The 71,195-nt window shown below is 41.5% G+C and overlaps 1 protein-coding gene across 2 annotated transcripts; it reads left to right on the top strand.

The window, feature by feature from the left end:
- Positions 1-39,741: 39,741 nt before the first annotated feature.
- On the top strand, positions 39,742-70,897 carry NAMPT (nicotinamide phosphoribosyltransferase). 2 transcript variants are annotated; one of them, XM_039723688.1, is made up of 12 exons: positions 39,742-39,898; positions 51,429-51,585; positions 52,856-52,959; positions 55,712-55,840; positions 56,282-56,440; positions 56,788-56,924; positions 58,724-58,949; positions 60,150-60,269; positions 62,802-62,819; positions 65,938-66,078; positions 66,225-66,359; positions 67,989-70,897. In XM_039723688.1, the coding sequence occupies exons 1-12, from the start codon at positions 39,839-39,841 to the stop codon at positions 68,100-68,102; spliced, it is 1,500 nt and encodes a 499-aa protein (XP_039579622.1). In that variant the 5' UTR covers positions 39,742-39,838; the 3' UTR covers positions 68,103-70,897. The 2 variants fall into 2 exon arrangements, with proteins under 2 accessions (XP_039579622.1, XP_039579623.1); XM_039723689.1 differs by lacking the exon at positions 62,802-62,819.
- Positions 70,898-71,195: the final 298 nt, after the last annotated feature.

The following is a 71,195-nucleotide window of genomic DNA, read 5'->3' as shown; positions in this document are numbered from 1 at the left end:
GTTGATCTGTGTGGCACTGAGCAGGCAGTGGTGAAAGGGTCCATGGTGGGCTGGCAGCCTTGTCTCTTCCACTGCAACCTGTTGGAAAAATTGGCCAGAAGGGGCTTTCCTGGGGCTACACAGCCCCATCAAATGCCCAGGCAACATCAGAGCTTATCTGAGAAAAATGCCTACAGTATTAGAGAAAGGCACAGACAAGGCAAGTATCTAGAAACTGGAAACCAAAAAGATCACAACATTTCATTATGTAAAGTGAACATAAAGCCGAATTTGGATGCACATGTAACCTTCACTGTTCTCCCCATAGGCCAAGGAGTGCCCTTCATTAGTAATGACCCTGTAGTTCAGCCCCAACATCACAAACCTTTCACAAGAGCTTCCCTGCTCCAGAGATTCCCATGCCAAGACCATGCCTGGCACTATGGACAGACTCTACATGACATCCCTTACCTTGACTTCTGGCATGAGCCTGCTGAGGCTCTGGTCTGTCATCACCAGTGGCCTGATTAGACTTTTCAGGCAAGGACCATGGCACCTGTCCCAGCATGTCCATGATCATCTGTGCTGTGCTGTGCAGGCAAAGGGTTTAGCTGGCAACCTCATCTCCTTGCCAGGCCCCAGGGAAGGAAGTTTCTTCAGGAAATGAGCTCTATTTCAAAGAGACATTACCCACCAGAAAAGTCACAGGTGAGTTATTTTTCCTGAGACTTTTGCAGCACTACTTCCTTCTTGGGCTCTCACACCAGCCTACTCATTGGAACAACCCAGGCTGATGATTTTTTGGACAGCTTATACAGAATTTGACTGCTTTTGCTCTGGACTGTATTTCTATTTCTGGCCTGGAGGAGTTGCAGAGTCAGAGCAGACCCAAGGACACCCAGTCCTAAGGGATGCCTTCAAAGAGCACCCACCTGCTCTACCTGGAAGCTGCTCTGGTCACCCCTCCAGTTAAATGCATGAAGCCTCCAAAGAAGAGAACTTCAAGGTGCCTTCACACACTAGATCACAGGAGTATTATTTGATCACCAAGAATTTCTTAAAAGCAGAGTAAAGGCAGTGAGGTAGAAAACATTCTCCTTGGCAAGGAGAATGTTTCATTCTCCTTCATAGCAATATGAAAAGGGGAGTTTTTTATTACTCTCCTCTCTGACTCCACCTTCTCACAACACTTCTTCATCTAGTTCTTTGGCAAATAAGTGCAGCCTTACTGTGCTGGGTTTGGCTGGGGTATGGAGTTAATTTTCTTCAGAGTAGCTGGTATGAGATTATATTTTGGATTTGTCCTGAAAGCAGTGTTGATAATTTGAGGATGTTTTTATTATTGCTGGCAGTGCTTACACAAAGTCAAGGCCTGTTCTGCCCCCCACTCCAGCGAGGAGGATGCTGGGGTGCACAAGAGGTTGTGATGGGATGCAGCCGGGACAGCTGACCCCAACAAATCCAAGGGATATTCCAGACTACATGGCATCATGCTCAGCACATAGAGCTGGGGGAAGAAGCAGGAAGGGGCATGTTAAGACTGATGCTGTTTGCCTTCCCCAGTTACTATAATGCATGATGGGGATGGATGAACAATTACCTGCCCATGGGAAGTGGTGAATTAATTCCTTGCTTTGTTTTGTTTGAGTGCACAGGAACCTTGCTTTATCTATTAACTATCTGTATCTCAACCCATGAGTTTCCTTAGTTTGACTCTTCCAATTCTCTCCCCCATCCCACCTGAGGGAGTGAGTGACTGGCTGTGTGGGATCAGTTGCTAGTTGGGGTTAAACAATGACAATTATCTTTAAGCAAACACCACTCAATTTACCAAAGAATAGCTGAAAGGTAAATTGCTTTCAGACTATGGCTTTATGCTATCCCCTTTCTGCATGATTTAATTGTGGGGGCTCCAGAAAACTGCAAACAGAATTTCCATTATATTCTGGGATGTGTGTGTGTGTTTGTGAAGTATGCAGATGTTTTTGGTTTTATGTATGAATATGGTGGTATTCCATATGTGTGTGTATATATATATATATATGTGTGTGTGTGTGTGTGTGTGTGTGTGTATATATGTTTTGCTTTTCCATATGTGTGTGTATATATATATATGTGTGTGTGTGCGTGTGTCTGTGTGTGTATATATATGTTTTGCTCATTGTCTTTTAGGTATGTATGTCTACACAGAGAGAGAAAGGCAGCAAAATGGGTGGGGATTGCCTTTCATCAGCTGTTTGGGTTAGTTTAAATAATGAAGGAAACTTCAATTTGAGGCCGTGGGAAAAACCCTCTTGAAGTTAGAGTGAGCAGAAGTTCCCACCCATGATCCTCCAATTTAGCTATTCAAATTACTACTAGAAAGTTCTAAGTTCTCTGTGTTGTCATTGGATATTTTTTGCTGCATTGATTGTAATATTCCAAATCACTCTTTCCTGTTGGATCCTTTGCTCAGACCCCACCTTAACCCCCTCCCCTTTCAGAAATGTTCAAGTATCCCTGCAAACCCTGGACCCCAGCTTTATCTAGTTCATTCCTCATACTGTGTGCGCTGTTTAGTTTGTTGTTTTGCTGTTACATTAAAGTTGCTTTTTTGAACAACTGGATCAAGCAGTCTCTCTCATCAAAGTCGCCAGGGCCGGTTCTCAGGGAAGCCACTGGCCAACCATCCGGGCTAAGACCAGGGGCCTTCAATCAGCAGAGTCCCACAGTGAGCCATGGCCTTGCCCCCTCCTGCTGTCTCCATACCCGTGTGCAGTGCCACCACAGGCTGCTTGCTGGCTCACAGGATGCAGGTGTTGGAACAGCCTCAGCTCATGGCACCACTCCTCCATGCACCCCTGGATATGTTGGACTGCCCAGTGCAGCCTGGGTGGCAGATGGAGCCTGCCCATGGACCTCATTGCCAGGGAAACCCATAGTGGGCAGACATGGGGTAGACAAGGGGCCTTACTCCGCCCTGCTCTCTCTCTGCCCTGGGAGCAGGCAGGAGCATTAGCCCACAGCCTGTGCCTCTCATCACCTCTCACACAAAATGGGGAGATCAGCATCATCCCATCGTTGCTACTCTATTTCCACACCCATTCTGGGTATGAACAAGCAATGCCAGACAAAATTAGCATCTCAGTTGTTCTGGGGTTCTTGACATTACCTGTAGTCATTGACATGTGCCCACAGTGAGGACATCACCATGACCTCCCCCTGCAGCCCAGTCTGGTCAGTAGGAGCTTTGAACATGCAAGACCAATGCCAGGGGTCTGGTCTCACAAACTGGGGAGGCCTCCAGGATGTGGCTGGAACATGGGGCCTCTTTGCTGGGCCATGTGGAAGGCCAGGAGCCTGTTTTCTGCCTACAGCTTTAGTGGAGGCTACTGTGCTGTGGCATGTAAGAGAAAACAAGGAATGGCTGTGGTGGTTGTGGCTGGCCATACCACCAGGCTGATGGTCACTGGATGTAACTAGTGATTTTGAAAACCTCAGGCCATGGGATCCTTGGTTTGGAGGTCTGCAAGGCAGGGAGGATAAAACTGCATTTCATGGTGATGGGGGCTGGAATAGAATTCTGGGTTGTGGGCAGTGTGTGTTGGCAAGAATGAGCCCATGGTGCCTTCCTGCTGTCCACTGCAGAGGGAATTTGTGGTTCTGCCCTGCTGCATCAGACAAGCTCTACCAGACCTTAAAAAGTTCACACTTATTTTCTTGGTTGGAATATTGACACATGTGGTGTGAGTTGTGCCACTTCTCAAATCTCAGCAGTGCCTTGTCTAAGCTTTGGGTGAGAGCTCAGTTCATAGGATGCTTGGTGCATCAGGTCCCCTAATTCCCAACCAGCCAGTCCCCAACAATACTGGAAGAACCGAGGGAGTGAGCCACCAATAAATAATTACAAAAAGGTAATAGAATTTGTGTTGTGCAACTTAGGTTTATTAAGTATATTACATTTTAATTTTACAAGTAATTTTAGATTAGTTTGAGAAGTTTTGTTGATAAACATGATGTTAGAGAAATGCACTTAGATTTGTGTAAGGAAGCTTGCTTAATCTTAACTGGTATTCAGACTGAGATAAAAGATAAGACAAAATTGATGCTTGATCTTTGTCTTTTCAGGAGAGATCCAGAAGAAAACAATTGTTCTTGACAATGTTGGGGGAATTGGTTAAAAATACTGGCACAAGCAAATAATAGGTATTCCAGTTTGGTAAAATACAATACAACATATCTAGGGATGAAAAACCACAAGTCATGTTTGCCTAATGAGGTGCTCTGTCTAGCAGAGCAGTAATTCTGGAAGAGATTAGGACTTACTGCTAGATAATCAGTTGTAATGAAATTGTAATATGACATGGAGGTCAATGCTGTTCTTGAATGCAGTCCCCTGCTTGTCACTGAGCAGGACCTCTGTAAGGTTTGCTGCCTCTGCATGTGGTGTGGGTGCAACTGGAATGTGCTGTCCAGTCCTGGACTTCACATTCCAAGAGAGATAAAAAAAAAAAAAAAATCTGAGAAATTTCTGCATAGACCAATACTGTCTGAAGGCCTGAAGGACCTCTTACAGGGGATCCAAAGTCTACCTATCTTCTTCTCTAAACCCTCTATAAGGGTTTTGATGTTACAGGTAAAGATACAACAACTTTCTGCATTTAGAGTTGATAGATAGGTTTAAGAAAGAAATACTATTTTCACCAATGAAGCTGATGTTTGTCATACATGTACCATCCCTGGAGAAGTTTGCAGTCAATGTTTCTCTGAAGGATGTCCTCAAATTCAACTGTAGATACTGGAAGTGAATTAAGGACTAATTTGAGGGAATTAGGTAATAACTCAAGCAAATTACCTTCACTGTTCTTCCTGGCCTGATGGTTAGAGGCAATCATACAGCTCAGACCTAGGCAAATCTGAAATGCAATGTTTGAATTCTGTATGTTTTCATACTGTACCATGTTCAATGTTGTTGAATGTTGTGCAGGAGCACGGTTTGTGCTGGTGACTGTAGGGCAGACAATGGACTCCTCGTCCTCTGGGGACATCCAGTGCTTGTGGTACCTGCTGTGTCACAGCTGCTGGCTCTGTGGCTCTCAGTACGTGAGCAACAGAATAGATTTTTATGGTGTATTTAAAACATATCAGCTATAAACTGGAGAATCCTATTCCTTATTTGTCTTTGTGAACACTATTGTAACCTCCAAGCCTGTGTGGTGGAATTGCAGAGGGAATAGTGACTGGTAAATATGCAGGAAGCCACCTGTGCTGTGGAGCTGGGATGAAGGGTTGCCTGGAACCTCACTGCTGAGGGCCATAAACTGGACTGTGTGTGCTGAGCTCCTGCTCCAGCACATGGCACCAGCCATCAGTGCAGTCCCCACTGCCAGTAGCCAAGGAACACCCACTCCTTTGCTTCATCCCTTGTCAGAGTGGGTTGCATCATGCTCCCATCTCATTTCGTTGGAAACAATGTGATGCTCTAATCTTTGGAGCATCTCACACGTCAGGAGTTGCTTTAAGACAAAGCTGTTCATTATCACCTGCTCCAACCCAAGGTTGCCAAATCAGTGTCTGTTGGTACTTGCAGCCTTGTACATAATAATTTACTTGACAAATTGTAAACAAGCATTTCTTGAGAAGATTGTGTGCAGTCCTTCACAGCCCAAACAAGGTCTGGCTGCATTACTGTGTCCTTCCCATGGACCATGGAAACTCCAGTATGACTGGAAAATGAAATAATGCTGTGCTTGTGTGTGTGTGTGTACAGAAACTCGTGCTCACAGGGAGAGCTGTATATAAAAGGCACACTGCAGACTACATATACTATATATTACATGTAAACAATGTAATTATGAAGAAATTGAGTGTATTTATACAAACATACATATGCATGCACACATATATATGTGAGTATGAGGAGAGAGTCCACAAGTATGAGGGTACAGCCACTGCACACATGCCCATCACATTTCACCTTCAGCCTGGTGTTAATCCAGAGCTCTAAAGGACACCCAGCTGATAGCTCAGGCATGAAAGCTTCTCATTCTGCCCAGTTCAAAGCTGTCAGCAGTCCTGTGAGCTGCTTGATCCTGTCCTTCCTATGCACAGCAGCTTGGCCTGCATGGACCCATTTCTGGTGTGACAAGATCCCAAGGTTTCCTGGGACTAAAAAGTAACCTTGGGACTAGATTTGCACAAGCAGTCCAGACACAGGACCTTTCTCCTCTGCAAGGACTATCTCTGCTAGCACTTGAAGACCACATTTTCTTTTTAATTATTCCTTTGAGAAGAATAAGGCTTTGAAGAATTTTAGACTGAAGAGCAAAAACCTAAAAATCTGCCAGTCTGTGACTGTGTTTAACTCTATTTTGACTTGGAATGCTAATTTAAAAGCAAGCAGCCAAGAGCACAAGGAATTTGTGATTATTCTGTGCTGTTACAGGCAAGAAGGTTCAGAAATGAGAACAAAACAGATGCCATCAGTATTGCTTGAAACTCTTCTTTAAAAGGGCACAGACATTAAGAGTCTGGTTCAGTGAGAAATGCAAGCTGCTTCTACAGACTTTTTGCTTCTTTATTCTTTCATTATGGCTCTATGTTCAAATACAGCAGTATTTCCTTTCCCAGCTCAGACTATTAAATCTTCATAAATATATATGTTCATCCCATTCCTTGTTTTGGATTTCTTTAGCAGAGTGCTAAATAGTTACTTCTGCAATGCAATTCTATGAAATCCAGGAGTTAATCTTCAAAGGCTTTTTTACTGTGTTTGAAAAAATCCCAACATCTATTACATGTGAACTGCCTCAGAACCCTGTCTTGATTTATTGACTACATGATGACAATCAAGTTGGTAAAGTTTTACCTCACAAAATAAAAAATCTCTATTCTTTCATCAGAACCCACCTTAGAAGCACAGGTAAAAATCATGGTTTTGGGGGCCATCTGATGCTTTGTTTTGTATCTTATAGCCACACTACAAATCATGTCCTCCAATTGCTTCTTGATTTGTTTAGTGAAATAAAAACAAGGCATACACAGCTACATATTTAAAAAAGGCACCTGAGATGGCTTTGTAAGTCCTCCTTGACTTGTTTTAAGAGGTTTGTGTAGTACAAGCTATTTTTAACTGTCTCTTGTTGTGTGAGGATGAGCACTGCAAGCACAGAGTCTTCTCTGCAAGACCTGTGCCTGCTGCGTAGGTGCACCTGCTGGAGATGTCCTTTTGTCAGGCAGGCATGAGGGAGGCAGAGGTATTTTTAGTATTTCTACATATGTATTTTTCTCTTCTAATCCATGAAGGACAGCATTTTAGGACAAGGACTGTGTCATCTAAGGAGTCACAACAGTTGCCTGTAGGACAGTTTGTTGTTTCCAGCCAGCACATGGCTTGACATCAGTTCTCAGCAGCTCTGACTTCAGCTCTTAGTGAGCCCCTTGCCCCAGTATTTCACCAGAAATGATGCTTGCATACACATCCTCCCACTGTCATTTCACAAGACTCTGTTCAGTTCTAGTGCCAGGTACTCGCCTTCCTGTTAAGGGTATCACCAAAGTGATATTTCTGTTCTGCTCCTCCTGTATTTCTTCCAGCTTGGGGCAGGAGTCACCCCACAGCTGCAGCAGGTGTTCATCACAATCCCCATTTTTGAGCCCTTTTGCCCCCAGGATGCAGACCAGGTTTGCTTATTTGTACTTTGGTGCTGTTCTCTAGGCTCTCTTCCCAGGCCAGCTCAGGCTGTGGAGAAGGAGCACATCCCTCACAGCTATCCCATCATCCTTCCCTCTGCAGCCAGATTGTTGCTGGGCTGACAGTGCACAAAAGGTCCACAGGAGGGTTTCCTCCTGGCCCAAAGCCCAGTAACTGCCTTAAACCAGCCATTCCTTCATCCACAGGTCTCCTGCAGCTGTTATCTCTCCAGCCCCTGTCTTCTCCAGATATTTTGACTCAGCCCACAAGATCCCTCCAGGGGATGCTGAATCTCCTTGGGGTTTTTGGGTTTATTTTTCTTTGTTGTTTTGGGTTTTTGTTTGTTGAGGGTTTGTGTGTGTGTTTTGTTTGTTTTGGTTTGGTTTTGGTTTTGTTTCTCTACTTCTCAGCTTATATGATTATGGGTTGAAAATTATGTTTGATCTTTTACCTCACCTTCTGCCCTACCTGGTTGGATTTCTTTCCATTTGCTCTTTTGGTGGCCAGATTCTAATCCAGGGCTTATCAATTCCCTCTCTCCTCTCCTCTCCTCTCCTCTCCTCTCCTCTCCTCACACCTGTCTTCAAAAATATTTCATCTGATTTAAGCCACCCTTGAAGACAATGATTTTGTCTGCAAAGAAGATTCTGACTGAGACTTCTGCACAGCTTATATCAGAATGTGATTTTAAAAATTACTGCCTTTCCTTGGCACCAGGTGATGCTTCGTGGGACTGAGCTTTCGAATGCAGAGCTTGGAAGGATGAAATATAGCACTAACCTTTAAGGCTTCTCCAGAAGCTCCAAACATGGCACTGATCAAATGTCAAGAGCACTGCTCTGAGGTATTTTATCTCAGTTACATTAATTGAAAACCCAAGCACTTTGCTACATGTGCTACAATCGATGATGTATCACTGGATTAAATCATTATGTAATGATTATTGCTTATGCATTATTCTCCAGTTTTTCCATATGCATACTTTTGAATGACATTTATTTGAAAATATAATGAGGGATATGTGCATGCCGGTAGTATATGGCTTTGGACTCAGCCTTTTCAGTGTGCATGAACACAAAAATAGCAAAATTTGATTTAAAAGCACTCTGAAACATTTATCTTCTGAGATTTAGAAATCAGGGGCCACACTCAGGCCCCTACTTCAAGAAGCCCTCAAGACCAGGGTCAGAAGCCAAACTTCTTTGGTACTGAGCTATACTGGGCTTTGTAAGGTCAGGGAAGAGATTGTATGACACACTTCTACTCCAGGAAAATGACCTTGATCAGAAGGTGTCTGATTTCCTGAATGTTTACAGCAAGTATGAATACATCATCAAGTTACCAGCCCCTGTATGGCCCTAGACTAGCAGATCATGTGTGCATATGGAGATCTTAAGTCTGTGCAATTCTTTTGGCTTTAAGAGGCTACCTAGGTGTATGAAGTAAAACAGTCCTGTGTTTGTAGTCTTCATGGGAGTTTTGCAAAACTTTGTTCCAAAACTGGCTTAATGCAAGCGAGCCCTTGAGCCCTCATGGAAATTGGATCTTGAACTGCTTCTGTGTGTACACACTTTCATACAACTTTTGCTGCTGCTGTAGGTAAAAGCTCTGCTCATGCTAGGGGACAGATTTCACCTGGGACCATGGCAGGGATTGAAGAAAGTGTTCATAATCATCTTCAAAGTAACATCAGTTGAAAATGAAGCATTTTCTAAATGGGTTTGCTGTTGAAAACTGTGCAAAACTGTATTTTGCACAACTACAGCACCCAGTGGTCAACCAGGCTGCCATAAGCTGTCATGATGTAATTGCCACCCCACTCTTTTGGTCTCATAATTGGATTTTGCAGGCTCAAACAGCTACATCCAGTGGCTCAAACTACAAGACTGTATCCTTTCTGCAGCATTGAAGGTCTGGGTGATCTCCTTAGGACCAAAAGGCTTTGTCAGAAGTGAGCTGGGTTTACACTCATCATAAAAGATTTCCCAAGAGAGCTACAAAATCAACTGATTTTCACTGCATGTGCTTTTATGGACATCCTGATAGTCCTTTAAAGCTCATCTGTTCAATATTAACAATTGTGTGTAAATAACTTGACGGTAAAATTGCTACAGCACGGTTTTCAAGGAAGGTGTCCAGCTGACAGGTCAGCAGAGGAAAGGAAATTTGGACAAAGTTCCCTATTGCCTTGACATCAACAAAAAATTCATGTATTCAACCTGTAACAACACTAGCTCCTCTCAGATGGGTTGCTTCTCTCAGGAGCACAGAGACAAAGAAAGTAAATATTCTTATTAGACAGAAGAAACACAGCAGGCAGCAGTGTGTGTGTCTCTAAATACACGTCTGTGCATGTGAATACATTGCATGGGTACAAAAGGGTATAATCCATATGTAAATGTAACAGACTTGGAAACACTGGAGTCCAGCAAACACTCTAGTAGAGCCTTACCACGTGTCATTCCTGCATGTGGTAATCTTTATGTATCACCTAGGTTGTTTACCCAACTGCTGCTAGAAGAAGTTATCCAGCCTGTTTGCTCACTTCCTCAGACTAGGAATGAAATCCTGCTCTACTCCTTTAGAGCAAGAGGTGCCTATGACTCTGCAGTTCCTGAAGCACAACTGGATTTGACAGTAGCAAAAAGCAGTGCCCCTAAAATATTCATGTAAACATTTTGCTTAAAACATTTGAGGTCGGTCAGAATTCTAAAAATAAAAGCAAGACAAAATCCCAGAAGAAAGTGTGGTTTTCTGTTGCCCTTTATGACTGTGTTTTTCCCCTTTCTAACTTGGGAAGAAATACTAGGAAATATCTGTAAATCACAGGATTAAAACTCTCCTGTAATCCCCAAGATTCTCCTTCCATTTGTATAAATTGATCTGGTCACAGTGTGTTGTTTGAAAAACCATTCTTGAGATTCATCTTGATCAGTTATGGCTGCTTTTGTATTTTATGTTGGTCAAATCCTGCTCAGGATGCAATTTACACACCCCTTTCGAATTAATTTTGCAGTAGTTTTGGGAGAAGTTTACCTGAGACAATCTTCCCCACAGCTTTCTCTTCTGCCCATGAATGGGGCACTTTCCTCATGCAGGTGAAACCAGCTGGTGGAGGTGAGCTTATAACACACAAACTGCTGTCCTGCTCCAGGACAGGAGTTCCACAGTGCCAGAACAGTAACTCTCTGAATCACTCCAGAACAGGCACTCAGGAGGACCTCAGAGCACTCTCTGATTTCAGACTGAAGCAAGGAGAATAGCTTAATACATTGATAGAATAAAATAAAAAAATATTCTTTTAGCCAAGCTTTCTTTCAGCTATTGAGATAAGATGGACTAAATCCAGAGGAGCTGTGAGGTTTTTTTTATTAGTGATAAAATCTAAGCTGTTGTTAGAAACATCAGGGGGGTTTAATAGGCTTAGCAGTGTCTCCTGAATTCCTCAGGAGGCCTGTGAATTTGGAGTTCAGATCTATGAGCTAGGAAGCACTTGGCACCTTATCAGCAGTGAGCTCAGCAGCCTTTGGAGAATGAAAATCACCTTTTTGTTCAACTTCTCCTGGTAGCTTGCCAACCTCCTTGTTACTTGCTAAGTCAACTGTCTCTAGAAAATATTGTCTCTGGTCTAAGCCACAGGATTCAAAGCACAGCTTAATAAGTAAGCAGCAAGGTGAGGGGAATTATCCATATCATAACATCTCCTCAGCAGGCAGAGGCAGTTCAGCTCCTTGGCTGCACAATACCCTAACTACTCACTGGGGCTTGCTCAGTGGTGCCATTCCCTTGCAGGCACAGGCTCTTCCCTCACCATGAAGTTGTCTGACTTCTGGAAAGCACTGGGCAGGCAGGGACAGAGGGATGGACTGTGGAGAGAAAGACAAATAAGTAGGCAGATCAGCTGCTGGGAAACAATTCCAGAGCTGTGAAATTTCCCTGGCAGACCTCTCTGAAAGGTTGAAGTATTCCCCCAAAGAGAGCCTCATCATGACCCTGATGGTTCTGCTCACATGACTGAAGTTTGCTTAAGCTGCCCTTCTGATAAGGTCATTTTAGTAAACACAAATAGTCCATGTGTACTGGTACAATTACTACCATTTAAAGAGACACAGAACCAAATGGTTTTGCGCCAGTTACTAGGAACACTGAATTATAATCGTAGCTATCATTAGTTTCCCTCTTTGCCTTCAAAAAATCCCAAATTTACATGTATTCTTCTGGCATTCAAGCCCATAACCAGAGAAGCTGTACCACAATCAGAGCTGCCAAAGCCGTGGTCAAGGCCCAGACAGAGACTCCCATGATGTACACCACAAGGGATGGGACAAAAAACAAATGCAAGGGTAAAGGAAGGGATGTTCCCAAATACTTTGATTGCAATACAACATTAAATATCTTGCAGTCACCTTGACCAATTGTGGAGTACTCTCCATTAAGCATTCATCATTTGCTATCCCACTGATCACAGCAAGTGAATCAGGAAATAGCTGTGATGAACGTAAGATTTATATCTGAAAGTACTGCTAACTTTTTTTCAAACAAAACTCTGTCTAGCTCTAGAGGAAACACTAAAAAATAGTCCTCACTCACTGAACCAAGCAAAATATGTGCAAGAAACCAGGACTTGGTTGTTTCTCCCATCTTAGCAATTTGGGTGATTTGAGATGCTTCACTCTTAATTTCAAGTAGCAATGTGAGTTGGCTTGTTCTGCAGCAAAGAGTGTATTGGTGGTGTCATTTCCCTCGAATAGCCCTTTTGGATGAAATGCAGTTCATGTTCCCTTCAGCATAACACACTTTCTCTCCTCCTGGAGCCTGGAAAATCTGAGATGAGACTGGCAGTGCAATATAAAGAGCTTCACTCTTAATTTCAAGTAGCAATGTGAGTTGGCTTGTTCTGCAGCAAAGAGTGTATTGGTGGTGTCATTTCCCTCGAATAGCCCTTTTGGATGAAATGCAGTTCATGTTCCCTTCAGCATGACAAATAACACACTTTCTCTCCCCCTGGAGCCTGGAAAATCTGAGCTGAGACTGGCAGTGCAATATAAAGAAAGATACTCTCCAAAGAGAGGCAAAATCATTTGAACCAAGTGGAAACAATCACTGGCACTCCTAGCTACAGACAGTCCTTGGATTTCAAGCTGTACTTCAATGTAAACCAGCTTTCCCTCATCACATCCATACAGCACCTAGCACAATGGAATCCTAAACTCCACTGTGGGTTTCTGGCACTGCAGTAAAACAAACACTGAGCTTATAAAAAAATACACAACCGGTCACACGTGCTCCTGGATGAGCTATCCATGCCCTCAGCATAATTGAAATACAGGTGTGGGTGTGTGTGTGACTTCAGCTTTGGTCATTAAAAAAATAACTGTGCCCAGAAGAAAACTTTTCTCAACTAATCCTCATTTCAGAGCCAGACAAGTTGGGGGTGCTTTTTAAAAGATAAAACACGCAGGTGGTCTGCCATTTGCTGTGGGTACATAAAAGGAGTATTACACAGATAGCAAAGGAGAAGTGGATGGCTCTGGCAGATGGCATCATGCTCAGGGTTAGCCAAATCCCCTCTCAGGCACTGGAGCCCAGATGGCCAAGCAGAAACACTTTCTGCCACAAACCCTTTGCGTGCCTTTGAGACATCTCTGTGCTGGAAGGGGAGGTATGTCAATTCACAGCCTTGCTGTGATAAAACAAAACTTGATGTATTTTGGGAAACACGTTCATTCATAGGCTCCCCTTGGCCCCACGGCTTTCCTTCCCTCACCTGAGCCTCTGCCTGGCTGGAGTGCTAATCACAGCTCCTGCACACTCTAAAAGGTGGTAACCACTGGTTTTGAAAGCTGGGTTTGCAAAATAAGAAAAAAAGACTCTCTTGGCAGGCTTCTGTCCAGGTACCTCTAAAATCAGTAAGGTCTTTCTGAGAAGCTGGGAGAGCAAGGACTGGGTGCATGCAGCTGCTAAAGAAACTCAGCAAGGGTGATGACACTGGTGGAAGTGCTTTGCAAAATGCTCAACACTTCCCATTTGTTTTGACATTGCTCTTTAGCTTATGTCATTTCAAAAAATCTGCTTTGCTCCAACCCAGTGGAAATCTGAAGCACATGGTTATACAATGGATTCCCACCACTTCCCTCACAAATGACACCACAGGACATCCAAAGTGTCAGGGCCTTGCAACTGACTCCTGCCTGCTCCTTTTCACGCTCAGCTCAAGTTGCCAAACAAACACTTGCGTCTGCAAACATGAAGGCACTCTGGGAAATCCCAGCTGGGGCCATTGCACAGGCACAGTGACCTTCCAGCTCTGTGCATCCTCTTCCAGGGCACTGCTGTCATGCCATGGCACACACACTGACCACGACCAGCCCAACAGTGAAATAAGGCTTGGGTGGGCTCCAGTGAAGGCTACAGACCCCACTCTTGCCAATGAATCCCCAGGCTGCCACTGCCTGGCACAGTCAGTAAACACTCAACACATACAGAGGCAGTGCACAGGGTGAGGGGAGGAGGAAGGTGAGGAAGAGTCAAAAGAACCAAAAAAGGGAGACAGCAGTGGGGCAGGGCAGGGAGAGGAGAGGTAGGGCTTGACTCAGAGATAAGGAATGGAAGCATCATACAGCTTTGTTGGGGGATGAAATAGTAATTACCTTTTATCTACCCTTTTCTTTTGCCTTTCCTGAAACCTGACACTGCCTCATACCATCCTGTCCTGCTCCAGACTGCTTTACAGATACCTTCAATACCTTGCACAAGGTAGTGCCTTGCACAGGCTTTCTCTTTGTCCTTCCTCCCAACCACTGGAGTCTGTGGCTGCTCCCTTGGCACCTGCCCTGCCCCAGCTGAAGGAGCATGTCTGTGCAGTCACTTGAGCTGGAATACTGCCACCATCATGCCACATGTTCTCTTATGATTCCCTAAATTCCTGTAAAAATCCAGAAGTCCAGTTCAGGGCAATTCTGCCTTTATTGAGAAAGCTCTCAGCTCCAGCACATCCTTCCTCCTCCTCCCTGGAAAACCATTCCTGACATGAATCATTTTCCCTGTGCACACATTTATGCCAGGAAACCTCTGCCATCCCTGCTATGGTTTAGGGGCAGAGGTGGTGTTCCAAAGCCAGCTTTCCTTGCCTGTCAGGCCAGCTGGGCAGCAGGGGCCGTGCTGCTGCCAGCAGAGCAGAGCACAGAGGGGGCAGCCCAGCCCAGGGCACCCACCACTCACACCACCTCCTTTCAAACCAGAGCAGCCCTCTCCATGCAACACCTGGAGCTCCAGTCTAAAGCCCAGAGCAAAGTGGAGTCAGAACTGAGGGCTGAGCACCAGCTCATGATCAGCAAATAAATCATCAGGAAGATCCCTGCATGGGTGAGGCCTGGGCAGGCTGCAATGTGCCCAGCAAAGCGTGGGCTGGCAGGAGCCTGGGACCTTGCAGGCTGTTTGGATGCAGCCTCTGATTTGGCAAGTGGAGAGTTTGGCTGTATGGACAGGCTGAACAATGCCAGGAGGGCTCCAGGCCAGAGAACAGGGGTTTTTCTAGCATAAATGTAGCCTCAGCATCAGAAAAGTGTTAAGTATTGTCTACAAACTCTCAGAAACAAGAAACACACAAGAGTATCTTCAGTAAAGTGCAGTGGATATGGTATGATTTTGTTCTTTGCAACTTTATTGCAGGATTGAGTCAAGGTAGTCTAAATGCTCTGCCAAAAACTCAACAAGTAATATTCCATACCCAGGTTTTACATTCAGGATTGCTTTGGGATAAGCACTTTCATTCCCATAGAAGAGAATCCTGCATAGCTGCAAGGCAGTGATTTTCCTCACATCATCTGTCAAACCACTGCTGCTTCTCCTTCCTCTGCCATCTCTGCCTCTGCAGGTTTTCCCATCTACCACACAGCTCCAGATCCAACTGGCAGACTCTGGCAGACTGCAACAGATTCTGAGTGTCAGACACGTCAAGATTATATGTAACTTTAGGGTTCAGATCACTGAAACAGCAGAATGCTGAAGGAGAAGTTATTCTTTGAGAAGGTGTGCTTTGCAAGGGCATCTCTTGGGACGTGAAGTAAAACCCAGCTGGATCCCTGCTGATGTGCTGAGCTCAGTATGGGGGGATTTACTGAATCTCAGGAGGCACTCAGAAACTCCCTGCAGCTAAACCCAGTGCCTGTGCTTCAAACTGATCCCTGACAAGGAACTGGGATTATATTATATTTTTTCCCATATCACATGGAGACAAATATTCATTCTCACTCAAAAGTTGTCTGCCTATAGTGCAGGAAAAAAAAAATCTAAAATTGGACTACTGGTGGGAAAATCCCTCTTTGCATTATATTTATTCTGCAATAACAAGCATGTCATATCCTCTTTGAACACAGCTCGCTGTGTCTGAGCAGGGTTGCACATTAAAGAGCACTCTTTTACTTTCCAGATTCCTCCTCCCTTCCAATTTGGAACATGCCTCATCCTCACCATTTCATCTTGGCTTGGTGAAGGATACCAGGAATGACAATGCAGGAAAGGCTGTGCTGGCTGGGACATCTGTGGGCACATGTCCACACAGCCAGGGCAGGCTCTAGCCAGCCAGAAGCACGTGTGGAGATGGCAGCTCACATCCCTCTGTTTCCTAGCTGGTGCCAGCAGCAGTGTCAGCCTGCAGACAGACTCTGGGAGAGTCAGGGAACAAGCCTTGATCTTGCTTTTGTGCAAGGACACGTATTAAGAAGAGACACCCCATTTCATGTTCAAACTACCTAAGTGAGCAGGTGGAGCAAAACCTCAACAGGGTGTTGAGAAACCATGAGCAGTTGTAAAGGAAAATTATGAAGTGTCTCTAGCTTGATGAATTAAAACACTATTTAATTTATTCCTATCTTTGGGACTCAAGGCCCAAACACTTGTATGTAACCCTTATGGACTCTTAACCCTGACTGTGATTTCCCAGGGCTCCAGGTAAGGACACAGCTCATGGTCATTCTAACCAGCAGCCACAAAATACCACTGAGTTCATGTGGTGCGCAGCTGCTTCCATGATCCTGCCTCCTGTCAGGGGAGGTCAGCCCACGCTGAGCTCCATGCTGCCCATTCCCACTGACCACAGCACTGCCACCACAGTTTCTGTGTGGCCGCACCATGGGCTGGCTCTGACCCCTGTTTACTTGCGAGGGAGAGGGTGTTATTATGTTTGAAAAATAAGAAATTAGTTTCTTCTATGCCATTTCATTGTTCCTGCTCCTGATTGAGTTCCACAGGCTTGTCACCTCTCAGCAGGCATGGCTGTGTGACAGAAACAAAGTCTCTTTGCTTGCTGTGGGTCCCTTCTGGGACCCATCTCCCACTGGACTTTCTCTAATGTTTTTCCCTGCTGTAAGCTTTGAGGTGGTTCCATTTCATCCTGCTTCCTCGGGGAGTTATCCTGCATAAAAATGCTGTAGCTCTTTCCCTGACAGGTCCTTAAGACATGTTATAACTATTTTTCATATAGGACATGTTATAACCATTTTTCATATAGATGCAAAGAGACTGGCAGCATTATATTCAGATTGAGCCATTCATCACTGGAGGTTAGCAAGGCTGAACATAATTTAATAGCATGACAAAATTCTTGTTCTGTTTTTGCTGGAACACCAAAGCTGTGGGTGAGAACATTTCAGGCCTGAGATACAGACCTTGTCACTTCTGAGTAATGACGGGCACAGCTCTGGGGGCATTGCTAGAAGGGAAGACTGACATATGGTGATAGCCTGACAACTCTGGGGGTAGCTGTTATTTTCTGAAACTTTAACATTTATTTTATTTTATGCTGATCAGGAAAGCTCCGAGCTGAGAGCAGATGGTACTCATTTGCTCAGGGTTATTGCTGGTCGGAACTAAACAGTGCTGCACTCCATTCTCCCAGCCAGTATTAAACTGGATATCATTTATCCATCAGTATTTCATAGGAGTTCTGCTGGGAGGGAAGCCACACTCAGCTGGGCACCATTCACTCACACACAGAGGGCATTACGGTTCCTTGTTCCTAGAAACCCAAACCAGAAGTGAAAACCCCAGATGCCCTGCCCTCAGGCTGTTACCAAATACTTCTCTTGCTATTTCAAACCCCTTTTCTCAGTAATATGGTTTCATCTTTCTCCCTCCCTAACTTGAGGAGACCAGATGTGGTATTGCAGTGGCTGCTGACCCACTGGCTAGCAGGACACTCCTTCAAGGCACCTCTGAGCTGCTGCAGCTCCACTGTTGGGGTTGCTGGGAGCGGCTGTGCTTCTCTTTTCTGTATTAAAATATGCCCTGTCACATTATCATCCAATTCAGCCCTTCTGCACCAATTTGAGGGCTGTTTATTTGGTGAAACATAGGCTAAACTTGCTATGGACACCATCAAGGTGATGCATCCCTTGGGCAGTCTTTTCCTCCTTATCTCAGGAAAGGGAGATTGCAGAAGGCAGTGTGGTAACAAAAACATTTCCCCTGAAGCAACTACTGACAAATCCACTGTCTTTCTCAAAGCCTGTATTAAAACTACTGATCCTGAACACTATAGTCTAGTTTGGAAGACCTCAGAAGCTCAGTGTCCCATGTGGCAGGTCTGGGGCAGGCCTCCACAATTCTTGGGGATGGGGCAAAACAGCACTTGGGAAAGACAAAGTGTCTCTAGAAACATGGAGAGCAGAAAAACAGAGCCACAAAGCAATACCCATTTACCTTTGCAAAAGAAATAACAGATTGTGATATCCAGAGGCTTTGTAAGGCCACTTTGCTTTCCCTTTCAGTTTTGGCTGATTTTGCTCCAGTGCATAAAAACATACAAACAGTGAAATCTACTAATACCTAGATGAAGAAAAGCCTAAAGTTAAGTTAAGCCTAATGCAATGGTTGCCATAATAATTCACACCTAATTACAACTCATTACAAGGCTGTCTTGCTACAAATGCAAGAGGCTAGTGATTCCCTTAAAATAGTAAAACTGATTCATAGGTTTGGATAAATAAAAGCTTAACAGCAAACACTGATTTACTACTTTGGAAAATATTACAATTTTTCAGGATGATCCAGAATGAATTGAAATGTGTTCAATTTGAATAAATTCTTTCAATTAGTAATTCAAGTACAGAGATTTCCAAATCCTACAACCAGGACAACATCTTGAAGTGGCAGGAGCTGTCAGAGTAAGTTTTAAGTCTGAAACTCAAGTCTGTTCCATAGCTATAAGTGTGGCCATAGGGGGTGTCAGGGCTGTGCTCCTCTGCCCCTGTGTATTGAATTAATGAATTCCCTGGGTGGTCCAGGAACATCCCAGCTTGTCATCTTGTCCCAGCCCAGATGAGATAGCAAAGCTGTGACCACAGATTGCCTTGAAAACAGGTCTGAACTCCTCAACACATCCATAATCAAGTAATTGACACTCAGGACTTCTCCAGATGGGACTTTTTGACAGTTCCCCCAGGTATCTCCTGCTGCAGCTCATCTCCTTTGTGTATCTAAATGTGTATGTGATGATTAACATCATGGGTGCATTGTACCTGGAATTCTCATGAGATTCTGCTGCTTTAGTGGTTGCAGAAGGGATCAAGTTGCACATAGACATGACATTTGCACATAGTCAGTACAAACTGTTTCTGCAGATGCAAAAAAATGTTCATGTAGGACAGTGTTTTGTACACAGTTAAGATATTTAAACCAGCTTTGTATGTAGTTATCACAGACAAAACAGTCCAGAATTGGGATATTTTACTTAATTTATTCCCACAAGCTTCTGATACCTGATTTGGATATTAAAAGAAAAAGCTAGACACTTAATATGAAACTCCACCCTTCCTCCTTCCCAGTTTCAACTTCATTTTTTCTGCAGTCACAATCGTTCCATCAAAACTGCCTGGCTATGGGATGGGTGGTGTGAGAAGGTGGAAGCAGAGCATGTGACATTTCTGCTGCCCACATAGCTGTTCCTACTGTGCTGCCCTTTGTGATTCCTGACACCCTGAGCCATGGCTTCCACCTCCCTCCCTGTGTCCCTGCTCTGGCACAGCTCACTCACGGGTGTGTTTTTTCACCATCTGGTTTCCACTTACTTCAGGGCAGGCTGGAATAATTTTTTGGCAGGCAGCAAGGCATGGGCTCACCCCAGAGAGGCCAGCACTGCAACCAGTGACACATGAAGCCTGGTGAGACCTGCCCAGTGCAGCAATATGTGACAAGGATGGATGGGCACCAGGACAGGCACAGCTTGCAGCCAAGCACCTTTAAAGCCACTTCAGTGGGGGGACTCCTGTTGGCTCAGGACAGCAAAATTTACTTTAAACAAACATTCTCTCAATGAGTATCTCTGCAACATTGACCTGCATGATTAAAGGTTACTAAAATACCTCTATAGCACTCCATCTGAAAGATGCACAGCCCAGCACTGCCCCAAAAGCATGGACAAGAGGGTTACCTGCCTAGCAGCAGCAGGGTCACTTCAATTAGAAACTGTAGTAACCATCTTAGAAGTAGAGCCAAATATTATAAAAGATAATTTTCTTGTTTATGCTGACAAATGAAGGGGATCTGAAAAGAGGCTGTGTGTCTGTCCATCTCTCAGAGAGCATTGCAGGAAGAAACCTGCCAGCCTGATGCCTGTGGAGGAGCATTCTTACTTTAGGATGAGTTTCAGTGCTGGTGTTGTTCTCTGTGCGTGCATGTGTGTGTGTAACAGGGGATCTGCCAAAATTGCACAATGGATATCAAAGCCCTGCCCACAATCAGGATGATGTAGCTGCCACCCTCTTTAAACAGAAATGTGGGACCACTGAAGCTTACATAAAGTGTCTCAAGCAACTTCTCTGGGTAGTTACACTCTGAGCTGGGAAAACATTCTCCTAGTATCATGTAAGAGCTGTTGAGGCCTGTCCAGCTGTGTCCATCTTGGGTAAGGATTAAGAGAGGTTTAAGTGAGTAGGGGCAGCCTGCAAAGCTGTGACTTTTGAGGGGATTCCATCCTTCTTCCTTCTGCTGGCTGACTTGGGAGTTCTCACACCTGATTGTTTTTCACATCAATGCTGTTGTATATGAAAGTACAATGATTGCTATAATTAAATCACTCCATTGATCTAAATAATTTCTGACAGATTTTTTTGTATTTATCTAAATTTATAAAGAATTATGTCAACTCTGGTAGCAGTAATAAAGCCCTCAAATACCCTCAGATACTGCTGTCCAGAATAAGTGCACTGTGAAATCTAAACATTTTTTTTCAGAATGTGCTTTTAAATGAAGAAAACCATGGCAGCTTCTCAGGAAATACTGTTTGCAGTAGACAGGCACTTAGTTTTAATGCTGATCCCTAATTCTACTTTGAGTAAATCAAAAGTAGAAATAAAATTGTACTATTACACAATAGCTAAGGCAGTCAGTTCTGCTGTCAGCAGATGTGATGGCCAAAGATCCCCTTAATCACACAGGATGTCTGAGTGATACATGCCTGGACAAAAGAATAAATATCAATGTGAAAGTGAAACATTGGTAAACCTTTCATGTAAAACTGAAGTTATGTACTGTGCCAGAGGGTCTGAGTCATAGATACATTTTACTGTAATATTAGATGCTGCAGACTGTGAAAATGTCATCATTAGCACAAGTTGTGCCCCCTCATCAGGCACAACTCAGAAATAAAATACAGAGGTCAGTTGACCTGCCACATACTGCACTCTTTTTTACTATTTTGGCAATAGTAGCTCCACTGAATTCCTATGTGTAATTTATTTCAGGTACAGATAGGTGAATCAATATATGTTTACTTTTAAAAGTCTGTATTTCAAATATATTTTATATATATATAGTATATGGGTCACACTACTCCAGATAGTTACAAACTTCTACAATCACACCACAAAGATTTCTCAGAGGGACTCACAGATTACTGATGTTTACCCCAGGGTAACTACTGTGACACCATGTGTACCTTTTGTCTGTCAGATACATTACATTGGGATACAGTCTGCCAAGTGATGAACGTCTGTTTTCTCAAATTCTTTTAAAGATCCTCAGTTTTTAACTGTCCCTCTCAGACACCAGATGAAAGCAGCACTCAGATATTTAACAGCTACGTTTTGCTGCACAACTTGTCCCAAGGCCAGGGTAATGGAGATTCCTTGAGGGCTTATGAAGGTGATCTCTGACAACACATTCTTGGCTGGCAGGAGTTTCGGCACACAATAAATACCTGGAATATATCCAACTATTTTGGGAGTAGTTGTATAAAAACTAATCTGATTCAGCATTCCTGTGCAAATGTGGATAGATAAAATGGCACAAGATAAATTTAAATAGAGACTGTCTTCTTCATTCCCTGTGCACTTCCTTTTTTTCTTATTTTCCTTAAGTCTTCTTTTGGCTTTGAAGTCCCCATTCACATTTTTATTGCACATCATTATTTATGTAAAACCTGGAAATGGAAGGGTTGTTTAATTTCACTGTATGCCTCCAGACTAGGCTAAAGTCCATGTGAGTTACTATATTCCTCAGGAAAGCCTTGGAAGCAGCAAAGGGCAATGTGTTAGTGCAACTTGTGAAGGGCTGCAGCTGTCTGTTTAATTAGTCTGAGACTACATTTTTCCAGAGTGAGTTAAGAAGCTGTGAGCTGTGGACTGCTAGCTGACAAGGCTATCATACCACAGCTTCAAGGGATTTGAACCTCTGCATTCACAGAAGAAATAAAGCTTTTTCATGGCTGCATGCAAGAAATATCCTACTAGAAAAGAGCAATTACCACTAGTGCAGATGTGTTAATTATAACCCTCCATCATCCCCAACAAATCTTTAAGAGACTGAGTGTCCAACCTTATGTAAATACTTCTCTGTTTAGTACCCGAGTAGTATGAGGAGTCCAGATTTATTTTACTCCTGTTACAAGGCAGGTGCTGAAAAAGGTCTGGTGCAGATTTTACTTATTGTCTGATGAGGAGCAGGTTCAGGAGGATCAAGGAGCTGCTGCACGTGGTCCATTTAGAGAGGCTGAGATTCTATACCCTGGAGAAGAAAAGGGTCTAAATGATCCATGTCAGGAGAGCAAAAGACAATGGGCTCGAATTGAAATTTTAAAAGGTGTACCAGTCTGGACATTGATAAAAGTTTCTTCACCATGAAGAAATTCCCAACAATCAAGCATTAGAACAGATTGTCCAGAGAAGTTGTGGAGCCTCCATCCTCTGAGGATTTCAAGACCCAACTGGATGCAGCGCTGAGGGACACAGTCTGATCCCACAGATGACTCTGAGGCCCCCTGAGGTCCATTCTAACCTGAATTATTCTAAAATGATAAAAACTTTGTGGAGTTCTCATTGCTGTTGCAGTTCGTCTCTGTGCCCCATTCCCACTGGGCCTGGTGCCACAGCATGGATTCTGTGTTTAGGTAGGGACAGGAAGGGTAAGTTCAAATGGCTTTCAGTGGAAGTTGTCTCCAGCATTCACTGTTCTTATGCTGACTTACAATTGTCTGTGCATGCTATAACTCATTCATGTGTAGAATTAAGAGGCTCCTGTCTTGCTTTGTTTTACCTATTTCTTCCAGCCTTCCTCCCTTCTTTCAGCATACCCTTAGAAAGGAGCTGCTGATGATTGCTGGGACTCTTGGGAGTGCCAATGTGGCCTGGCAAGGACAGTGGAAGACAGAGAAGGGACACTATATCCCAGAATGTTCTGGAAAAGGGAAAAGGGGGGCATGTGGAAGACAGTGCTGTACTGTTTTTCCCATGTACAGAGAAAAAATGCAGTGGCAATAACACTGACAGTAACAACACGACCCCAAGCACACCAGGGTCAGGAAATGAAAGCGGATCCTGTCCAGAGCAGCTCTTTTCTGCAGAACTGCAATCACAACGTGCACAATCAACACAATTATTGCAGCATGGTCTTAACCAGAATGACTGATGTGATGGAGCTGGTTTCTGTGCAGGAGTCTTCTCCAGCTGATGTCAAACAAGGGAAACACCTCTTAACAAATCCAGGCCACTCCACTGCCTGTAATTGCTCTACAGCAGGAACAGTGGCTGGGACAGCTTTGGAAAATGCTTGTATTGACAGAATGTTGCACTCATGTCCCTTCTCCCTTCTCTTAGGGTTGAAGCAACTATACAAGGCAAAATAGTCACCACTGTTAGGCTTGTGGCTGGCCAAGGACCATGGCATGAGGACAGGGTGCTGGTGGCAGGAAGAAATATGTTCCCTGATTCCACTGGATGGACCTCACCCTGATTCCATTGGATGGGAGCACCAAGCCCAAGCCCCAGGTTCCCTCTACCATGATAGGCCTTACATGAAGGTCAAACTACCCATGGCACCATGATGAACACATGATCAAAACTTTTATCCAAATTATTTTAAGTGAGATAATTTTTGACAAGTCCTTAGCCATAGATTTAGTATCCTAAATCTTGAACAAGCACCCCCTTTGAGCACTACTGCAAAAAACCTGTCCTCCCTCTTTCAGCACAGCCTCACACAAACCATGTCAGTTCTAAATCCCACATCTTCCTTCTGCAGGAGGATGAAGTCTGGGACATCTGTCTTTGAGAATAAGGAAGAACAAAATGTAATCCCCTAAACTTAAACTGGATAAAGAACAAGAATAAGGATAGCAAAAAGAATGGCAAAAACACCCTGAAAGAATGATAGAAAATGGCAGTAAAATGCCATGCCCATGGCAATGGGCCCTGGCAGCAAAGTACTGAGTGGGGGCCTTGTCTGAGCTATGACACAGGTCGGGGAGAAAACAAAGTGGAGGGGTCACAGAATGAGGTACACACAGCAACAAAGGCTCCACAAAAAATGGTAACTCTTCCAGATGACCACGTGGACTTGAAGATTCAAGGGCTAAACAAAATTAAAGGCTATAAACTGTTCTGAATCCAGAGACTTGGACAAAGCTGTTGATTAAAAAACCCCAGAGGACATTCAAAAAACGGTTACAAATTTGTATGCCTGGACATCCCAATTTATTAACTGAAAATAAAGTTACCTTCTCCATATATTTTATATGCTTCATTCCTTCAATGTTGAAAGGGCTCTAAGATCTTAGGAGGGTAGGCAGATACAGAAGTATAAAACATATTCTTTTTGATTACCATCCTATTGATCAAAATTTTTCATATGCTTGGAAATTCTGCCTGCATTGAAGTGACTTTTCAAAGCCATAGAGTAGCGTTTGACTACTGTGGAAAATAATCTGAAGACCTTTGTTCCAATTAAGATGAAGAGATGGGAAATTTATTCAGAATGCGGGATTAATATTCTTACTTAAAAAAACAAAGCAAACCAATAAAACTGTAAGGCTCTGAAAGACAGTAAAAACACAATAAAAAACCTTACAGAGTAGAAATTCTTTTCATCTCAAGTCTCTCTGGAATTCTCATCTGGCTACAATAAGAGATATTAAAATGTAAAATCTCAGTTCTAGGAATAATAACCTATTAAAAAAAAATCTGTGTGAAGTACATACAAAGGCATTTACCAAGGACTCCATGTAATCAACCTTCAATAAAGAAAAGTATGTTTTCAAAACCTAACTACATTGATGGCTTTAGCAAAATCTTCCAAAAATTTTGTGATGTCCCACCCTTAAGAGGAAGGGAGCACCCAAGATCCATAAATGTCCATGGTTGACAGGAACAACAGAAATCAAAGGGTCTGCAAAAACTCAAGAAGTTTTATTAGTAAATTACACATTTTCCATGGAAATTGCTATGTTAGCCTCCGGCCTCTTACATAAGTACACAGCAGTGGGTTTTGTATAAAGGGGAAGAGAAAGGTCCAGTGTTGATGCAGCTGAGGGGTGTCCAGGGTGAACTGTCTGGGCTTGAGGGGTGCCTTTTATAGATAATTTTCCCCACCCTGAAGACAGAGTCTTGCTTTCTATGCAAATTAGTTGTTATGTACAGCCCATTATTTCAGACCCTTCTGGAAAAGGGTCAGAGGATTTGGGGGTCTTGGGTGGTCTTGTTCCCTCCCTCCAATCCGTGCCCACTTCTTGATCTTATCCCTGTGCTTGCACTGGACTGACTTGTGCCTATCCCCAGGAATCAGAACGAGGACATTGGCCCCTCAAAAGTGCTGCACTGCCTTCTCATGGCCCCCTTCCCCAGCCACATCCTGTTCTTTCCCACAGCATGTCATTATTACCAGCAAGCCTTGGTACCTCACCTGCAATCCTTGGCTGGCTCCACAGCCATCCAGCTATCAGTGTTTGAGATGACACATTAGTCCCTTATCTTCTGGCCTTCTACATATTTGTACATGACAATATAGTGATTTTCACACTTTCATTTTGTAATGCAAGACCTTCTGATAATGGCATAAATAATCAGTGATTGATAGTTGTAAAGTAAAAATACAGTCAACTGAATAACAGAATATACCTTTCATCTTGCCCACTGTCTAGTCCACAGAAGATGAGATTATACTGCTCCTCCTGATAGTGGTTTTAATACTGACAGACCCAGTCCTGGTGAGCTTAATCAGATTAAACATGACAGGCTTGATATTTATTTGATATTCAGTGACAATAATATAACATAGAGCAGTTTTATTAATTATTTGAAAATCTGATTTTATCCAATGTTTTAAAAGAATTTTATTAATAATACAGGTCCTTATTGATCTTTGAAGGATTATACTTGTTATGATTTAACTAAACTGGACATGGATCAGGAAAAAAATGGCATTTTGAAGTTGTGCTAATGAGGTCTCTTGCTTCTGTTGAATCAGAGTTCACACCTATTATCTATTTTACCTAAACCAGAAGAGAAGAAAATTTCAGCTTAAATATGCCTGTTTCTGTAATCATTACACCTGTTTTACATTGCAGTAGCCACCATTGATTTTGCTATGTTTATGTCCATTTTATATCAACATAACAGGGAATGAAACAAAGCCCACGTGATTTGACTCTTATTCACACAGCTAAGCTGTAAATAATCAACATGTATGAAGTGGGTAAAAGATTATACTCCAGCATAAAAATTAGGGCATCTTTACTTACATCATTGCCACTGACTGCCAGGCAGAGCCATGCAGATGGAGCAGTAGAAGATTAAAGCACTCCAGTTGTGCTGCTTCTGTGTTAACTGATAGGTGTTGCTCAGAAAATGCTAAATGAAGTCCAGGTTTTCCCTAGGCACTCATAATTAAACATATTAAATCTAAGCAGGAATTCACTGTGTTTTTCTAAATAACTCAGCTGAAGACCAGAAATTTCACAGAAGCTTTATATACATTAACAAATCACAGCAGAATTTGCAGAAATATTCACAGGAGTATTGGTACATCTTGCCTCCTTATGACAAATTTACAGACTCAAAAAGTACACAGGAATATCTTTGTAGAGAGGGGGTTCAGCATGTGTTGCTTTTACAGACTTGTCCCACCATCACGAGCTTACCTCCTGAACCAGAACTGCTCCGAATTACTTTCACCTGAAGTCAACAATTAGCAGAAATGGTGACTGCAGAAACTGCTTAAAGGAATTTACATGGCTTGCAGAGCCCTTCAAAGGGGACCCTGCAGTTGCAATCTACATTTGCTCCTCTGATGCATCTTTCAATCAGCTCATGTGGAGAGTCATGGTAAGAGTCATGAAGAAGTTCTCTCTGTGCACAGTGAAAGGGGAACAAGGGATTCATGTGCCACACTCTAGATACCTTTCTTCACTGTTGGCACAGCATGCAAGATCTTCCATAATCTCGGATTGTGATGGCAGGAACCACTGGTGCCCGGGTTCCCAACATCTGCATTATCTGAGCAAAAATGCTGCATCATCTGAGCAAGTGTTTGGGGAATTTTCTGACTTAACAAGTAGGAAAGAGTGGGTAGCTAAAAATAACACATCTCATACATATACATATAGACTTTAAAGAATTTCTTATTGGAAAGAGAAGCTAAAATGAAACCTCGACTTGTTTGTTTCCAGTTCTTTTTTTGCTAGAGCATGCTCAGGATTCCAGATAACCCCAAAGGTATGGATGACCCAGCTTTATTTAGTGCTCTGACACAGAGTGAGGAGCCCTGAAACCCTGCAACCATTGTCTCCAAAGATTCCAGATTCACCAGATGGGTCAGGCATGACCTGCCCTTAGTGAAGCCATGTATTGGAAAGAGAAGCTAAAATGAAACCTTGACTTGTTTGTTTCCAGCTCTTTTTTTTTTTTTTTTTGCTAGAGCATGCTCAGGATTCCAGATAACCCCAAAGGTATGGATGACCCAGCTTTATTTAGTGCTCTGACACAGAGTGAGGAGCCCTGAAACCCTGCAACCATTGTCTCCAAAGATTCCAGATTCACCAGATGGGTCAGGCATGACCTGCCCTTAGTGAAGCCATGCTGGCTGTCTCAGATCACCTCCTTGTCTTGTATGTGCTTGAACATTGCTTCCATGAGGATCTGCTCCAGGATCTTCCCAGGCACAAAGAAGAGGCTCATCAGCCTGTGACCTCAGCTCCTTGGGTCTTGTTTTTTTTCCCTTTTTAAAAATCAAGAGCAATGTTTCCCTTTTTCCAGTCACCAGGGAGTTTGCCTGACCATTGTGGCTTTTCAAACACACTTCCTTTGCCTCATTCTTTACCAGCAAGGTTTCCTGGGTTGTTGTGCCTAGAGAGGGAGCAAAGGAGAACTGTCCTGTCCTTGGGAGAGGATTGAGGCAAGTGCCTCCTGATAAATCTAGACTCATCCAGTATGATCAGATCACACATGCCTGTGTACCTGAAGAGTTTAGGGAGCACCTAACAGCAGCCTTCCAGTGCCTGAGGAAGGCTGCAGCTGAATATAAGGGTGGGGAAAAATCACTAGGAGGATAATTAAGGACGGGAACAAATTCTCTACAGACACTGGAGAACCTGTTCTTGGAAAATTTCAAGACCCAACACAAAGTCCTGAAAAATACTGTCTGAAGTCTTCATTGACCTGCTTTGAGCAGCAGGCCAGACTCAAGCTAGAGAGCTCTTTCAAGGGCTGTTCCAACCTGGACAGCTCTATGAATTATCACATGGTTTCAGTGGCCTGAGATCCAACAGGAAATGGTTGAAAAAGAAATCAAATCAGGATTTGCCAAGACCTCAGCTCACCTTTTTCTTTTGCTGGTACATCTCTTCTCTTACTAACTAAAAATAACATTATGTTTTTAGAGACTACCATTCTATCAAGGAATAGCCTCTGATTCCCAGCTCTGAATCTGGAGCCATACCACCTCTGCTGACTGCATCTGCAGCTCTCAGAGTGATGTGGATATATGGAACTTCATAGCTGTCCTCCTTGCCCTGACTGTGCCTTGGACATCACATTAAATAATCCCAGCTCTTGGAAAGCTGATGTGATAGAAGAGATGCTGAACAGGGTAACACAGCCAGAACACCACTGTGCCATGGTGGGACTCAGCACAAAAATTAGGACACAATTCCTCTGTGGATTTCCTGATCTAGTGGAACCCCATAAAACCTGCCTGTAGCCATGACTCATAGGAAGGGCACAGAAGATGACTCCAGCACCATTTGCACAAAGGATGTCTGACTATTTCTTCTACATATACATTCCCTGCTGTTGTCTTCTGGACATTTTCAGTCTTTAATTTCACCCCCATTCTTCTCCATTGCTCCATGCTAGTTAGTTGACCCTCACTGTCCCCTGAATTGTTCCCATTGGGAGGAAAAGTTTTGTGTCTTTAGTATTTCATCATTGAATAGAACACTGTTGCTTTAACTACACAGTCAGACATTTCCCCCTCAAATTTCCAGTGTTGGATTTCCATTCTCTCTGTAAAGAAGACCTTTGGGATTAGTAAATATTGCACAACATTTATCAGTTAGTTGTTCTTTAAATCTCAAAAGTCTTCTAAATTTAAATATTTAATTGAAATAAAATAGCAGCTCTTTGTGACAATATAGGTTAGGTGACTGGATAATACATAGACACTAATAAAGGGACACAGAAATAAATTCTCTTAACAGAAATATGCATTAATTTTCACTACTATAATCAGTTTATAGAGAGAGAACACATTACTGTGTAAAACATTGGAGGAGGTATCTGTACAGGAAAAAAAAACAGATAACTTCTGATTCCCCAGCATGAAGAAAGAAACTCCTGCCAGCAGCAGTAAAATAGATGCATTAAACACAAAGTGAATAGAAAATTAAAACATAAGGAAGGCACTGGTTCAATATTGTAAAATTATCAAGGGCTGTGGAAAAGTTCACATTTTATCTGGCACCAAGGATTTGACACAACCTATTTATCTCCGTGAGTTCACTGGCCCACATATTTCCCCAAATATTTGTGGAATGATTATTAATTGCTATGTGATAAGATAAATGCCAGCTTTTTATTTTTTTCCTTGAAGATTATCTCATATTCCTGTTTAAGAAGTAATACTTAGATATGAATATTGTTTTATGCCAATTTCAGTACTGTTTTGACACAAAAATCATACCTCTAAAAATAAGCCATTTAAAATCTCATTTCTGTTTCCACTATCTTTGAGATCTCAGGATCAAATTTCAGAGAGAAATATAAAAGATACCTTGCTAACAGTCCAGAGAAAGGACAAGATAAAAACAACTGTGAATTTCAGGGATGTGTTCCAATACTTGGTTCATTTCTTGAGAATACTGAGGAAGAAATCAGAATTCAGTCAGGAACTGAAGTCAGAGAGCCTGGCAATCCAGTGGGGGAAAAGAGGAAACACTGTGGGCAGGGGCCATGCTGTAATTCAGTTCATTGCAACTATCATACTGGCAAACCCTCCAAATGTCACCCCAGTGAAAGGGCAAAGCCAGACCCTGCAGGTATCTGTTAGGTAGGTGCAATCCAAATCAAACAGCTCCAGCTGGGTCCCCACGTCGATTCCTGATGCAGCACAAGCTGTCACACAGAATGCCTGCCCTCTCTCTTCCTAATAGGCAGAGGCAGTTCTTCCTTCTACTCCTCAGCCTCAAAATTTAAGATAATCTGGTTTTTTTTATAATTTATGCATCAATCTGATCTGTACTGAAATTGAGGTATTAAGTTCATTCCTGTCTCATCCTGCCACAGTAGGCTCCAATCTCCAGTTTCCATTTCATGTTTAGTTACAAAGAACTAAATAAAAATTAGGACAAATGTGAGTAAAGTTGCGAGTTTTTCTTGGTCCTTGGGTCTTCAAAGAGACAAGAGCAGTTGTTGGTTGTAGTAAAGTTATTTGTTGCATGAATACATCAGTCTTGAAGGCAAGGAGTTCAGAGTAGTAAAGTTTGTGCTGAAAGCTCTCTGGCATAAAGCTCTGAGCAGAAGCAGCAGCAGCAGCAGCTGCCACACCTTTTTCTTCTTCCTTCCTCTTCTTATTTTCTGCACCCCAATACAGGGATTCTATTCATAAATCATCCAATCAGCTAAAAGCAAGATTCTAAAACATTCTTCCTAAACCTATCCTGGCTTGATTCTAATGTGTGAAAGTAATGTCAGTCCTTACACAAAATCTACACATATAATTTTATCTATTTACACAAATGGTTCTAGCTGCTCTACCTAGAAATAGAAGCAATGTTCTGCTATGTTTTCGTTATGTCTGGAACTAATTTTGTGAAAGGTAACACTGCTGTGAAAAACACCTTCACTGTCCTTTGAAAAATTAAAACAGTTTAATAAAGGACAATAGGAGACAAGGGCCATAGAGAAAAGGTTATTATGGTTGGCTGCATCTCGGCACTCAGCCAAGGGCCCACTGTTATCTTTGGGGATACCCCTTAAATACCTTTGCCCTTCCATCAGCCTGGTGCATAGTCACAGACCCTATGCATAGTAAACTTTTCCCCCAAACTAGTTTACATGTTCCAAGAACTGTTTAGCATGGCTCCTCCTTGGATCTGCCTTTTTAGAGCATGAGCATTCCTTGGTTGTGGTTTTAGTCCATTCTTATCACCTCAAATTTTTGGTCTTTGGTCCACGCTGTCTTCAGACAGTGAGTGCTGATAGCTGGCATATCAGCAGGTATCTTCTTCATATGTTCATTGGATGTTATCCCATCCAAGCAGGCATTTCAACACAAGCATGCTTATATCAGCTATTTCACTACTATGTCTAAGCTTAATTAACAACAGAAATACAATCTATATCTTTATAACAAAGTTACTTTAACACTACATGTATAAAATCCACTTTAGTATTTGCAAAAAGCCAATATTATAGTATGTATCTATAACACTACTGACCTTTAAAATATGCTTTAGGGCCTTTTACTAGCTAACACAGTCTCTTAAGGTACTTAAGATATATTTCTACTTACTTCAAACTAAAACTTATACTTCTCTTTCATATCTGTGTGAATTAATATATTTCAAATTCTCTAGAGGTTCTAATTCAAACCTTGCATTCCTTTCTCTGAGGGACTCAGAGAGGTTTTCATTTCATGCATTCCAACACAGAGTAGAATTTAATAGAAAGAAAAAGAGCTAAATCCAAATGTGCCATCCACAGAAAGCTCTGTCTAGCCTAGCAGGTGCCTGTTTGTTCAGCCAAGGAGCCCTCGGTGCCTGGCAGTGCTCCCGTGTGTGCCCGCAGCCCCGCTGCTCCAGTGCCTGCCTCTCCCCAGCCTTTGCTTTGCCTCTCCTTTGCTTACATCCAGAGCACATTTCTAGGCCATGCTCCTTGCACACTAATGGGATTAAGCTCTTCACAAAATGCAGCTGCAATCTTTTCCCGTGTGGGCAGCAGGAGCAGAGAATTGCCCACGTGTTTCAGCAGCAGCCCCAGAGCAAAGGGCTGTGCAGGGCTCCCAGCCTGCGCCCCAGCCCCTGAGGCTGCTGCCAGCCTCTGGCTGTGCTCTGTGGGGAGCACTGAGGGTGGACTGGCTCTGCAAGAAGGCCAGGAAGATACCTACATCTCAACTGTGCTGTAAGGATTGCAGGGCAGTGCTCTAGGAGAGAGTCCACTGCTCCAGTGACTCTGCATTTCCTGTAAATCAGTCCACAGAGATCTTGGGAATCACAGTGACCTGCGCAGTGCAAATATTGTGTAAGACCACTTTACAAAAGCCAGCAACTTTTTTTCAGAGATTATTTATGTTTGAGACATCAAAGAGAAAGACCTCCAGGTCTGAAAATTAGTTTACTTAGACACAACTTCATCATTTTTGCAATTACTCACCAAACGCGCCAATTTTAATCCTGCTCAATTCAACAGACTGCTAACACCCTAAATTTAAGCACCCAAGGCAGTTTTTGCCTGTTATCAGCTTAGGCTAATATTCTAAAGACAAATATTTTCCCTTCATTTTTACCTTAAGAAGCAACAAAATACAAACCTATAAATTTCCATGAGGATGTCCCTGTTTTAAAGGTGTTCTCCTAGACAATTGTATTTCAACCTCTGCACAAAAGGAGCCCAAAGAATGGCTCAGTCCAGCAACAATTTACATGCAGCAGCTCTGAAGGAGCAGAAATGATCTTGCATCTGTGTGCTGGGATTCCTCACCTGCAGCTGGGATGACTTAGCAGAACAGCACTGCATCCTTATGCAGCATCACAGCCCCAGCCACGTTACAAACACCTTTGTTGATTGAAATGGTCTTGATTTGTCTCAAACTTAATCTGTGATGCACTGTTATGAGAATGGACAATGCCTGGGGCTCTGTCCAATCCCCATCAATTTATATTCACTCTCCACAGGAAAAACAGGAGCAAGGTATTTCCCTGATAAACCTCACAGTTCCTTTTCAGAAAGGATACTGGGGGGAAAAAATCACATTTCTTTAAAATTGTAGTGCAACAAATTTTATAAACTTGTGATATTTTTTGGCCAGAACACTGTCTGTATAGTAGAGCTTGTCCTCCATAAAATTATTTTAGCGAGCATAAATAAATTATTCAGTTTCTTTTCCCCTTCTCTTTAAAGACACAGTGCACAAGATCCTGAGTGTACTACAGTCAGTAGCAGCTCACTAGAATACCACTGCATTTTACAGGATCAGGCTGAACTAGAAAGTGTTTGAGCATGTTAACACAAGCCCAGAGAAAACAACAGTTCAAGGCTGAAGTTCACGTGAGGACAGTGGCTGATGTCATAAAGTGTGAAACCGTAACTCCTCTAACTGATGGGCTGCAGCAAAATGCCCACTGTCTGTCCCTCTACTGCTTTTTACAAATGTGTTGATTTATCTTGTCTTTGCTTCAGGTGTTCTCCTGCAAAGCCAGCATGAATATTACAGAAACTGGGCAATCAGTAAATATGTATAATCTTCCATGCTGTTTACTCAACAAAAAAAGAAACTCTGGGTAATTGGTGTTTCTAGGGAGTTCCATTTTTTGTTGTTTTTTTTTTCTTCACACAAGGCACAAATAAAATGAGGAAAATAGAACCTTCAGCTTGCCAGAATGAAAATGGAGACCTGAATCATTAGAAAGTCATTTTCTGTATTTATAAACTGGACAGGTGGCATTTGATCCTCAAACATAACTGTGGCAGCTTGGTTGAACTTTGCATGTGCTGCAAAAGTGTTGAAACCTTGTATTTTCACCGGGACACACAACTGTGTATCTGTCCCACGTGTCTCATACACACTGTGTATTGTGAAATACAAAACAAGAGTCAATCACTTTAGCTCCCAGGTCTCTGACCCCTCCACCACATAAAGCTCAATTATGCCCTGCAGACACTGTGGTTGCTGTTGTAACTGTGTTAGTGCAGGGGCTCTGGGTGGAATCAGCCCATCAAGTGATAAACAAATACATAACTAGAAATGGTCTCAGCTCCAGAGGATTCAGCATTTACTCCAGAGCAGTAAACATTGATTAAATTATAAACTTACTCTAGATAAACAGCAGTAAAATCTTCACACTGTGACAGAACATCACAAATTCTGCATTGGCCAAACACTGCTGAAGAAACAATTTAGAAGTATATCTGAATTCAGAAATAAACGTATTGGAAATATTTAATTATTTTTCCTATAAAAGCCAGAGGCATTCGTTATTACGAACTCTACTTTATTTGACCACTGTAATGAAGTGGAGGATAGTTGGTTTGGGAGGCAGCGAAAACACTTTGTGCTGACTTGATTCAAAACAATAAAAAACCTCAGCAGTTTGGATGTTTGGGAATCTCAGTGTGTGGACAAAGTAGAGGTGATTGAGTTTAATATTCCTGTCAGCTCCCTTCCTGCACTGCATCCCACACTCCACAGCCATCATTTGACCAGCTGCAGAGGCTTATTTTAGTTGCACATTGTGTCAGAGACACACTCAGTATAGCTCAGAGGTTACAATTACAAAGTTTATTGGCTCAGGTACAGTGCTGCACAAACAGTGCAGTGGTTGGTGTCAGTTCAGGAAGCAGATTTGCCATTTTTATATGACCCGGGACATAAAGAACCAGCTTTACTAACCCAAGCCAGCTCCACACAACTGAACCACAGTACAAAACCAAGAAAAGCCAGAAATGCAAGACTTGCGCCATTAACTTTATACAGCCCCACTGGATTCAGCAAGCTCCTGCTCAGGAGGGTGCCAGACAGGTGCTCTCAAATACCCATGAGCAACATTTACTTGTCACCCAGCTCCTGAGGAGACCCCAGCATGGAAAAAAGAGACAGCAGGTCCACCTGAGTGTCTCTTGGTAGAGGGCACCTCAGTACACCCAAAACTGGTAAACTGTGCTGGATCCACAGTGCCAATTCAGAACCAGTAAGCCATATTTGTAATAGCAATTTTCAGTATGGCCTGTGGCATTTCACCCATCTGTGTGACAGAATAGCAATTTCAAGCTGTCTCAGCTTTACAATACTCTGAGCAATGAAATGACTGAACTTCTGTTACTCTTTGAAGAGCATGCAAACACCTCAGTGCTGGTTATGCAGTGCATACCAAGAAATAATAATTTATGTGGTGTGATACAAAGCCATCCCCATAATCTAAAATTTGCCTCTTCCAAAAATCAAGGCAGGAAGTCTCACAGCATGTCAGGAAGTCTACCAATGCAAGTGCCAACAAAAACATAGGCATTGGCTTCCAAAGAACTGACCTAGTGGCCAGATGTAGTTCTTAAGAAATTATAAAGAGCTGACTTGCAGTAAATCACACTCAGAAGCACAAAAACCAACAAACATGTGAAGGCCAGAAATATTTATTCACTTCTATGGAAAATAAAATACTTCTCTGTGATTCCTTGTGATTGGGATACTATTTAACAGGACGATTGATGGACGTGGTTTAGCAAAGAGAATTAAATTCTCGAGCACATTAAAATCTACTTGAATTATTTTAACCAATTATGCACTGATTTATTCTGGAGTCCTAGCCAGGTACCCAAGGTGAAAGAAAACTACAAGAACACAACTAGATGTTGCAGAATGGTGTAGGATGGGAAGCTTTAGGAAGAATAAAAGGAGTTTAGCCTTGGAGGAAGAAAGAATCTACAGGTTCCACTCTGTTTTCCTTACAGTTTCACAGCAAAGAACTGCATGCAGCAAGGTGGCAAGTGACAGATATCTGATAAACTCCAGCTGCACCAGCCTGGCCATCAGGCACCAAGGCACCTGCTGCAGAAATTGTAAGTTTAAACTCTACCACAAGCACCTAAAGCACATTTAAAATTCTGGCCTTTTGCCAGCATATCTGAAAAGAAAAACAACAGCATTAAGAAACAATGTTGACATTCAATCTGTCAATATGCCTTGGAATTACCACCTAGATAAAGGGAGCACAGGGGATTTGTTCAGGCTCAGAAGTAACAACCAAAACAACCAGAAACACTAGAGAGGAAAATTCACGCCCTGTACGTAATCATAGTGTGTGCAGAAATTCCAGTCACAGCAATCCTCTATGCAGTGGTGACAGGACTAATCACAGATAGATTAAATAAATATCAAGTTTTGCAGTAGCGATTGAAGAAAGGATATAGTATAGTATCCATCTTAATTTGACTGGCCTTGCATACTTCCTAAGACATCAGCCTGAGGACATATTTCCAGGATAGCTCTCCTCCAGAAACAGCACCACATTATGGACTTTATATAGATAAAATGCTGAGTGCACAATTCTGCTACACAGAGCATCATTTATTATCAGAAATCCTTGGGGAACAAAATATGTCCCTGGATTAATATGAATTTATTAAAGCTACCATTAGAGCTTTGTTTATTAAAAATGTCTAAACAAGTGCCTCTAAAAATCTCTCACATGCCAAAGGGAAATGTTGGAAGACAACTGTTGAAGAACCTCACCTCTGCCTGTAGGCAAATGGTATCAGAAACAATTTACCTGAGCTCACATTTAAATTGAAGAACATTATTTCTTTTTGTGGTTCCTTCTGGAGGGAGAAGTTAAGCCCCATATAAGTTACAAATTCTGATTTCAACAAGCCAGTTGAACAGTCCAAAGCCAGATTTATAGATAATAGAGGACAGATACAGCACTGAAATCAAGTATTTGAGTTTCCCAGGATAATTTCTCTTTCAACATTGTGACAGTACTCCCACTATCTACAGCTGCAAGAGTTGTATTTAATTTTTTCCAAACTTAAAATATGTTCTCCTCATTAACCAATAGTGATTTCGTATAGTTCTGTTTAGCATAGTACCATTTTCTATTAATACTCTGAAATGCCCTAACTTTACAATATTTCATTATAGATACAACTTAAGATATGTTCATATGAGCTAAATTAAACCATTATTCAAGATCTGGCAGAATGTAAGGTGCCAGAAAGAGCACCTTACAGGAGGGGGAACAAGGTGCTGACAAAAATTCTGTCTGAGCAAATCATCATTAATTATTCTATTGAAGGCTTGGAAATAGATCAGCAGAATTCTGTGGTGAGAAATGCCATTTAAAAACAAAACAAACCCCCCCCCTGTAGTATTTTTCTGACTTTTCCAATTTCTTGCGAAAGTTTAGATAAAAGACTGATCTGATAAAATAACTTTTGCTTTTTACTAATCAGCTTTATATTAAAGCAGAATTTTAAATAAATAAATTAGGCTTTGTCCCTTGCAGCAGAGAGATTTCACCATGAAAAAGATAAGGACAGATAACACAGACAGAGGATGTGTTAAGGGGCAAAGTCCTGGTGTGACACCACAGAAGAAAATCTTGTGACAAAACATGGGAGATTTGCATATAAAGAAAATTTCAAATTGTCCCATGATTGTGTTGTCACATTGATGAGAAACTCCACAAAAGGAATCCTCAGAAGGAACTAAGGAAGAGTTAAGTCCGGACAATTTTTAAAAAATAATTTTTTATTTAAGAGGGATGTGAAAAAGGTAGAGCAGCTTTCTAAAGTAGCAAGCACTTCTAGATCAGTCTTGCCAGTGGAAGAGAGCAGACTGGGTTGTCTATGCAGCAACAAACAAGCAGAGATAAAAAGGGGAAGAGCTACAGTGAAATCTTGGAAAGAAAATTGAAATTAATTTTTTTTTTGCTCTGATGGGGAAGTTATGGTACGAAGATAACTTTGTGTCCATGAGACTGAACAAAAGCAAGCAGAACATCTAAGACAAGAATTAGTTGCAAGTTCATGGTGGCTAACAGCAATAACAGCAATTACCATTGCTATTTGCAGATTTTGGTGGAAAACAGTACTCAAACAAGATGGCCAGCCCAGAGCACACAGCTCTCACAGGATTGTGGCTGGATGGGCACTGAGTATCTCCAGCAAGGGAAACCCCCCAGCCTCTCTGGGAAAAGTATATATATTTATAGATATAAACCTGGTGCTTTTCTCTCATGGAATGGCATAAAACAAGAGCAGGCTGAGGTCAACAGGGACTCACGAGGGTAATCAAATTAATGTGGCTCACAGGGACGTTATGGATACACCAGGATCTATACAGAAGGATGTCAGAAATACCTAGATCTCATTCCTAGATCTCTTAACCTTACTCTTTGCTCTTTTTTTTTTTTGGACATTCTTATTTCTATCAAAATCTGATAGATCTCTTAACCTTACTCTTTGCTCTTTTTTTTTTTTTTTGGATATTCTTATTTCTATCAAAATCTGGTGGTGAAACCCAATGTGTCTGAATCATATTAATAAACAGCAGTTGTACAATTTATGGGTTTGTATATGATCAAACAACAACCTAAGTTTTAATTCTCCAGTGGTTTTACAGAAAAGGCTAACCGAGCAGCCTTTTTTTTTTTTTTTAAATGCAGTAGTTCAGCATTGTTAATAGTTAGTTATTTTTCCATATGCCTGATTAGCAGAGAGGGAGACAATCTTGCAGGTGTGGACGAGCCATGGCTGTGACAGGAACTCTATTTGCTGCTTGCTCCAAAGGAGGGTTCTCTTGTCTCAGAACAGCTCACGGACTCACAGCTCCCTTAGGCTGGAAAAGACCTTTGGGGTATTCAGTCCCCCTCTGACCGAACACCACCGCGCCGAGCAGCAGGTGTAACTTCATATGTAATCCCTGATCTACAGCAACTTTAAAGAACGCTCGGAAATATTTTCCCTCAAAAAGTGTCACGTTCTTCCGCTGAGGCAGCGGGCGCCGAACATCGGAGCGGGGGTGGATGGAGAGCTGGGCGCCCGGGAAGGCCGGGACGTCCCTTCCCACACGGGCATCAGGTCCCGGTACGAGGGACCGCAGGGCGCAGCGGCTGCCCTGGAGCTCGGCGCGGCCGGGAGCGGGTGCGGGCGGGGTTCCCCCGCGGGGCCGGTCCCGGTCCCGGTCCCGGTCCCGGTCCCGGTCCCGGTGCCGGTCCCGGGGCCGCCTCCCCTTTCCCGGAACCGCGGCCGCCGAGAAGCGAAACCGGGCCCGCTCCGCGCACGCGCGCCGCCCCCGCCCGCCTCGGCCCCACCGCCCGTTCGGCCGAGCGCGCGCCGCCGGCCGCCGCCAGAGGGCGCTCGCCCGTGGCGCGGTGACGTCACCGAGCCGGCCCCGCCCAAACCCCAATGAAAGAGAACGTGCGGCGCGGGACGCTCCCCGCCCGCCCCTCCCCCTGCACCGGCCAGCGGCGGGGCCAATCAGAGACCCCGCGGCGCTCCGGCCCCGCCCATCTCTCGGTGACGTCACGGCACCGCCCTCGGTGGCAGAGGGGCCCAGCCAATCGGCGTGGCCGCGCGCGCCCGCCCAGGCCGCGGTCCCCTGCTTCCGCCCCGCCCCTCCCTCCGTGCTCCCCCCGCTCAAAACGCCGGCGGTGGCGGCGGAGCCCGGTTCTGTCCGTGCGGGCGGCGGCGCCTCCCGGGGCTCGGCGACATGGAGTGTGCTGCGGCGGGAGCCGAGTTCAACATCCTCCTCGCCACCGACTCCTACAAGGTGGGCACGGACAGTCGGGCGGGAGAGAGGGGGTCACCTCTGCGGACACCGGACCCGCCGGTGCGCGCCATCCGCGGGACGCCGAGCCAGGCCGGTCCCGCCGCCACCGGCCCCCTGCCCGCCTGGTGGGGCTGGGAGAGCCCCCGGGGCGCCAGCGAGGGTGCCCGGCCTCTCGCGGGCGGTGCGGGGGGCACGGCGCAGGCCTGGCCGGGGCTGCCCCTTGCGCCCCCGGCCGCCCCGAGCCGCCCCCGCGGGGTGCCGGGGCCGCGCGGCCGGGGCGGCTGCGGGGCCAGAAAAGAAAGTGNNNNCGCCCCCCGCGCCGGCCGGGGTCGGGAGGGCGCGCACGGCGCTGCCGCGGGGCAGTCGCGCCTTCCTCCTCCCGCTCTGCTCCGCTCGCCGCCCGCGGCTGAGCGCCGGGCGGTGATGCAGCGCGCTCCGGGAGCCGGCTGGCACAAACCCCGTGTTTTCGAGCCCCGTGCTTCGCTGCCGGCCGCTGCGGTGTCACATTCGCTCGGCAGGGCTCGGAGGGAGCGGCGCGCCGCACGGCCCTCCCTGCGTTTCTTGGAAATAGCGGGGCTGACAGCAGTGACAAAGTGCAGGCGCCCTGTCCGCGCTCCCAGCCGGTGCTGCGTGCCCCGGCGGCTCCTCGCTGTGCCGGGCCGGGCAGCGGCCCTGCGCCCTCAGCCCCGCGCCGGGGCACAGCCGGCCTGCGGCGGCCCCGAGGCTGCCAGGCTCGCTCCTTTCCTTCAGTGTCGACGAGGTTGTTGGTGGCCTGAGCAAAACTGCAGGAACGGTGCTGGTTGTCGTTGTAAAGCGTTTGTTGTGTTTTAGCTCTTTGAACGTTGGGATGCTGGGATGAGTTTTCAGGGATGAGGGTGCTTCTGCATAGAGGAATAGAAAAAGCAAAGCTGTGTTGTGATCAGGTCTCGTTACTGAGTAACTACCAAAGTACAAACCTCAGTAGCTGCTGACTTGTGGTGATATTATTAATTTTACTATTATTTCATTATTATTACTACAAGTTACATCAAGACATAAAGAAAGTTAACAGCTAGTGTTGCTGTTTGTGGGAAGGAGTTTTGGAAGGTGGGGAGATGCTGGTAAATCTTGGAGCAGCTCAGTCAGGGCATCCTGACGCTGCGACTGAGGGCTTGCAAAGCTGCTTCCATTCCGGTGTAATCTGACTGCAGTGCTCCTTATGAACCAGGTTTAAGTGTTTGTTATCTAACTTATTCAAATACGGAAGTTACACTTTTTTCCATGTCTGAGACTGATCACATTAAATACTGCAGGTCTGGGTTAAAACAGTAGCTACTTCAAATCTGAGTTGCACACTACTTTTCCTAAATTCTCTGGGTGTGCTCAAGGATTGGTGGTAGTACAGCACACTGGAGTGACATGAAACCAGTTTGCTTCTGTTTTGTTTGCTGTCTCATAGTATGGATGACTTGGTGACATTCCAGGAGTGGTAGAAATCTTAAAGAGGTCAAATAAAGGTCTGAGGTGTTCTTTTTTTTTCTCCTTTTTTTTTTATTCCCAGTTTAAAACCAAATTTGGATGAGGTTTTCTGTGACAGCTTAGGAGCATTTTGTATTATATTTAGAGCAGTTGCCCCCCTCAGTTCCTTTGTTAGGGCTATTCAAATTGTCTGTCTTTCCATATGCTTTCTTCCAAATCTTGGGAATTCCAGTGTCTGAACAATGCTTAAACAAGTAGCTGCTTTTATCTTGTTGGGTAATATGAGCAAACATCACTTATCTTCTCCCTGGATGATACCGTTGTTTCCTAATCAATGAAACACACTTAGTGAGAGCACTTTCAGTAAAATTGCACTAAAATATCTGGTAGTTTGCAGTGTCAAGCTTTTTACAGGAGTAACCAAACACTTATTAGCAATTAAAACAACTGTGAGAGTTGATTGGGGAATGTTTTCTTTTCATTTTATTTTGTTGAGATAGTTCTGCTGTATCCACAACTGTAGCATTTGTTTGTGTATGCAGAACTGTCTTTACATAACATTTAGACTGAGAAAAAACATGGATCAGCTCAGAAGTTTACATGGTGATCTAATTGTAGTAGATGCCAGTCCATACAAGCTAATGTTGGTGACAAAAATGACAAAGAAATAAACAACTGTAAAAGAAAAAGTACCTGCAGACCATAGTGAGTGGTACAACCCTAGCTTGGGCAGTTGTCCATCAGAAAAAAGTTGTGGCATCTCAGGGTCATGTCTGCCACAACTTGTTTGTTTGAGTACTAGCTCCAGTGTCTCTGTTGGTGTAGCTGGAAGTTTGGGGTGAAAAAACCAACTCATTACTGGTTTAGTGCCTACACAATTTCAGAAACAAAGTAATTCAGTAGGCAAAGATTTGTCTGTTGAGAGCCTTTCCAGCCTCCCCTCCTTCTGCACTATTTTCCTGTCTGTATGTGCGTCATAGGACATTTCCTCTTAAACAGTAGAGATTATTAAATACTCAGTTTCAAAATCTTTCAAGTGTTTTTGAAAAACTGCTGAGTGTCATGCTGATTGCTAGTAAAGTGAATATTTCTAGACAGGAGTAGTTCCCAGTGGGTGAATATGCACTGGTTCCAGTACCGAGCTTCTGTTATAGACTGGAGCTTACTCAGTTGTACAAGTGCTCCCGAATTTTGGGGCTGGGCTTCAAATGATACAGTTTATCTCTAAACCCCATAACAAGATAAATGTTTTTGCATCACTTAGATTCTTCTTCCTGTGTCCTTTGTTCTGTATTCTTCAGCTTTTACAAATCCCCCAAAAGTATACTTCCTCCTGTATGCTGGGAATTTTATACCATCCCCTCAGAGTCTGGGCATGGGCATTTGGTGTAGTGTGTGTGCAGCAGGCTGATAAGTAACAGCAGTCTTTTTAATTATTCTGATTGTGGGACTCTTAAGAGATTCATCAATGCAGTGTTATCTGGGGAACCTCAGTGTTTTTATGTGCACTATAGCAATGGCATTTATCCTAGTGAAGTTTTCTGCTGAAGTCCAAGTCCCCATTGATTGCTGCAAGTGAGGGGGTATCAGCTGGCTCCTTGAAAATGACGGTGTTGTGTGATGTCTTGGTCTATAGCAAGACACAATTTATACAGCTAGCTGTGTATACATTATGCAATACTCTATAGCAGCCTTGCCCCTCTGTGACAGTGGGGCTCTGTTCACTCTCTGTCCTTTCCCAGTGAAAGGGTCCTTGCCCCTCAGTGTCTCATTTGTCTGATGTCGTTGACACACCTCCTCTGCATTTTCTTTCTCTCTGATTCCCAGTGCTCTGTTTAGCCTATATTTGTTTATTTCTGCACAGGCAGTAAATATTCCAGAGTATAGGTAATCTGAAATGTATAGAGAGGATCAGCTTGGCCGAGCTGTGTTGTTCAGTGGGAAGGCAGCCGTGGCTGGCACGGACCAGGCCTGGGTTGGATGGACCACGAGCTACAAGTGGGGAAAGGCTATTGACTGAACCTTGTTTGCTGGAGTAATAATAGCTTATTTTGCTTTTGCCAATGAGATCTATTACTGTTGCTTGGCATGTTTTGTAATTAAGCTGATAGTTATAATAAGCTGCCATGCAATTACCTCTTAGGAGGAACTGACTTGCTATCTAGACTGTAAATGAGATCTGTTTCAGAATTAATTTCTTTTTGGATGCTTCAAGGAAACCCAAAATGTATGTTTTAATTCTCTATGCCTTACATTTGAATTTTAAGTATTTGTCACTTCTGATGACTTTTTACTCTGCGTGGATGTAGGAGAGCACTGACTTCTGAAGCACTTCATGTGAGTCTGTGTTTATTCTAGGATCTGACTGCCTGTATATTCTTTATATAGAAGACTAGAGGTATGTGAGGAAGAAACATGAGTACTCTTTAGCCTACTGGATTTGACTAGTACTTAATGACGGCAAAATATTCTTTACAGCAGCCCATATTTATTTTTTTTTCTCTTAATTAAAATCTTGTGGTGGAAGTGTGAGTGTGTTATCTCCTGTAACTCTGCCAGTGGAAAGCATCGGAAGCGTGTGGCTCGACACTCATTGTAAGACACAATCTCCACACTCTCTAGGTTCATTATTTTCCAAGTTTTGATTTGCATGGTCCTGTTACAAACCCCAAGACACCATTGCTTGAAAGGAGCACTGGCACTGTACAGTATTCAGACAATTTTTAAATTAATGGGAAGCAACCTTTCTAGAACCACTGCAGCTTTCATTGCTGAAAAGGTGAATGTTTTTCATTAAGGAACAGGAAACTTAGTGCAGCATGTGCAGTAGTACAGCGGACTAGTGACAAATGTGTAGACAGTAAACATAAGGCATTTTGTCATCTCTTTTGTGATAATCTTGGATGTAAAACTGATGGCTTGACGGAGGTGGAGTTAATTTTCTTCCTAGTAGCTGGTATGAGGCTGTGTTTTGGATTTGTGTTGAAAACAATGCTGATAATTCAGGGATATTTTTAATTTTGCTGAGTAGGTCCTGCACAGAGTCAAGGCCTTTTCTGCCCCATACACCATCCCACCAGCAAGGAGGCTGGGGGTGCACAAGAAGCTGGGAGGGGACACCAGGACAGCTGACCCCAGCTGACCCAAGGGATATTCCATACCACGTGTCATCATGCTTAGTGTAGAAAGCTGGGGGAAGGAGTAAAAGGAGGAACATTTGGAGTAGTGGCATTTGTCTTCCCCAGTACACAGGCTGGAGCCCTGCTTTTTTGGGAATGCCAGAACACCTGTCTGCCCATGGGAAGTGATGAATGAATTCTCTGTTCTGCTTTGCTTTCATGCAGAGAAGTTTTGCTTTCCCTGTTAAACTGTCTGTATCCCAAACCATGAGTTTTCCACTTTCACCCTTTGGATTCTCTCCCGTCTTGCTGGGAGGAGTGAGTGAGTGGCATTTGGGGCTTGGTTGCCAATTGGGGTTAAACCACAACAAAAACCACGAAAGTCTTTAGTGGTAAAGTAATCTACTGCGAAATGTAGCTGTTTTTAAGCACTGTGTTTTGTCTGAGAAAATTAGAACACATTCAGTTTTACTGCTTACACTTGAGCTTATGGTTTAAATGAATGTGGAACCTGGTCATGTGTAGCATCTCTGCTGATAATGTGCAGCTTCCATAGGAATTCAGTTGCTTGCATGTGCTTTCCTTATTTTTCATAGTACTGACTGGTCTCTTAACTTCTTTTTCCTCATCTCTGGTCCTCTTATTTTTCAATACACATATAAGAAATGACAGATGAACTCGAATATGGAGACATTAGAAGTGGTACAAGGTCATCCTTCAGTCATAACCTCCATTAGCTTACCTCTCTCATCTCATAAGAGCTGATATCTCCCAATATTCTCACTTTGGTTCTTGAACATTGTCTCAATCTTATGCATTCTATTAAGGGGCCTGGAGTCTCTAAGGCTTTTTTTTTGCCTTATGGTAATCTGAAGTTTGTATAATCAAAATTGTAAGATTCTACTTGACTCTTAGCTTTTTTTTTTTTTAAACTCACTCAAGAATGTCTTGCACTTTACCTGCTGTTGTTGGATGCCCTTTCTCTTGAATCATTAAACATTGATTTTTGTGGCATTTCCTCTCTTGTTCAAACAAATTTATCATTTGATTGTACCAGCTTTGGTTTGGTTTTCATTTCCACTGTTGTGGTGTGCATTGCTTCTGTGATTGCTTGAATGCTGCCAAACATCCCTGTTGAATATAACTGTTAGTCACAGTTGTGTTGGGTTTTTTTCTGAAGAGGCTCACAATGCTTTATCACTGCTGTTGATTATTTAATCTCAGTGAGGTATATCTGATGGAGCAGTCCCTTTGCTCCCGAGTCCTGGTTCACCTCCTCATTGTTGCTGTTGATTATTTAATCTCAGTGAGGTATATCTGATAAAGCAGTCCCTTTCCTCCAAGTCCTGGTTCACCTCATCACTGTTGCTAATAATGTTTTCCGTGTAGGTTGCTGGCAAACTTTGCTTTTAGCTGCTCTGTTGGCTAAATCTCCTAGAGGTTTAGGCAATGCAGTATTTCATCCCATGGCCTCTTTCCATAATGTTTGTAAATAATATGTAATACCAAAACTCATGGAGGTCTTGGGTGCTTTGCAGAAGTCTCCCTGGTGTAAATACCAGCAGTACCACTGCACTAAAACTAACTCAGTAAGGCATACTGGGGGTGAGGATCCCCTAAATGTCTCTTGCAGATCAAGGCTTTGCAGTCCAGTGACCAAGCCTTGCTTTGGTGCTGCAGACTGCAGTGTCCTGGCCAGGCAGCCCAGAGTCCAGGCCATGCTGCTTGTGCTTGACCTGCCCCCTGTCCCTCTGAGTCTTCATGGCTGTGGCTATGTGGCACCCTGGGTTCAGTGACCAGGTTATTCTGTACCCATTTAGCACTAAGGATTTTTCAAAACAGCTCCAGAAAGTTCAAATACTGTCTTACTTGAACTGGTGTCTTTTTATCATGTGAGAGTTACCGTACAGGCAAGATCCTGCTGGGTAAATGTTTGGGGGTTTGCTTTCTCCACTGTAGACAGGGCATGGAAGCATCTTTCTGATGGTTCATGTTGGCATCTGACCTAGGGGAGCATCAGGAATTAGCACCAATGGAGATTGTGGCCACACCTGACTTCTCACGTCCTCTCTATTTTTCCCATGTTTTGAAATGGTTGAAATGCATAGGCTTAAATAACCTTTTAAAGTTTGTCACAATATCCTATACAACAAAGCTTGTAGATTATAAGAATATTTATATTTTTATGTCAAATATCTTCTTATCTAGCTTAGAAAAATGCAGCATTTACCTCAGTCATTCCTATTTTATGATGAATACTCATTAATTCATTTTTCTTAAAATTTAACTCTTAATGTTTGGGGTGTTTTTTTATTATCTATATGCAATTTGTGGTTCGTGTTTTTTTCTGCAAAAAATTTGATTTACTTAAATAGATGTGGTCCTTGTTGAAAGTACTCTTTGTTCAGAATATACCTTTATTTGCATTAAACCAAATAAGGAGCTATCACAACTGGAATAAAAGTGCTCTATTTCAGTCATAGTACATAATCTTGTAGGTAGTAGTGCCAAGGCTGCTTGTCATATGTTTTATAGACAAAACCTAAACTACAGCCTTTGAACTGAACATCAAAAGACCTTTGAAGATGCTTGGGTGAGTTGTTTTCTTGTAAGGGTCTCTTAATCCCAGTAGAGGCTTTTGTTTGCTTTTCTGTTTGTTGGTTAGAGGTTTTTTTCCTTCCTGAAGAGAAGGGCTTTCCTACTGAATTTATAGTCACTCCTGCTTATCAAGAGCTCATCTGTACAAGTCCTGCCTTTGTCATCCCCCAACTAAAGCATAGAGTTATCAATGCTGCCTTAATCTCTTAAGCCACATAAAATTTAATATCAAATATTGTACATTGCCTCTGGTTGTTTTTTCTAGTCTCTTTTAGGATACAGAAGTATGCGAGTCTTCATCAGACAACAAAGAAAGATCAGGCATTTTTTGAAGCATAGTTTTCATTGTCCAAGTGCCTTATAGTGTTGTGTCAGGTTTTTTTCTTGTTGGTTGATTTCTTTTGTTTTCAGTTGCATTCTTTGTGTCTTCTGTGAACTGTTCCCACTCCTAGATCTTGACCTTTTTTCACACTTTTTTTACCACTAGGCATTTCACTACATGCCAAACCTTCTGACCACCACTATGGCAGATGGGTGTTATTTCCCCATGTCATAGAAGCTCAGAAATGACAGCTAATACAATCAGCTGCTGTGACATTTTGTGGCAGATATTCTGATAAGTATGGTGCCCTGTCTGAGGGCTTGGGAGCAAAACAGATGGCCAGACAACTCAGCAGGGGTTGTAGGTCTTGTGCTTAACTTCTTGCACACCTATACAACATGAATGAAAGAATAGTTTGGGTTGAAAGGGATCTTCAAAGGCAATCTAGTCCAGCCCCTTTGCAATGAGCAGGGACATCTTCAACTAGACCAGTTTGCTCAAAGCCCCATCCAACCTGACCTTGAGAGTTTCCTGGGGTGGGTCATCTATTAGCTTGTGGGCAACCTGCTCCAGTGTTTCACTAACTTCATTACAAAAAAATTATTACATCTAGTCTGAATCTACCCTCCTTTCATTTAAAACATCACTCCTTGTCCTGTTGCTACAGGCCCTGCTAAAAAGTGTGTCCACATCTTTTTTACAAGCCCCCCTTCAAGTAACCAGTGGTAGGAAAGTGTGGTACTTTTAAGATTGTGATTGTGCCTTTAAATATTGAGTAGTATTTAAAAGGGTGTCTCAGTTTTATAGGTAAAACTAACAGCTTTGTGGAATGTCGAAAGAAGTATCTTTAAAATTACAGCTGTAAGGTTTGCTCAGATGTAAATATTTTAATTGCCAGGGATGTGTATTTTTTAACTGTTTAAATAGATTCTAATGTGTGAAGAATATAATTGAATACTACACGTGTGACTTGCAAAGTTAGTTCCTTATCTCCTTCAAGTACTTACAGCAACTTAATAAAATTATATTTCTGTAAAACACAAAACTTTCCTATATGTTTTAATCCTAGAAGTAACTATCTTCTGGACACTAGCTAGTATGTATGTTCAGGTTAAGATCTAATCGTATGTCAGAAAAGATAGCTAAACCTGTGATGCAATGTTTGAGAAACTTGAATGGGGGTTTTTTGGGTTGAAACTGTCAGCAAGGTAGTTGGGAGGAGCTGTGTCCCCAGGCATGCCATATAAAGGATAAATCTGTTAACATTTCAGCCTGACTTCAGCTCTCAAGTTCTTCTTTGCAGCCAGAGCACTGTGTTTTGTGATCATGCTTCAAAGAGCTAGAATAAGTTCCTGAAAGGAATGTACTTAAATGCAATAAGAAAAGGTGACACCAACTCAGTGGGTGCACTGTGCACCCTAAGCTAATTTGGGCATGTTACCATTTTGACAGAGAGAAACACGTAGCAGGAAGAGATGCCTTTGAACTGTCAAAGTCGAATATATTTTCAAGATGTGAGCAGAAGATGACAGATTTTTTTTTACAATATAGGTGTTGGCTTCAGTAACTTGCCCATAGTTGGTAAGTTGTATGAACTTTTTAAAAGAAGCCTGAGTATCCTATCTTGTGCAAGTTTTCATTGTTTGAACTGTTGTGATGAGAACAGCAGCATTGCTTTGGTTTGCTCTCAAGCTTGCCACAAGGAATTGAGATATTCATTTGGGGAATTGGTCCTGTTTGGGACATGTGCTGTGTACACTTGCAGCTGCTGAGCTCTGTGTCGAGCCTTTACTCTGAAATCACAAACTCAAAAGTCCAGTACCAGCAGTAAAACTGAGTGAAATTTTTCATGACATTGCTGTAACTTATCTTGGTGGCACCAGTGGGAAGGGAGGAGTTCCCACTCTCTGTGTCTTTACAGCGCATGAGCATTCTAAGGATTTGTTACAGGATCTTTTTCTCAGAGTGCATTTAATACAATTTCTTGTAAAGGATTTGTATACATATATGTGTGTGTGTTCATGCACCCACTAGTTAGACATGTCAAATGGAGCCTATTTTTGTCTGCTCCATAGTAAAGAAGAGAGGATGGTGTGTGTGTGTTTTATTTTGTGCAGGGATTTTGTTTTCCTTTAAATGCGATGATATCATGCAGAGAGTTTTCTTTGAGCTGGCAGTGTGATGTAGTTCTTGGAAGTTCTGCGTAGAACTAGAGGAGGGCATGTTGTAATTTGTGAAGTGAGACGTTTATTAATAGCTAGAACTAAATCTAAAAGCCAGGTTTTGTCTTTGGGTCTAACATTGCTACTCTTAGGCATTCTGCTTTTGAGTGGCTGTGGAATTGTAACAGAATAGGTTCGTGCTCCATTTAATGCCTGTGGTGCCATGCTTTGTTTGAAGTCGGGGCAGAAAACTTGCAATGACAAGCTTGGGTTTTATTTGATTGGCCTTGTAAACCTCATACAAGCAAAGACAATAGAATGATCTTTAAATTGACCTTTCTTGAATGTTTCCTTGCAGCATTGGAAACACAACCATAACAGCCTTGTGCTGGTATAGGAGAACCAAAAAATTCAGTGGAGTAGTTCATTGTCCAGTCTGAGCGAAATACTAAATTTAAAGGACATTTGAGAGGAGAAAGGAAACTGTCTTTTTAAAATCCTTTAACATACAGTTTTAGGAATACAGGTAACGCAACCTTCAAATATTTTTCTTGGAGAATGTGGGAGATATGTTTAAAAAATCAGGGCAAGAAAGGAGAAACAGTAAAACTATCCCTTTTCCAATTCCTTGTGGTATTAGAAACAGAAAATTTTAAGGTTTTGGGTAAGTAACAGCAAGGCACATATAATGAATTCATACTCTAACCTGTAAACATGGGAGTTTGAAAAAAATTCAGACATGAGTTTCCAACCATTTGAATTTTGTTCTGATGTACAGTGCTGCTTTCTCAGTTGTAGGAACAGTTTTTCCTTATGGAATGTATAGACTTAGTCACAGACTTTCCATCATAATTTAAGAAAACTCTTGATACCTTCGTTTGAGGATACTTTACCTTGATTTGTATATTCTGTAATTTAAACATTGATAGTGCGAAGTTTACATCCTTGTGTATTCTTTTTGTTCAGTATGGAATTAAGGATTTTGCATGGAGTTTGCTTTTTACACATTGGAAGATAAAATTTTGCAGGTTTTGGGTGTTTAGAGTGTATTTATTTCAAATGCTGTTATTACTGAAAGTAAATTTCTGGCTAGATTTACTATGAGGAGCTCTGAAAAGCTGTAATAGTTGAATTTAGCATAACATTGTGTGTTACATGGCCAGTTTTCATGTAAAACACACAGGCAGCAACTCCTCATGCTTCCTTTATGTGATTTTTTTCAAAAAAAGCCCATCTAGCCAACTTTGTAGGGAGGTACAAAGCTCAGGTAGATTTTGGCAGCATTACTGACAGTAACAGGTTTGTAAACTGGCTTTGCTGTAACCAGGGTTTGAGAGACCCACTCTGCTGATGGGAATGGGACACTTGGGTAAAGGCCATTGCCACTGCCTTCTTCGGTCTGGGTGGCTTTTATCTGAGCTGTGGGATGGAAGCCTTCAAAACTGAAGTCAAATACAAGCAGGTGTTTGGTGGTGGCATGGAATTTTGTGCTTCCTGGAGCTGTTAGGCTTGGCCAAAGTGTGGCAGAGCAAGAACTGACCTGGCACCTTGGTGTTCAGTGCTGCTCCTAAAATGCTAGCCAGTGTCATTCCCAGTTAATCAAAGCCAGGTATCAGGGGAGGGGAGGTTAACCTGGGGAAAGAAGACTTAAAGCAGCAGGGAATAACAGAGGGAAGTCAGTCTTTTGAACTGAAAATTGGAGGGGGTTAAAAACCTGGAAATTCTGTGAATACTTGTGTAGAATGTGAATGGATAAATAACCGCAGTCCAGAAGAGCTGGGAGTTACTTTTAAGCTTTAATGTATAAATATTATTTCTCTTGTGCTTTGTAGTGATGTTTTGAGTTCTTACTGAAGTTTTTCTTGATGTAGGTTACACACTACAAGCAATATCCACCGAACACAAGCAAAGTATATTCCTACTTTGAATGTCGTGAAAAGAAGACTGAAAATTCCAAATTAAAGAAAGTGAAATATGAAGAAACAGTATTTTATGGCTTGCAGTACATTCTGAATAAATATTTAAAAGGTAACTCTCTCAAATTCCAGTAAAACCTTTTCTCTAATTAAATATCTATCTTTTTCTCTAGCTCGTAGTCTTACAGTTGAAACAATTCCAGGTTATGCTGATAGACCACAAGTAGTGACATGCATAATATCTTATTTATGTGATTGTGAAAAAGTTGTCCACCCTCATAAACTGGTATTAACTTCTTAATCCAGACACCTCTCTATTACCTTTATTTATGCCAGTGGTGTATTAGAAATGAAAAGGTGTTCATGTTGCAACTTCAGTGAGCAAAATTGAAACAAATGGAAAGAGGCCAAAGCTGTGCATAGACTCAAAAGCAGAGAAGATTTGATGGAAAACACATTTTGCATTTTGAGCATTAACTTGAGTTCTGTATTTGCTGGTTTGTTTACTGTGTAAACCAATAATGATTTTAAATTTCCTTAAATTTTAATTTTCCCTAAATTTTTGATGGCCCTCAACTTAGATCATTGAGTATGGCAGCTACATGTGAAAGTGATTTTTATAGTGATAATTTTAAAAGTAACATCTGAAAATTCCTTGGTGCTGTTTAAAATCTTTTTTGCCTTATGTACAAATATCACCTGTTCTGACCTAAGTGCATGTTGCCTTCTGCCAAGCTTTAAAGGAATACTTTAGTCATACATCTTATGTGATTTTGTCTTGATCCAATAGACATCTCTGCCAATTCCACCAAAGATTGAAATTCTATTATAATCAAAACACTTGATAATTTTGTTTCTTTTGTCTTTAGCAATCTGAGGGTTGTTCTCTAAGGTAGATGACTGGCCTTAAGCAGCAGCATGCTTATTCAAATAATGTGGTTAGTCTGCTAAGAACTTAACAAGTGGTCAGTCAAAGGTTGGTTGCAAAGTCTCTCCATGGGGATTCTCCCTGGAATAGCTTAACCCTTGTGCTAGATATGCCCTTGCTGCATGTACCAGCTTGCACAATCAACACATTCCTCTGTGAAAAGCACTGCTGTTAAACCTCTTGACTGGTTTTTGACCGTCGTAAAAGAGTAATAATCTCAAAATTTTCCTGAGTCATCTGCAAACCACAAGTGTATTTTACCCTCATGGTTTCTTGAGCATTCTAATCTGTATAATAAATTAAAGTTTGGTTTAAACATTCTGCATTTGACACTGTCTTCATATCTTTATTGAAGGCATAGTAACTTTGCTGTGCCTGAACCCTTTTGTTATTTATTTTATCAGTTGATGAATATTGCAAGTTTCTAAGCTTTAATCTGTTTCTGAAACTCCAGGTAAAGTGGTGACCAAAGAGAAAATCAAGGAAGCCAAAGAAGTATATAGGGAGCATTTTCAAGATGATGTCTTCAATGAAAAGGGATGGAACTATATTCTAGAGGTAAAAAAATTGCAAAAATAGTTGGAGATCATTGTGGCAGATTTCTGAATCAACTGTAGAATAAATATGACACTCTCTCCTTTTAATCTTGATAGTAAAGACTAGATAAATTTAGCTTTTCATGTTTAGTGTACAGGGAGTAGCAGCTGTCAAAGAATAATCATATAATTGTAATTCCTTGGAGAAAAGTAATTTTCATCCTTTCAGATGCCAGATGTGGCTTTGCAGGTAATAAGGATTTCTGGCTGCCATCAGCCAGCTCCTGTGAGTGACTGGGGGCTTGTTGGCAGGTCTCCATGTGTGATACAGCACTCAGTGGTTGCCTGCATCATTTCCATTTCTTTCTCTAATAATCATTACAGTGTTTAGTGCAGAAAGCATTGCAACTTCCTGGGTGTATAAATAGTTTGAGGAAATACACGTTTTGTTCTGTTGTTTTGTAAATTTTTCAGAGACATGAATATTGAATTTTATTATAAAATACAAGGCTTGAGCACTTCCAAGACACAAAACCTTTCAACTTCAGTCTTTTCACAATTACCCTTTTCCCCTTTTGTTTAAAAAAGTGTTTGACTTCGAGTAATTGCAGACATCTCTTCTCTGTAAAAGCAGCAGATTCAGACTAATAGCATTCATCAGAGCTGTACTAATCTCTGCAGAGCAATTAAATGCTTAGTTTCATTGTGGGTTTTGGTGAGTGAATATTTTTGGCATTTGAAAGCCCCGTTTTTAGTCCTGTGCATTTATATTTCCCTGGATACCCTAATTGTATGTACTTTTATGGTGGCATCTTTGTTAATGTGTCTGGATGTCATCCTGCCACTGGGGTGGACCCTGGGTGTGCAAGAGAAGAGTGACTGTCAACTAAGTGTTGCAAATGGCAGCAAGGTACATAAGCCCACAGTTTTCTAAGAGAGTTATGGAGAGGTTTGTAGAGGACCTGGAACCAGTTCAAAGAACTACAAATGTGAATTCAATCCATGCTTGTGTTTAAGCTACATTATACATTGTGAACTGCTTTCATCTGTGTTAAAGTAAGCTTGATCCCTCTTTGGATAAACAGAATTAATACGCTTTTAATTTTGCTTATCTGTCCTCACTGAGTTGTAATGTGGCTTGACTAAGTCCATTCAACTTTTGTTTTAGTCAAAATAAGCATTCCTGCATACCTTCTGTGTATTTCTATTCCTTTGTCAGGTTTTCTTATTAAAATTGTGTGTGTATATTTATGTAGATAAAAACCCAAACATGATTTTCATGTCTTGATCTCATGTGCTGGTGGCTCTCAAACTGGAAGTGTATGTAGTCTTGGAGTCTTTGTGTGCCCTTTCTGCACAGAGGCCCTGCTTGTGCTCCCTGAATTCCAGTGTGTGTTCACACACCTGGCACTCTTTCTCCCTAGCTCAGTTGCCTCAGGTGTGGTGGGTAAGGGGGAGGGTGCAGGGGCTGTGTGAGTGAAGTGCCAGGATGAATTTGAAATGTACACCTATCAGCTTGTACTTGAGAAAAATGAATGGGTAAATACTGATAGGGTATTGAAGGGCTGGAAGAAAGAAAAGGATTTCCTGGAGATCAGTGAGCTGGTGTAAAGGCTGGAAGTTGGCAGGAATCGATGATGAGAGATGGAAGTCCTGAATTGTGCAAGTCAAGTCTATCCAAAATTTTTGCCAAAGACTATAATACAGAGCCATGGCATGATCATATCACTTTTTTTCCATGGGCAAAATCAGCACCTACAGCAACTCTGAGATCTGTTCAGTCTTTTTTTCACTTAATTATACTTTTGCCTTCATTGACTCAAGAATAAATTATTTTGAGCCTTTTTGAAAGCTTTGTTGTCTTTTGTTAAACCATATACCTTCAAATCTGACAACTAGACCCTGTGTGGTATAAAAACACAGTTTGCTTCAGGTTATTGCATTTTTGTACAAACTTTTAAACTGTAAAGTAGAGGAGATTTCTGATGTCTGTTGAGTACTGGAGAATATGTTTTGGTGCTACTTATGAATCTGTAATTTCTCTGAATTGATGCAATTTTTGTTGCCTTTAACAGGATATCTCATGGGCAGCTTTCTGTCAAAATATATTGCCATCCAAAACATTTTCAGTATTGCTAGTACAGCTTGCAGAACTCTGTCAGAAAGTTATAATTAGTCTTCTAGAGTTGCTATTTGCAGGTTACTCTTTTTCAAAGGGCATATTTTACACAATGTTTAGTCCTTTGGGGATAAAAGACTGACAAAAGAGTGACATTCCAATATAAAACTCCATGTTTAGTGAGTAATTGAAATGAAAATATTCTCTAAAATAGTTATTAAATAGATCCTGCTGTAATAAATGAACAAAGCATACATCTATACTAAGCAAAACTAGTAGATTTTTAAAAATCTGGGTAGTAGCTGAACTTTTTTTAGCTTACTGCGTGTGGAAGCATGGAAGAAAATTAGTAGTATTTCTTGTTCTGTGGGTAGAACTTATGTATTTCTATAGAAAGCTTAAGCTTTCCTGGCTCAGTTTGCTCAAGGAATACAACTGATAAAGAGACTGGGTTTTAAGTTACATGATTTTTATCCTTTTTTGATAAATATGGATTTTTTAATTTATTTGGACTGGTGGGTTTATTTTTAGAGTTGAAAGAAATTAAGAAGAAAGCTTTTATTTACTCATAGCCTTCTATCCATTGCAGTTAAATAAAAGAGCTGTAGATTCTAATCTTTCCTGTTGTTTAATAACATCACTGTTTCTTACACAGAAATATGATGGCCATCTTCCCATAGAAATAAAGGCTGTTCCTGAGGGCTCTGTAATTCCCAGAGGAAATGTTCTTTTCACAGTAGAAAACACAGATCCAGAGTGCTACTGGCTCACAAATTGGATTGAGGTATGTTTTGGAAATTTAACACATTTTTTCTAAGTAAATACTAATGCACTTAAAGGTTGAATCCTGTATTGCTTTACAGGAAATCTCTGACAACTTTCATTTTCTGCTTTAATTCTTTTCTGTAGTCATCTTACACAGACCTTTTTCCCTCACCTGGCAAGGGATCATCATAATTGTACAGGAAATTCACAGCAGTACTTTTATCCATAAGAAAGGAGGATGGGGCCAACTGTGTGTCAGTATTTTACTAGTGATAACTCCTGAGAAGGTCAATACCTTGCCTACCTTATAAAGGCTAATTACTTAAGCCCTAAAGCAAACTGTTGGAGGCATCAGTACTTTGAAAATAAATAGACCTTTTTGTGCCTGAATAAATGCCAGGTGGGCATTGTCAAGCTCTAAACAAATATGCACCTAACATTATGATGGATTTTGTTTTAGACTATTCTTGTGCAGTCATGGTACCCAATCACAGTAGCTACAAACTCTAGAGAGCAGAAAAAGATTTTGGCCAAATATTTGCTGGAGACTTCTGGCAGCTTGGAAGGACTGGAATATAAACTGCATGACTTTGGCTACAGAGGAGTTTCTTCTCAAGAGGTAAAACTGCTTGTCTAACAATTTGAAAAGTCTGATTGTTCCTAACTATGAAGAGTTGTAGATGTGGCTGTTAACCTCTGTGACCCTGTTGTGCTCTGAAATTGTGAATTTACAGAACACTGTGTTTGGACTAAGTGTGGAGGGGGAGGTCTGGCGTGGGGGTGGGTACAGTGTCTGAACTGTGAGCACTAGACTGGAGAAGTTTTCTGTGTCTTCCCAGTGTAAGTGAATGAAGGCAATGTTGGTGAAGTGGGAATTGAGTCAGTCTTCCTGTTACAAGCTAGTGCTAGGTGGTGACTGGAGGCTTCTGTATTTGGCATGGAAACTGACAGTCACATCTTCTTCAGACTGCAGGAATAGGAGCTTCAGCTCACTTGGTGAACTTCAAAGGAACAGACACTGTAGCAGGAATTGCATTAATTAAAAAGTACTATGGTACAAAAGATCCTGTTCCAGGATATTCTGTTCCAGCTGCTGAACACAGGTAAGATACTAGTCTAAGCCTTTCTAAGAATAGCTTAACAAAATGTAATTCTTTTCTTGCCCCTCTTTGTATCCAGAAATAGACCATACAGTATTAGCCATGACTGATCCAGCTGTTGAAGCTGCAGTTCTGTACTGATGCCTCTATATGTTCTAGGGGCACATAAGTAGCATGGTTGTTCTTAGCTATAAATGTATTTTACATGTTTTTAACTGTAACCTTGTTATCGGTGTCTTTTTAGAATAAGCTTGAAGGTGTATAGCCTATAGATGTTGAGGATTCTCATTATGAGCTTCAAATTTTGTTTTAAATATGAAATCATAAATTGACAAACTCTGAGTTGCAGTTCTGGACTCTCACAGTTCATGTTCTCCCTCCAGAAGAGGCAGTTGCTCTCAAGCTTCCCATCAGTATAACTTGTAATGGTAAATCCTTGCTATATCACTAAGAATGGTGAATGAGTTTTTAAGTGTAGGGAAACTGATCTCAAACATTTGAGAGACAGAGCTCTTACTTTTTTCCAATCCATGTCCTGTACAAGGTTGGGAATGAGTGCAAATCCTTGAATTTCAGTTGCATGTCTACACACTGAAATGAGAATATAAAACAAGGTTGGTTGTATGTTTCATAGTGAGCACAAAACCCAGGTAAATATTTACTATTGATTTTAAATAGTCGTTATTCACTTATGCTTAGATGAATAGCCCTTGTAGGGTAGTGATCATCTTTAAAGCAGCACTGCTTCATAGAACTTATGTACCATTGCTGTAGTGCTGCTCTAGAGCTGCTGCCTGACCAATAGACATGACAGTTTTTGTCTGAAATTTCTGATGATCAAAGCTACTGTAAAATATTTTGTAATAAAAGCAAAAAGAAACACATGGAGTCAAGATAGTGTCTTTTGCCCAGCGTATTAAAGTGGTGGTATTAGAACAGAGAGCTTAAACTGCCCTACCTAAAATTTGCCCACCAAATGCAGACTGCAGTCACCCTTTCCAAGTTAGTACACAAAAAGGTCTCATACAAGAGACCCAAATTTTTACAGAATTGTTTTACTGTTCCACAACCTCCAATACAAGGTGATGTTCTGAGCATGGTGCTTGCCCCTGGTATGTCAGCAGGGCTCTTCTGAGTCTGGCCCAACTTCTGTGAAATAAAGTTTGTTTCTCTCCCTGCTACCATGATCTGGGACTTGTCCACACAGCAGATAATGCTGGAATTTTAAGGTGAAAATTCAGTGCCCACTGACTCTTGTGTTGTGCATGAGAGCATTTTTAGGTCTTTGCACACAAGTTAGTAAAGTCACTTATGTCAGCTGGTCTGAGCAGCTACTGCAGATCAACTGCATTTGGTAACTTACTACTGCTCTCAGCAGCTCTGGTTTATGTGCTCACCTGTGGCCTTGTGCCAAGGGTAATGTTCTGAGGTTCCTCTAGAGGACTGTTGTATAAGTGAGAATATTTGCTTTATATCACTATTAAAAAAGAAAATAAATTCTGTTTTCTTCTTTATATTTTTCTAACACATGGTGAGGTGCTTAATTCCAAACTTTCCATTTTGTAGCATGAAGTTGTCAGAGCAGATGTTCTGTCCTTGCATCTGTAGTTCCCTGTCTGAATTAAATCTGTTTATTTAGTATATAGTGTATTTATAATCTGTGCAACACAGAGCTGATAAGCACATAGTTTCTGCTGTTGTGTAATCATACTGCTCATCATTGTCTTGAACTGTTGCTGGTAGGCAATAGAGAATGACATGTAAATGCAATTCTAATCTGAATTTTTCAATTGCCTTTGCAGTACCATAACAGCTTGGGGGAAAGATCATGAAAAAGATGCTTTTGAACACATAGTAACACAGTTTTCTTCAGTGCCTGTATCTGTGGTTAGTGACAGCTACGACATTTACAATGCTTGTGAGAAAATATGGGGTGATGACTTAAGGCATATAATTGAAGCCCGAAGTCCAGAGGCACCACTTATTATTAGACCAGATTCTGGGAATCCCCTTGACACTGTTCTAAAGGTAATCCTTTCTTGGATTCATTTGTATACAAGATTGGGAGGGCAATTGTTTGGTTTTTTGTAATGACTGGCTAGCAAACATATAAGGCTCTAACTTGGTATGCATTGTATATATTTGATGCTGGCTAATTTGGACCTATGAAAAATGTGGATGTTTATTTCACCTCAGTATATATATGGGAACTCTTTTGCAGTCCAAATAGTTTCACATTTTTCATCAATTCCATTCTTATATATGGTTCTTAAAGCTTTACAAGTTACCAGTTTTTTGCTTACGTAGTGATGTTGGAATGCTTTTATGAAGAGAAACTTTTATCACTTAACAAATGCAATGGGAAACCACTTCAGTGCTAGTAAATGCCAGGTCAATAACAATTCTTATTACTAAGTTTAGGTATCTTGGCATCCCATGTTAATGTAATTCATGATTTTGTGCTATAAATACATGTGTAGCCCTCTTCTCTCTTTTATAAGATGTGCATTTAAGTCAGTGGCACTGACTCCACATTGAAAAATGCTTCTTGCCTCATTGCTTTGTAGAAAGCATAATGATTGTTTCAGTTTCATAATAAAAGCTGTTGTTACCTCTGAATTTGAGTAACTGTCAGCACTGTCCAAGTAAGAAGGTAGGGGCAATGTTAGTTACATTGTTATTAATATATATATATATTAGTTACATCTATCAAATTAGATCTATACAGATTTAACACTTTTTTTTTCCTTTGGGATAAGTGGCATATCACAAATAGGAACTCTGAATTATCTTTATCAGAGCTGATAGGAAAATCTCCTAGCTGAAGTGTTTCATTTTAAATATTTATGGCTTACAAAATTGTAAAAAACTGAAAGCCTCATCCACCATCTTAAGGGAGGTCAAAAGAAGAGCAGAATCTTCAGCTGACACATTTAATGGCAGAAAGTCACATCAAGCAAAGGGAGAAGGAGGGGAAGCATGGTTCTCATTAGCTCTTGGGTGCAACTTCTTAAAGACCATATTGTCTGTGACTGCTTTAAGAGCTTCCACCACAATGGCTGGCATGCTTTTATTGTGTCTGTGGGTAGATTTAGAGCATGTTTATGTGGGTATATTTATGGACTTATTTTAATTTTTTGGAAAAAGCATGACACAAATGTGGAAATAGTTCAAGAATAAAAACCTGCCATTCCAATAAAGAAACAATCTTCTTTCCCTTTCCAATAGGTCTTGGAGATCTTGGGGAAGAGGTTTCCTATTACAGAGAATTCAAAAGGCTATAAGTTGTTGCCACCGTATCTCAGAGTTATTCAAGGGGATGGTGTGGATATCAACACATTGCAAGAGGTAGGAGATCTGTTCATGTGTCAGGGTGACACTGATAAGGTTGATATTTAATCTGGACTCTGTTACAACTAGTCAGATGTTGCAGCAGAGACTGCTGACCCCACCCCTGCCCTTCATTCCAGACACTGGCAATGATATCATAATGCATAAAACAAATTCATTAATACTCCACAGGAAATTATTAAGATGCATAAAACCCCCTAAAAGGCATTTTCTAATCCCCCTGTTGTAAACCTTCTCTTTCCACTGTGTCTTCTTTTGTTTGCTTTCACCATGCTTGTCAAGTCTCATTGAGATCAAAATCTGGCAGTGTTTGGTCATTTCATTGATGTCTAAGGCACACTGCATGATCACTGTGCTGCAGCAGTAGTAGTAATTAACTGGTTTGGCTCATTAGTTAGTTCTGTACCATCTGAAGTTTGCTTGTTCACGTATTGATCATGTAGTTTTGAAGGAGACTTTTTAAAACCTAGGGTAAGGAAAGCAAATTCCTTTATCAAGCAACTAGTGGACTAAGGATTAGTTGAAAAACCTAAAAATATGTGTAAAAGATTAGGCTATAGTCTAAGTCAAAATTGCAATTTTTCCAAGACCTAAATTATTCACTAAATTCTGTACACTTGAAATAAGTCATAAATTCACCACTATTGACTAGAGGTAGATACTGGGTAATACAATATGGCTATAAAGGTATAAACTGCAGTAACTACAGATGACAAAGGGCATGGAAGAGGAAGAGCATTTGACTTTGTCTGGTTTGTCCTGAGTCTTTCATCTTCAGCTGTATTAGAGTTCAAAACCAGAAATAAGTTGAATTAAGATTAATTTTACTTGACTTTATTGACACTTGTCTTAGCTTTCTAGACAGACACATCTTTAGGTTCTTCTCAACAAAGCTGACTTTTGCTTCTGCTTAAAACCATGAGCAAGGGAGGTATCAGCTTTGGGTTTTAATTAGTCTGAAGCCATCTGCATGTCTAACGTGGGCACATGATGTGAACCTCAATGACAGAACTCAGATTTGTCACTCAGATCCCTAGAGAGCAGTTAATACTGAGATTGTAATCTGATAGACCAACTGTAGTGCAGTCATGCTCGCAGTTTTTTCCCCCCAACAGCCTTTAAAGTAAATTCTATTCTATTTTTTTTGTCCCGTGTGGCTCTTTGAGAATGTATAACTATGCTAATATGCTTAACATAACAGAAGCATGAGAGGTTAATAGCTGGAAACAGTCTCTAATCATTACATAGCAGGGGAAGACTCTGTTAAAGAGAGCAAAACCCACACAGAAGAAAAACATTTCTGCTTGTTCTGAACAATGATCTAACAGAGCTCATGCCTGTGTTAGGAAAGTATGTTAGGAAAGATTTTCATGAATTGTGGGAGGACAGAAACTGGACTGTTCTCTCTTGTGAGGAACTCTTTTTCTAAGGACAAAATTCAAAAATTCAAGGATGTCATATAGCGTTAATTCTAATTAAATATTAAAGCAAGTATTTAAAAATCTTTGTACTAGAGTGAAAAATACTCTGCTCTCCAAGCTCTAAATAGAGCAGTAAAATTATTGCAACAGTTAATGGGAGAGGATGGGAGGCAGAATAAGCAATCCTTTGTTCAGGTGATCTGCCTGTTTATATATTTTCCTTATGGAGCTGCAATTGATTATGAGATATCTACCTGTAACATGTAATTAAAGAGAGCAGAAGATCCAGTTCCCCAAGATATACAGAGCAGGCAGATTACTGCTGCCCAGTGGCATCTTCTCATTTCTTCCTGATTCAAATCTTGCTGGGGCTCATGTCATTGAACCACTGGTCATTAAAACAGTTTAGACCACACATGTAGCAGCAAACTAACTTAGCCAAAAGGGGACTTTGGGCTAAGCCACTTTTGTGGTTTAGTGAATTAAATTGCACCCCAGAAAGGGCCTAATACTCACCAGCACTATGCAGAAGAAAACAGACTTGTTTTGAGCTGGGAGAAAGGGGCAGGAAGGAAAGTGACATTTTTCATCTGACAGCAGCAAATTAGGTTGGAGCAAAATGACCATGATTTTGCAACCTAATTTTAGTTTTATTTAAATATCGTGAATCTCTTAATCCTTTTATGTCATCAAACCCGAGGTTTTACCATGCTGACTTGTAGAAGATTGGATAATAGCATAACATTAAAAAAATCCCTATAACAACAAACAAAACCCAAAATAAAACAACCACCAAAACTGGACCAACACAATAATTCATTGTTTTCCAAAAGGAGTTTACATGAATAAATACAAATGTATCACTGTGGCCATCTTTTTTGCCCCTCTTGTAGCCTGTGCAAGATTTTTATTCCAAGTAATCTGTATCAGCTTTCAATTCTAGGCATGAATTATTGTTACAGATCAGATGAAAGGTAATGGGTACAGTAGGAAAGTCTAAAATGGGTAATGACCAATAGTCTGATTTAGCTATCCAAAGTAGCTGAAACAACAATATAGAAAACAACTCAGAGTATAAACTGGATTTTAAAATTCTTTGTTTTAATAGGGGATGCTGGTAGAACAGGTAAGGAAACTTTTTTGACTTTCTTTGCATTTTCACTTTTAAAAATCATTCCAATCTGCTAACTCCACAATATACTACACTTTCAAAGGATTTTCTTTGAACATTCAATTTCCAGATGTCTTTAAATTTTTATACAAAAGAAATCCTCTAATCTGGAGTCACAGTTCATGTATTAATCATGCTCATAATGGTCAGAGGAAGCTGGTGGAAACCTTGACACCTGAATTGTTCTCCCTGTATAGGTTTGAAAGTATGAAGCAAAAAATTCTTCTGTATTGTTTTCCTTTGGGGGCGGGCTTCAGTTGTTTCAGATCTCTTCCTTTTATTCTTCCCTATTACCACTTCTGTTTGCCATCTCTTCTCCATAAATAAGGCAGTAATAGTAATATCTGGGCCTTGGCTGTGGGTCACTGGTACAGTCAGAGCTGTCTTTCAGCTTAGTCTGGATGTCCCTTCCCCTCCTCACCAGACAAAGATCAATCTAAGTAAGCAAGTCCCTTGAGAGAGTGGAAAGCTAGAAGCCAGTTCTTCACCCAGAGTAAGTGAGGAGTGTGTCTGTAGCATGAGATGAACAAACCATCTGTAAATGAGAGCAGAACACGAGCTGAGAGGGGGTTCACCTTTCTTCTCACCAGGCCCAGGGCTAGGCAGCCACGGGCCAGCTATGCTGTGCTGGCACTAACATCTGTTAACCTGCAGGTACAATTAACATTGCCTCAGCCTCACGTGCTTGGTGTAGGGTGTTGTTTGTACCAGGCAGCTGTTACCTTGCAGGTGTGTTCAGGTGAGTTCAGTGTCATTCCTGCCTTTGCAACTGCACAGTGAGGAGAGCAGAGCACTGGCTCAGGCTGGGCCAGCAGTTCACACAGCTGCAGGCTTGCTCAGGGTCTGGACACAGCCAGAGGCCACGTGGAGCTTACCTGTATTTACTCTTAAAAGACAGATAAGTAGAGTCCATATTCAGGCCCAGTTAAATCTCATTTCTTATGGCACCTCTGTGCTTTGTTCTCAAGTAGAAGGTGTACAAAGTACCATTTCTTACCCTTCCTTTGTCAGCTTTAGTTACTTTTAGGTACTTAAAGGAGAATTTAATTTCACTTGTTTATCTTTCCTGAGTACCTCTTTTAACTGCTTCCAGGAGAGTGTAATCACTGAAAATAAAGATAACTTCTGCTCTTGGTCACTGAGAAGGTATGATGCCTACTGCTAAAATCCACAGGACTGTCCTATATTTAAGAGGGCATTTGTTCAAGATACAAAGCTTTCAGAGGGCTCTCTTCAGTAGAAGTCATGGTAGTAGAGCTTGAGATTAATTTTGCTTGGCTTGCTGAGTGAGTCTGAGTAAGCTGGTACCACTGGAATGATGGAAACTCACTGATAAGATTTCTCCTGGGGAGATCTGTGACAGGGAAGGTGTGACAGGGAATCTGTGTAGTGGGAAGGTGTTCCCAGCATGCCCTGAGAAGGGCATGGACTCTGCTGTCCATGTGTCCTGTTGACTGGCTCTGTCAGGCATTCACACTGAGAGTATCTGTGAAGATAGTCTGCATGTGACTAAGTGCATAAACTAAATACTAGTGTGCTCTTCTGTTTACACTACCAGTTTGTTACGGTATGAAATTGGAATTGTGTTTTCTGGTTTTTTCTCCCCTCTTTTGAGCCTTAGCTGTCCATTAAAAAAGCAGCTTGACATCAGTAGCTCCTGAAACAGTTCTGTTCAGTGTTACTCTGGCATCTTGCTGAGTGAGTCTGAGTAAGCTGGTACCACTGGAATGATGGAAACTCACTGATAAGATTTCTCCTGGGGAGATCTGTGACAGGGAAGGTGTGACAGGGAATCTGTGTAGTGGGAAGGTGTTCCCAGCATGCCCTGAGAAGGGCATGGACTCTGCTGTCCATGTGTCCTGTTGACTGGCTCTGTCAGGCATTCACACTGAGAGTATCTGTGAAGATAGTCTGCATGTGACTAAGTGCATAAACTAAATACTAGTGTGCTCTTCTGTTTACACTACCAGTTTGTTACGGTATGAAATTGGAATTGTGTTTTCTGGTTTTTTCTCCCCTCTTTTGAGCCTTAGCTGTCCATTAAAAAAGCAGCTCGACATCAGTAGCTCCTGAAACAGTTCTTCAGTGTTACTCTGGCATTTTTTCTTGATGCAGGACACTAAGATTGCCCAAAATATTACCAGATTTATGACTATGCTGATTTTTGAAATGTTCTTCCATTCTGCTTCTCGTCTTCCTGTTTTTCTAGATGGATGGTACTTTGCTGTCTCACCCACTCTGGTTTTCTCACCTGCTTTTGATAGTAAATGTTAGGAGAAGAGAGTTTGGACTCCTGTTCTGGGGCTATAACCATCATTTCAGGCTGTCATAAGAGTAACAGATTAGGGAAACAAGTCCTGGCCCTTTATGAGCATGACTAAATGAGCACCCATTACTCCAGGCTAGAGGATGTGTCACATTTGTCAGGGCAGAATCCGGGTGGAGGGAAATGATGCAGTGACTTTTGCTTCCACTGGTGATAGCAGCACAGTTCACATTGAGCTGTACCTCCTGGAGAAGGTGGCAAAGCAAACTCTGTGAGCAGTTTTGTGTATTTTCATTTCCCATCTTTGTCTAGAGTAAGATCAGCAAGTTCAATGAGATTTTCAAGAGAATTGCTCTGTTCAAGTCATTGGGCAGAGAGGGTAATAACTTTCTGGAGGTGAGCAGGATGGCTGCATTGTTTCAGGATACAGGCTCTGCTTCCAGGTCTTTCCATAATTCTGAGAAATTGGAAGGCTCTGAAATACTCCCATGAAGTCTCTTATTTTCTTCAGAGCTCTATTTCTCTGGGCATTACCTTACTGTGCCACCCTTCCCAGTTTGGGAAGTATATGTGCTGGCCTGGTAATTGTGTTACAGCAAAAGCTTTCCAGTTCCACGCTGGAGCTGTAAATAAAAATGCAAACAATGTCCCAAGTACTGAACAAATTAATACATACATCTCCTGGAAACTGAATGTTAGTTGGCTTAATTGTCTGTAAAAGCATCTTGTTAAAGTAGTATAATATTTTTATGGGAAAATGGCATGGCCTAAAAGTATTCTCCATCATAATTTTCTTTTTCTTATTAGATTGTGGAGGGAATGAAGAAGAATAAATGGAGTATTGAGAATATTGCCTTTGGATCTGGTGGAGCTTTGTTGCAGAAACTAACCAGAGACCTCTTAAACTGTTCCTTCAAGTGTAGTTACGTGGTGACCAACGGCCTTGGGGTATGTCTCTGTACAACTTCTACCACTCTGCTTTCTGGAGAGGCCTCCCCATTTGAAAACCTGTTTGACATTTCCTGTTACGTTACCACCATCTGCATTAGGTCCCACAAAGCCCTTTCCTCCTAAAAAAATCCTCTTCATTTTAGATAAATGTCTTCAAAGATCCTGTAGCCGATCCCAACAAAAGGTCAAAGAAAGGACGGCTGTCGTTGCATAGGACACCTGCTGGAGAGTATGTGACACTTGAGGAAGGCAAGGGAGATCTCGAAGAGTATGGACAGGTATGAACTTCTAAAATCTATTGTAGCATTCTTCCTGCAAAAATAGACTGAGAAATAGCAGATTATAACTTAATTTCAGAAGTTATTTCTGATCTGTCATTTTGTTCAACTTCCATCTTATTACCTCAAAAATTACCTCAGTAACAGCAGAATGTTAGAATCACAGTAAAATGTTCAGACTTTACAATTACAGATCTGTGTCCTTTTTTTGTCTTCATAAACACAATAACATTACTACTTTTCCCAAAACTCAAGTATCAGTGTTGCAGAATATATACTGGCCAGGTAATTTTGTTTGGCCAATGTTGCACAATTTGAGTAGTGACCCCAGCTGGAGGTAGAACAGCTGTAACTTCTTTAGCAGGAGTGTAACTTTAATTCAGCTGGAACTAAAATGTGTTTCTACTTCCTCACTGAGATTTTTTTAATAGTTCCTTCAGGAGTTTGTGCTCTGTACACAGAGTAGTTCCACAGTTTTGAAAGATGTACATTTTAACCAGGAATTCAGTTTCCCTGTAAATTCTTTACAATTGCAAAATGGAATGCTATTTCTATGAAATAAGCACAAACTTTATGCCAATCTCAGGCTTTCAATGTGATATGTCTTGTGTTTCAGCGTCCAACAGTGAATCATTAAACTGCATGTTGAGTCTCTTCCCAAATTAAGAGGACTGAAAATAAGTTGTCAAATTGCACTTCTGCTTTTAGAAGTCAAACATTTTCTGGTATACAGAATCTGGTTTTGTACTGCTAGGCACACTGCTTTACATAACTGTAAGCCTAAAAGTTAGATCTCTGAGAAATTTCAAGATGAAAAAACCTGATTTACACACACTGATGATATTATGCTCTGGACACAAAGACCTTATGTAAATTTGAAACTTTTTTCTATGCACATATTCCTGTACATATGTTAATTATGAATTTTCATACGTATGTAGAGAGGGAAGGACCTAATGGTGAGAAATCTCTTCAGCACAAACTACAAGACTTTGGCTCTGAAATTAGGCAATATGTTGTCCCTTCATTTTTGTCAGGTGAAATTATTTATTAAAAAAGTTTTGGTCCCAGAAAATTAGCGGGTCATTGCTGTGGTACCAGTTCTGGGACTCCCTGGAAATGACAGGGAAATGTACCCTTCTTTGGGCCCATTTCTCTAAAGCCACAGGTCCTTGCAGTAGGTCACCAAATGCAGTGGCTGCTCAGTGTTGCTGCTGTGCTAACTTTTGAGGAAAGATTTTTTCCTTTCTTTCTTTTTTTTTTTTCCCCTAGAGGAAAAAAATACTTCATTTAAACCTCTGTAATTGAATTGTATTTGACTGGTTGTGTGTCACCTTTCTTACAAACAGCTCTAGCAAGGTGTATTGAGTGTGTGTTTTGCTTTGGCCAGGTGCAGATACCACACTCAGGGGACTGGTCAGCACAAAGCTGCTGTCTGTGCACAGGATGACCCAAGCCCTTTCTTCTGTGTAACCATTAGTGAGAGGTGTCAGAAAAAGCTGTCAAGATTCAGTATCTTGACAGTCTAAAGTTCCAGCCTTTTCAGGCTGGGTTTGTGTGCTTGCTTTGGAGTTTGTGTAACCTGTGTTTGCCAGACCACTCTTGCTAAAACAGTGGTGTTTCTTGCAGGATCTGCTCCACACTGTATTTAAGAATGGAAAGGTAACGAAGTCATATTCATTTGATGAAGTAAGACAAAATGCCAGGCTGAAGAACAGTGAATTACAAACGGCATCTCACTAAGTTCCATTCCATGTCTGTGTATGTGTGTGTAACTAGTTCGTACTGCATAGCTACTGTTTTATTGTACAGATTGTGTGTTTGTGTTTTATGACATTGTAGCCAAATTATTTGTTGGTTTATGGACATACTGCCCTATCTTTTGCCAGTCTTTAGAAGATGAAATCAGGAAATGGTACTTAACTTGTAAAACATATTTAATGCTGAAGTGTGCTTTTTAGGGCCCTTTGCCAGTAGTGATTCAATCTGGTATTGATCTTTTCACAAATGAGACAGAGCTGCAAAACTTTTTTATATATAACAGAATATCACAAAATGGATTTACATAAAATTATCATGATTGCTTTATGTTTATATTTAACTTGTATTTTTGTACAAACAAGATTGTGTAAAATATATTTAAAGTTTCAATAATTAAGCCTTTCCAAGTTTTCATAATTTTTATGAGCACAGACTTTCAAGAAAATATTCAGTGGGGGGGGGAAATCCATTGCCTTTTGTCCATTAATCAGCAAATAAAACATGGCCTTAAAAGTTTGTTGTGACATTGTTCCATTTGACAACTAAATCAGGACTCGTATCTCAAGATCCCATAGAGTTGCTGACCTCACCATTTCTTGTAGTTGTCTGCATTAGTAAATCTGCATTAAACAAAATTGCTGTTCTTTTTAGAAGGTTTAGGTATTACTGACCTTGCTGGCACAGTAAGGTATGTAAGTGAAATGCCAAATTTGAAAGGATTCTCTACTGCAACTTAACTTGCCAAGTCTATCCCACTTGGTATATGCACCTCAATATTTTAAGAGTAAAGTTTTTAAGAGATCTCCTCTTCCACTATAGAATATATGTGTAAAATACGGAAGCGGTGTATTTTAAAGTAATTACACTTCTGGGTTTATTTTTCATATACTGTAAGTGACATAAATTTAAAGCAAAATACTGGACTGGGTAGTGCACTTTTTTACTTTTTTGTATTTTTTTCATTGATTTGCCTTTTCTCAGACTGGATGTTAAATTGTAAAAATGTTTAACTATTTTTGTTAACAACTTTAATAAAACTATGCTAGCCAAACTCCTACATGAATGGCAGACCTGTTTCCCCTTCTCACCCCATCCTTTTGGGGTGAGGAGGGGCTTTTATTTTGCAGAGGGTAACTGTAAAACAATGTGTTTGAGAGATACTTTTGAACTGTCTGCACTTGATTGTATTTGCTCTCTGCATATGCTTGCTGTAAGTATCTGCTGGAAAATGAAACTGTTGAGGATTTTATTTGAGAAGCTATGTAGTAACCTCTGAAATATTTGATAGTACTGTAGGATGGCTCTCACTAGAAAAGTACCTCCCTAACTTAAAGACAAAAAACAACAGCAAAAGCAAACAGTTCCTGTTCTGCTGATGATCAGCTATCAGCCAATTGCTTAATATACTGATGTTATTAATGCTTCTAATTAGTAGATGATGTTACTGGAAAATGTTAAAGCCTAAGATAATTTAAGCCTACAAAATTTTATAAAACATGCTTTTAAAGGAAGATTGAAAAGCCATACTTCATTGTTCTTACTCTCTCACCAAAAAGGGCCACATCAAGGCATCCATAATATTTCCAGGGTTTGTGGTTAAGATGTTTATGCCCAGTCTAAATAGTTCTTGTTAATAAAAACCTGTTTTTTCACTTGTAGTGTATGTAATTATACATTTAAGTGATGTATTGTTTCAAGAATAGTGTTTTAGTAAAACTAAATGCTGACCTTTGACACTGAGGAACTGCCTTCCCTTAGATATTAATTATATTGTTTGGTTTTGGCCCGGAAAGATTTTCAATCTGGACTTAGGATCAGTAGCAGGTAAATAGTACAGAGCCTATTTCACTCCTCCACATGTACACTTGGGAATTTTATGATGTATGGTTTAAAAAACAATAAAGTAAATGCTGCTTTCATTCTGTACCAATAAAAATTTTGATAACTATTGACTACCCATAACTGATATTTTTGTACTTGAGAACTGAGGATATACTGTGGAAGCACTGTTTTCATGTGTACCATGAAATACATTGTAATTGTTCAGTATTGTCTAAAACTTTTCAGCTTATTAGTTGGAAACACAAAGCAAATTCTCTACTTGTGCATGTCACTTTCAGAAAGTTGTAACGTCACTCATTTTATTAAATGTTAATAACTTTAAAAGGGGGGGAAAAAAGAAAAATACCTGGTGCTATTCTGACCTGAACACTTGTCTCTCTGTGTTTGGCAGTTTGACATTCTGGGCATCGAGGGGTTGACAGAAATTACTGCAGTGCTTGAACCATACAATATCCTAATTCTTCCACATGAAAGCAAACAGCATGTTTGTTTGCTTTAAATTACTAGATTTGTAGTCATTGATATATTTTAATTATCCCCATTTCATAATATAATACAGTATTTGTATTTAAAAATAGGAATTGGGAATTTTGTGTTTAATACTCTGATTTGTAACCATATTTAGAGTAAGAAATGGATTTTGTAAGACTATTTTTTTTCTTCAGCTGCATGGTTATTAAAAAAAAAAAGATACTTTTTTGGTACTTTGAAAGATCTGAGGAGAGAACAGAAGAGTACTTAACTGTTTGATTTGCCAAAATCAAAACAAAGCTTAAACAGTTCTTTTCTTATAGGTTTTTACATTCCTTCTTGTTTAGTGAAGAATAAGTATTCCTCACTTAAATCCTCTGTTAAAGTAATTTTAATGTACTTGGCATCAAATACCAGTATGTAATACACATGGAAATAAAGTTTAGTTCTGGCAGTGAAAATCATAGCCATCTGACTGTGTCTTAAAGTTCTGATGTTGGGCATCAGATGTATCCTGTGCTCTTTGTTGCCAAACAGCCAGAGCAGGGCTGTGCTGGCATTGTGTTCCTTCAAGGAGAGCTGCTCAGCTGCCTCCCAGACAGCTGGGCTTAAACCAGCTCAATTCTAGAGAAGAGAAAGCAAAATGAGCCCTTTTTTTCTTGTTTGGGGTGTGTGTGGTTTTGGGGATTTGGTTTGGGGATTGGGGCTTTTTTTCTTCCCCCCTTTTTTTTTGTGTGTGTGTGTGAGTGCATCTGTGCTTCA

Source organism: Passer montanus, unplaced genomic scaffold (genome assembly GCF_014805655.1).
Source record: "Passer montanus isolate IOZ18808 unplaced genomic scaffold, ASM1480565v1 scaffold50, whole genome shotgun sequence".
NCBI lineage: Eukaryota > Metazoa > Chordata > Aves > Passeriformes > Passeridae > Passer > Passer montanus.
Note: the sequence above shows the minus strand (reverse complement) of the source record. Positions and strands in the feature narration are given on the sequence as shown.

What these genes read in the sequence shown, in the direction of transcription:
- NAMPT (XM_039723688.1), top strand. Translation starts at nt 39,839, where the DNA reads ATGGAGTGTGCTGCGGCGGGAGCCGAGTTCAACATCCTCCTCGCCACC. An exon ending in GATGGAACTATATTCTAGAG is followed by an intron (nt 52,960 to 55,711) that starts GTAAAAAAATTG and finishes TTTCTTACACAG; the next exon opens with AAATATGATGGCCATCTTCC. An exon ending in GGCTCACAAATTGGATTGAG is followed by an intron (nt 55,841 to 56,281) that starts GTATGTTTTGGA and finishes ATTTTGTTTTAG; the next exon opens with ACTATTCTTGTGCAGTCATG.